This window comes from Wyeomyia smithii, chromosome 3 (assembly GCF_029784165.1).
Source record: "Wyeomyia smithii strain HCP4-BCI-WySm-NY-G18 chromosome 3, ASM2978416v1, whole genome shotgun sequence".
Taxonomy (NCBI): domain Eukaryota; kingdom Metazoa; phylum Arthropoda; class Insecta; order Diptera; family Culicidae; genus Wyeomyia; species Wyeomyia smithii.
The window spans coordinates 95,055,086-95,127,174 of record NC_073696.1 but is presented as its reverse complement, the minus strand read 5'-3'; positions in this window follow the sequence as shown (position 1 = coordinate 95,127,174).

The window sequence follows — 72,089 nt, the reverse complement described above, 5'->3', positions numbered from 1 at the left end:
TGTAAAGTTGTTCGAGAATCGCCGAACAATCTATCCGTGAAGTCAATACGTCCGAGATGAATATAGCTCTGATCACATCCCGACGAATTTGCAGGGTGTCTAAATCGATAAGCCTGCAACGCTGTTCGTAGCTTGGTAGTTGAAAAAGGTCAGTCCACGGTAGTCTACGGAGAGCAAAGCGAATGAACCGTCGTTGTACTGCCTCGATTCTGCTTCCTCCTTTCAGGTAGTAGGGACTCCACACTGAAGCGCAGTATTCTAAGCTAGATCGTACCAAAGATTTTAGACAGTAAATGTCGCTGAAATTTAGCAATGCGCATTATGAATCCCAGGTTCGACGATGAAAGTCATATGTTGTTTAAATGTGAGTTTAAAGTCGAGCAGTACTCCCAAGTCATTAACACAATTTGTGCGTCGTAGAGGTGTATTTGATAGCTTATAAATAAAAAGTCACTGGGCTAAGCTTCCTTGAGAACGTTATGATCTTACATTTGTCGACGTTCAATTGCATGCGATTGTCGACACACCATTTCGCGAAAATCGATAACTGCTCCTGGAGCGCAGCGGATCTGATGGGACCTTCACTTTTGCAAATAGCTTTAGATCGTCAGCGAAAGACAGTCGAGGGTCCTGAAGCCGGAAGTTGACATCGTTCAGGTAAATAAGAAAAATCAGTGGCCCGAGGTGGCTACCTTGAGGGACGCCGGAGTGAGCGGAAAACGAATTCGAGGAAACTCCATCGATGTTCACTGCTAAACGACGATCAGTCACAACGGCGATCTCGTGATTCAGTTTGTCAAAGGTGGCGGAAAGGTCCGTGTAGATAACGTTTGTCTGAGACTGGTCGTCAAAGCTGTTTATCACGTAAGATGTAAGCGTCAGGAGATTCGTGGCCGTGAATCGCTTAGGCATGAAACCGTGTTGTTCGTCTGCGATGTACTGCTTGAAGAACGAGAAAGTGAGTTCGAACACGCTGAGCTCAAAAAGCTTCGGGATAGAGCAAAGCGCTGAGATTCCTCGATAGTTATTAACGTTTCTTCTGTGCCCTTTCTTATGTACTGAAAACATGTATGCCGATTTCCAGATCGAGGGGAAAACACCCGAACTATCTATGTGATTTGATTATTCGAACTGTTGGACTATTGAAAATTGTCAAATTCAGAGCTTGACCTGTGATTGGTCTTACTCAGTCTCACCCCGTTCATTAGCAGAGGAGTGATCGAATGTATCCTTCGCTTGGTAAAGGATATAATAACCAGTGACCATAACAGTAGATGGAGAACTCCTCCTTGAGGTCAGCCATTCACAGCCTCTACTGTGACAGACGTATCTCGCAGGCAATTATGGAAATAAGGTATTCAAGCAGGTACTCCGTGTATTTACATCCGAACTGCCTCATACTGAAATGTATGCTAAAGAAAAATAATGAGTTCGCTGTTCGCCTAGGGGACGCCAGAGGAGATTTCCCGGGTGGAACCCGGGAATTAGAGCAGGGCTGAAAAATTTTAGCGCTTGTGCATAAAAGTGAAAAATAGCCACCATAAACGTCGGTGCTTTTTTCTCACCATCACTAGGAAATACTTCGTTTTCATGCAATGTTCATTCTCTCTTCCTCCGTTTTTTCATCATTCGTAAAATAATGAAAGCCAACTCATCTGTCAGGCGCAGTGAAAACGTGTTCGTTTTATATTTATTGCTTCAAATTTTCTGAAAATTTATTTCTCTGAAACTGTAATGTTGTAAATTTGGGTTGTGTGCTTTACAGTAGCATTACGCGACTAGTGATGGATAAGAAAAATACTGCCACGAAAGAAATTTCAGCATGCGACAAGTTGATAACGTCATTTTCGCTTTACTAAAGGAACGGTGAGTATCATTTGGTTGGATTTTCAGAAGATTTTATTTCGAGACTGTGAACGATGCGCGTGAATTATTTCATCAGAGTAAGACAGCCCGTTTCAAGGATGAAATAGTGTAGTATAGAGGGCGCTACTTTTATTGGAATTGAAAATTAAACAAGATTGGCTGTAGTTTTCACTACAATTCCGGTAGTAAAAGGTCATTACTTTTCAGCCATTCTTGTGAATTATGGTGCCCCTAACAAAGATAACTTTTTCAGAGATTTTAATTAGTTTACTGTAAGCGAACGTAGAAGCGACGTACCCGGTGAGCAATTACTCTGCGGCCTATTGACGCAGTTCTGCATTTACTAGGGGCACAAAAATTCACAGGGTTGGTTAAAAAGATAAGCTTTAGGGCAACTTTTTTTTTGCTTTTGTCGACCACTGTTATCGGTCTGTCGCCGTAAAAGTATAAGTAAAGTAACTAACATATCTCGAATTATATTCACATTTTTTGTCTATCTAACGACATACAGATTAGGTTAATCCATCTTGTTGTTGAATAGTTACTGCCGGTTGAAATCTAGTGTAGCATCCTTGGGCGACATTCATAAATTACGTAACGCAAAAAACCCAATTTTTGGACTCCCACCCTCCCATATGTAACGAAACGTAACGTTAAGGCCAACTTCCCATAAAAATTACGTAACGCTGTAGAAGAATTTGCTTAACAAAAATGTTCGCTTTTGGAAAGTCTCTCCAGAGTTTTTTGTTACGTAACGCTGATCTTACCTCCCCCCTCCCCTATGAAACAAACAGTGACGCTCAAGGATACTCCCCCTACCCCCTATGAGCGTTACATAATTTATGGATGCCGCCTTGGCGGTTTCATTTTTGCTTGCACAAAATGCACCTCAATATTTCCAAGTCAAAACATAGGTTTACCTACTATCCTACGTTTCGGTTAAATGTATATATCAAAAGGCAACACCTGTATTTTCCAGAATAAGTTATTTTCCAAAATCTCTCTTATATACCTAAAAGATGTTTTATAAAAAAAGTAATAATATCATTGATGAAATTTCATTTCCAGAGAAATCTTTCAACTGTGCTAAAAATATGTAGTAGTCTTGAGATAAACGACCTATTTTTGAATTGTGCGATCAATGATGACGGCTTCAACGGGTAAAGATTATTCAGAAATAGATTTGGACCCCACATCATCATCATTACTCTGATAGCGTCTACTCTCCACGGTTACCAACACAAAACGGATTCAGTTTTTCTCGAACGGCACTAGCAGGCTGCTAAAGGGTGTAAGAGAAAAAGTGGTTTCAACCCCCAAAGCTAGCTGAAAAAGCAAATTGCAAATTTTCTGATTAATCAAAATTTGGTGACATTAAAGAAGAACCCCAAACGAGAAAGCTGTTACTCACGTGCGATGGAAAGCACGGCGGAGCGCTTGTTGTGAAACCGCATGCAAACCTGATTAACGACAAAGACGAAACTCGATTATAACGAAAGCACGACGACGCGGTCCATCACTGGAAATGTCGATGCCATCAATTCTATTCTTTGGTTGCTTTGCTCACAATCATGTTATCGGGGTCTGCTTATCAGCTTCAGCTTCTATGTCGAACAACAAGTAGGTATGATCACTGTGCCAGTCTGTGCTAGTGCTAGTGCTGTGCTAGTCACTGTGCTACCCCATATTGAAGTTATTTTCAGAGAAGTTTTGGCGACGTTTTTCATTGAGACATGATTTAATAATTTTCCTTGTGGGAGGACTTTTATTCAAAGCCCAATTTTTTCCGTTACTTTCAGGGTATAATTTTATATTGGAGATTTTCTATTTACCGCTGCTATACTCTACCAGCAAGCAGTATTTATTTTTACCCAGAGCGGACAATTCGAAACAGAGGTGCAATAAAAAACATTCCACCGGATGCCAACTTGTATCCGCCCAGTCCAAATGAGAGAAAACCTCCTCGGTAGGGTTTACCTAAGTGTACACATTGCAGGGCGAAATTGGATCGAAAACACACAAAGGCGAAGGTTCTACTATCATTTTTGGAAGACGATGATTTTCGGAGTAGCTATTCCAACGCAATGAAACGTTTTTTATTCAAGCAAATAGTTTGGCAAAAGTTTCCCAATAGTACGGGAAGTATGGTTGTATGGATGCATGTAGATTCGAGTTCATGAGGCCCAAAAACTTGGTAACACTGCCAACGGCCGAAGCATAGCGATGTGGTTTACCTTCAAATAAGATATAAGTTTTTCGGTGAAATTCCTCACCTCTCCTGCTTCTTCGACAGTCAGACTATTTTCGTAGATGGAATTATTGTTTTGTTCCATTATTATTGTTTCTGGTTCTTACTACCGCATAGTAAAACAGGCAAAAAATCGAGCTTCACCATCAGGCTGGAACCGAGAACAACTGAACTAAGTACGAAATTGATTGCAAAAGTAATTGCAAAGTTTGTGTGCAAATGATGACTTCTTTCGGGTCGAAAACTTCCACTTCCAGATGTTCCAGACAATAGTCGCTGATAGGTTCCCAGGAGAAGGAAATAATTTTGATGAGGCAACAGCTGTCGGCAGATTGAGAACTATTAGCATTCAAATAGCCACCAGGATCGAGACGCGTTCTGTTTACCGTGCTGGAAGTTGGAATTGGTGGAGGAGGCGCCCACTCGGGAGAATCGACTAAAGTTTCTTCCGGCACTAGTAGTTTGATAAACCACGTTTGCGGCGTAAAGTCGTCAATTAGGAGGAATCAACTGATGCGACCAAGTGTTTTGCTTTGAAAAGTTACCGTCGCTCGGAGTCCGGACAAGATTGTAATTTTTTTTTTTAGAACCACTGCGACCATTGTTTGATCTATTGTGTTATGCTTCACCTTACTCTAAGTGCGTACGAGCAGGTACATCACTATTTGGCGAGTTGATGTCCTTGCTACATTGCACATTTATCCCAGTTGGGCAACGCACTTCGTATGAAGTTTATTACCTCACCAGGACTTTCCCTCCAAATTTCGGTAGGTTCTATGTGTCCCTTACCGAAGATACGCAATCTGCGTTGTATTAATACTCGGCATTCGCAGAGTAGCTGTTCTGAAGTTTCGCTTTCGATGCCACACAGGCGACATTTATCATCATCAAGTTTGCCTATCTTCTTGAGATGATACTTACTCGGACAGTGCCCTGTAATAAGACCTGCGAATGTCCTCATGTCTTTCTTATTTAATCTGAGCAGCACGAGGCTCTTCTCGCGATTTGGCTCTATGAATCGTTTCGATTGTCGTAATCCACTTATGACATCCCAGTTTGCTTTGATGGTCGCTTTTTCCCATTCACCGAGTTCAGCTTTTAGAGCGCTCGGAGAGATTCCACAGAAAGGTTCTGGGCCAACAAAGTTAGTAGTTACCCTTGTCTGGCTAGTAAGTCGGCCTTCTCGTTTCCTTCGATTCCACAATGGAACCCAGTATAAGTTCACCTGGTTTTTCATAGCTAACTTTCGGAGCGACAGGATGCATTCCCACACTAGTTTAGAGTGGCAGAAAGGAGAATTCAGGGCTTTAAGTGCTGCCTGACTATCACAGAAAATGCATATATTTGCGTGTCGATAATTTCTTTCCAGACACGTATTCGTGCATTCTATTATCGCGTATATTTCCGCCTGGAATACTGTTGGCCAGTGTCCCATGGGGAAAAATTTATCAATTCCTGGTCCTGTGAATCCCGCACCTGCAGAACCATTCATTTTAGAACTGTCTGTGTAGAAGCAAAGTGAACCATCCCTAATTGTGGGTCCACCTTGTTGCCAACTTTCTCGTTCTATCTCTACTGTTCTGTAAGGAATTCCGAAATTTGGTTTCCCCTCCAGCCAATCCTCCTTACTTTTTATTAGATTATTTATTGGGAAATCTTTCAGTATTCTCAGGTGTCCTGTTAGATCTCCATCTTTTAGGTTGCACTGTCGATTTAGCCTTAGAGCACTTTTTCCGCTTCTAGTTGAACCACCTGATGAAGTGGAAGAAGGTGAAGTATTGCATCTAGGGCTTTTGATGGAGTGCTTCTCATAGCTCCACAAATCGATGCACAGGCCAATCTTTGGATTTTAGCTAGCTTAGCTTGAGTGGATGTTTCAGTGGTTTTGGGCCACCAAACTAACGAGGCGTAGGTTATTCTGGGTAGATTGTCATACTAGAAGCAGAAGTTCGAAAAGAAAAGACAGTTGAGAACTAACCATTATCTTACAATTTAGTGTTTTCGGTGTTTTGTCTGGGTCATCGTGAAGACGTGTTGGTCCCACACAGGCAATCAATTAGGATGTTCTCCCATACCGGCACGTGGTATGATGTTATACTCTCTAAGCAGCTCTAAGCAGCAGATGCTCGAGGGCTGGTTTGAAACATTTTACCGCCTTGCTGATTTTGGAAAACACAGTACGTGCGAATTGGCTTGCTACTCATTGACTCCTATTAGTCACGATTGCTAAATACGAATAAATAAGCTGTGCAAGTTCCCATGTTGGCACATTCGGCATGGTCATACTGCAGTACCACAGCTGTTGCTTTTATCACTTCTCACTTTGGAGCAAAACTTCGGACTAGTCATATAATGTCCCGATCTCTCTCTCTTTCTCTACTAGCAATTTGGAATGTTTGTTCGTTCACTCCAACGGTAAAAAGGATTAAGCACGTCCAATGAAATAGCAAAAGCATCACTTCGATGTCGGATTGGGATTAACGAAGCGTGCAGCTCTTATGTGCTCTTGTTTTAACATGACAAACAACTGTGACAAACAACGTGACAAATGTGCTCTTTGACACCAACATGAAGGCATCTATAGGATTGTTTTCATCGCTGAATTTATAATATCAGCTGTATCTAAGTTCATAAGCATTCAATTGAATCATAGGATTGCTTGGCGAAGTATCTGCTGTAGAACAAAATTATTAATTCGAATGAATGAACGATTTCGTTGAGCTTTTTGTGTACAGAACTGAAAACGGATATCGTCAATTCATACTTTTCTAACATTATATTTAAAAATGAGCTTGGTTCGGTCTATGTATGTGTCGATTGAATACGAATGATCTTGGGTCTACTAGTTAATACCCGAAGCGAAAAGAACAATCGAAAGAATGGACTAAATAAGGAGTACCGCTTCTAAAAAAGACTACGATAGTTTTATCCACTGGTAAGGTCATAGCATCTATTTTTTGGGATGTGTGTGGTATAATTTGAAACTAAAAATCAGCGGTGTGTATAACGCACATTTCCTGTGACTATAGAATCAAGAAAAGCCGACCACGTTTGGCGAAAAAGAGAGTATTGTTTCACCGAGACAATGTATAAATTCATATCAACGTTTTTGAATCGACTGAAATCAATGCAATAAAGTTCCTGTTTTGAGCTTGCAATACTCTGAAGCGAGAAACATTAAGATCGAAATGCTGCTCCCTCCATCTGAAATTTGTTTTCTGTTCTGCCCTGTTTGGTACGTTTTCAACTGCATCGCATCATTAGCATAAAAAATACTTGATTGGTGGACAAATAATTCAAAGCTGTTGCTTGGCGCGTGCCGATTCCTGTTTTCTACAGCTCTTGTTGGGGGGAATTTCGATAACAACTCGAATTAATAACTCGAAGCACGAATTTTTCGGTGCTGTTTCTCCACAGGGCCAAAGATGATCTATTGAACTTATTTTGATCCGAAAGGTTTCCAGAAAAAAGTTAGTAAAGTAGAGTTCATTGCACGTTCATTCTTCTAGTTTACTTGAACATAATGATTTCGTCTACAAAAAGATGTTTTAACTATCAACTATGTTATCCTGTTAGTACTTACACTGAGTATTGTCTTGAAATGTGTTTAGTAGCCAATCTATTTATTTTCTCTACATCAGTGAGTGCTACAGTTGAAACATTTATTCTTCGCATCTGCTAAGCTCTGTACCAAGTTATGTTGTATTTTTGCTTGACTTGATTTTGTGAATCCTTTCAGATGCCATACAGAGTTAACGGTTAGGCATCATTTCCGTGACTGCATGTCTGTAAAATATTTTGCGCGTTTCTAAAACTTTGGAGAGACGGGGAGCGAATTTCGCAGACATACTTCAAGAGACTGACACTGATTGCTGCTTGGCTTGCAACCACGTTTGATGGACATTATCAGGTGAAATGTTTTCATTTGGTAGCATATGAAAACACCGTAATAATTCTTTCTTTGACTATCACAATGAAGTTGAACTTGAAATGGTTAATATTTTGTCTGAATTTATGAAATGTTTCATGAGACTTTCGTAATCGTAATCTGTATTATTAAAAGTAGAAGTGCGGAAAACAGCAGACACCCGAGCCATTTCACAATAAATCAATATTCCTTGTCGCGGTAAGTAGTCGATATAGGAAAAAATAAGAATCTGAACAACCATTGCACATAAACCAAATGAAGAAGGTTTTTTGCTTTCAAGCAACTTTTAACGTAAAATTACGTCTTACGGCAACATAGGGGCTTAAGTTAAAAAACCGAAAACTTCGAGAGCGTCACGAAAATTGTCCAAACTCAAATGCTTTGAACTAAGTTAGTTTCCAACAGATTTCCTTTATTGTCACAGCAAATGATTCAAAAATTATCTGTGCCTTCTCGAAAATGCGGCAAAATGTGATTTTGCGACACAAACTATTGTACTATCGAAAAATTTAGAGCCTTTTTTAACGGAGCTGAAAACGAACCGAAACTCTTAGTCTAGGTTTAAATCGAACTACATAATCAATTACTACCTTCTTTCCCCAGCACAGCTGACACAAAAGCATACAGACAGACCACCTTTCTTAACGACATGTTGTTTTTGACATGTCCGCTCGCCCGGATGTACAACGACAAACCCACTGGAAGTATAACTCTCGAATAAAAGTTAGAATGCAGAAATTTAGTCTTCATTGTCACTGTTGCAAGATGAAGATTTGCCGAAATGTGAATCGACCAGCAGCAAGCTGATCTGTGGAAACTTGTGGCGCAGCGGGTGGCGATTTCAAATATAATATCATCGGTTCATTAACCTACGGTGAAAATCTCGCCCCAATGCTCGTGTTGGCGTTCAGCCTGGCAGAGGCCTTACAAGTTTCTTCAATCTCCAATTCATCCGGTATGCGTGTACTAGTTCACTCGTTGTATGCACACGGAGTAGCGAAAAAATGCGCTTGAAATGCGCCTTAAAATGACATCGCGATCTGTAAACTGCGTTAGAGAAAAACAAAAACATTTGCTTTCTAGCAAGCTATCCAAAACACATACTCATTGGTTCATGGAAACTCATTTGCACCTATTTGAAAATACAAAACTTGTGCCCATCCAGAACAATATTCGCAATTTCAGCAACTCTGGTCAGACAGTATTACATATTTCCACTTCAAGTAAACACTGGGGGACGAAACTAGAGTGTTTCTAATTAGACATTTGAGGTTGACGGTTGAGAATCTGATTATGTGTGGATGAAGGGGACAAAAATGAACCAGATCGTTGCATCAATACAGATGCAGCGAGTGAAGTCTTGTTATTACATGCATTGCGGTGCTTAGCTGTATGTTCTCCTGCAGAAACACATACAAGCGTGTGGCCGTCATAATTTTTATTACTTTTCGTTTATTACTTTTTCTGTATAATGCGCAGTCATAAGACACAAAAAGTGATAAAAAATTGCGCTAAAGTAATGAAATGTTCCCCGTTTGCGTTGGGTGCAGATTTTTAAACTGGATTTGCACGAAACCGACGATATATTTTTATGGCTTTTGCTGCAACACCTGGTCTTTAGATGCAGCTTTCCATAGCGGACGAACCAGCAGAGAAAAGCGGCGGACTGCACTGGTGTTTTGAACCACAAAAATGGCTCTTTTAAGCACCTCAAAATTATTCAATTGAAGTAGTTATAGCCACTCGTCGAATTGCTGCTAATAGTGAGTTGAAAATATATATATTTTTTACCAAAGTTCAATTCAAAACACGTTGTGTTACAACTTCAAATAAATGATTTCCGGGCGCTAAGAAGTGCCACTGGTGTTATCACAACGGTGGCACTCAGCAATTCTGGTAATTTTCTGGTCATCGAAGTTACCGTGATGCTAATTTTTTGTGATTTCTGGCAGCATTTTTTAACCCTAATTGGCTAACGATTTTTTTCAAATTGTGTCGTTGAATGAAACTGGAGGTTCAATCTGTGTAACATACATCACATAATAGCCCAATCACAAAATCCTAGTTTACATATTTCAAACTAGCTCGCTAAAACTAGTGAGAAACAATTTTATTACAAAAACTTCTAGTGCCATTTTTTTAATTTAACGCTTGGAATAAATGAAGAATCGAGGTCACACATTTCTCCGTAGGCATTTAAGACAATCACACAGGTTTTTGACGTAGAACTACGTCTCTGTTTTCGATACTGGTATGCATTCTGTAAAATTGGAAATGAAACTAGCGATGTTGCGTCACATTTCAAACTATAATAACAGCATAACCACATGATGGATAACAATAACTAATATGTTGCTTGATCATCATTTTTTCATTTCAAAGCGGAAAAAATCGATAAAAAGTGTCAAGGACAAATTTACGCGAACAATGACCCAATCACCAACCATTCTCTGTGATATGCTCTGTATCAATATAAAAAAAAAAGTGACAGTCTCCCCGTCCCAATAGGTCAATTTATTATGCGTCCCTGAACCTAGACTAATTCGATGTCTCGAAGGTAAAAGTTTTTCGAAAAGTATGAAACAACTCCTCTTCTTGAACAATTTCTAAACCTGATGTTATAGCGTAATAGAAACTGATGTCTTGAAAGAAAACGTACTGGTTAAAGCAACAGTACCGTAGAGTATATGTGGAGCAGAACGCCGCTAGTATCTCTTCGTCTATCATTGCAGCGGGCACGACTTTTATTCGCGTGCAATCAAAACTGCAATGCTGCTACTGATGGTGTTTTATCTCATGAATATGATTACCATTAAGCATAAATTACTCAACAAAAATTGAACGTTTTTGTTACGGTTTTAAGTTTTGTTTATTTTTTATCTTCGATATTCACCAAATAATCGTGACCGACATTATATCGAATGAGTAAGTTCCTAAAAATACTAATTTATAGAAGAGTAAGAGCCGGCGAGTGCATGTGAATTTTTTGTCCATTTACTAAGATCTATTCAGAATCTTTTTTTTACATTTCAACATAGTTAGATGTTTTTTTATTTTAAACTTTACAAATAAAATTCTAATTAAAATATTATACTTATATTAGTTGTCTTCATAATACAGTGACTGTAATTATTAGCAAATGAAACAAACTTATGAAGCAAAAAACAAAAATGAATCTTTTTAAACTTCAACTGCGTTGTAATTGTTAAATATGGTTTGCACAAGAAAAAACACTACAGGCACAACATCACCAAGAGTAAATGAAGTTCTTTCGAGTGTAATTAAATATATTTATGAAAAAATGAAGAGAGGGTGAGAATTAAAATACGTAAATCACTAAACAAACGAATTTATTTTGTATGTAATTACAGTAATTACAGTATTTAGTCCCACGTCACCATTTCATACAACCTTAAGGCTGTAAACCTTGTTTTTTTTTCATCATATAGGTAACTATTTTGTTCAACGTCATAGCGCGATTCCGTTCATTTGAATAATGAATGAAAGTTATAATGTCTGGTCTTAGCAAAGAAGGCGAATTCGAGGGAAAGTAAAAACCCCGTTCATTTGTGTTGCTGCGTAATGGAATTTTGGGCGATGGTGCTGAAGTATTTGTTGATCTAAAAATACAACGAAAATCATCACGCGTCAGTTGGCAAAATTGAAAAAGCAATCCGGCGTCACTATTGCCCAGCGAGGAGCTCTGCCGACCATTTAAGCTGTTTTGCTCTAAAAAAAAGTTGAGGGTGGTATCCAAGACACGACCGCATGGTTGACGTAGGACAACAATAATTTTATATTTTTTTGAGGCTCTGTTTGATTTGAGCTCGTTATTCTTTTGGCAAAGTTCGATTTTGGCACACATAAAGATGTCACATAAAAAAATTTTCGTGGAAAAAATAATGATAAAGAATTACAGTTTTTAGTCGAAAATGTATGTTCACAGAAAATTTAAAATTGACATAGAATTTTATGAACATGTTAACATTCAGTTCAGGTCAACTTAAACATTTTATCAGTAAACAGAATCAGAGAACAATATTAATAAGTTTCAAGATACCAAAAAACAACGAAGGTGCCATATTTGAAAGACATATTAGTTGTTCAATTACAAGTATGGTTATGGAACGTAATATTTTCTTGGAGATGCTAATGTAAAAAAAAATCAATTGAAAAATACAAATACAAATGTGGGAGCTCCTATATCAAGATGAAATGAATTTGGTTTGCCTCTATACTGCCACTGCGGTATGTAACGAGGATCGTCATATTGAACTAAATTTATTTAGCTAGCAAAATATAATCATCAAGAGCGGGGGCCTAGTGTGGTTGGTAACGTCTCCGCCAAGCACGCTCGACGCCTGGGTTTGAATCCCACCGCCGACATAGGTGTCGATGGTTGTCAGGTGGCGTGATCCACTCACAACCAACCCAACTGGTCTAGATTCAATCCTAGCCGACACCGGGAGATTTTCTGAGGCGAAAAATCTCTGGGATCACGCCTTCCATCGCATGAGGAAGTAAAGCCGTTGGCGCCGGTCCGTTAATTAACGGGTCGTGGGTGAGGGTCCTGGGTGTGGAGTCGCCTCCCTGGGCGTCGGTGATTGGCCACAACAGTGGCGGAACTAGACCGACGGAAAATAAGCGAGAATAAAAAAAAAAATATAATCATCAGTACAGTTCGTTCAACTACCTATTCAAAGATCTGTACGGAGCATTTTGGTTTTTTATTGTCTTTTCAATACTCTATGTTCAGTTATTTAAACAAATCTGAGAAGAACAGAGTGTAGAGTCAAAAAATAAACAAAGCATTTTATCTGTACAATGCACGAAGTTTATTTAACCTGCTATCTGCCTCTACCGACACGTATATAATTTTGTCGTCCCCTGCGGCGCTGCGTATTTTGCAGCACCCGAGCAATGGTATTGAATTCTGATATTCGCTACTATACGAAACGCGAAGAAAAAGACAGTTCAAACGGCAATTCGATTGTGTTCCAGATCGCAAAAAGACTCTCACGCGTTCATCCAACGCGTCTCACTGTGGGTCGACAGCGGCAATGTAGTTTTCTTTTGGCTTGGCTGCACACAAATGAATATCGAGTTCTTCTGCACTGATAGACGACGAGTGCGCACTATTCATTGGTGCCATTCATACATTGCTTGGTGGATTCCAGATGTGCAGATTTGTCTGTAAAACGCAGATTTTTAGAGCCCGTGTGCAGATTTTATTTAATTTTTTTTGCAGATTTTCCATAGTTTCTGCAGATTTTTGTCAGAGTCTCCTTACATTTGCACAGACTTTCTCAAAATGTGAGCAGATTTTGGCCTGCGCGAGCGAAATTTTTTCGAATCACGAGCAGATTTTTTTCAGATATTGAGCAGATTTTTCCAGTTTTTCGAGCAGTTGCAGTTTCAAAAACATCTGGCATCTCTGCTTGGCGCAGTACTGTTGCCTGTGCCACCATGTTTTCCTTCAAGGCATCCGTTTTAATGACATTCTAACAACAGAACGTAAAACTATTTGATAGCGGAGGTGGTCACGAATTTTCCGAAAAAGCTCCACTTTCAAGACATCAAAATAATCTAGGCTCATGGAAACAAACATTAGTTGACCTATTGGGACAGGGAGATTCTGTCAAATTTTTGTTTGCCACTGCTATACATGATATTACAGCAGGAAGTTGGTGTCTACTCATGAAGTCTGTGTCAGGCGTGCTCGCATGTAATTGGTTTAGCAATGAAGTGATAATGATAACATATCGATACGGCTCTTTCTAATAAGGGAATCGACCAAACTTCAAGGAACTGGATACACGCAATGCTCTCTAGCAGAGTGATCACAGCAACCTTGGGAGATTCGTCTGTAACAATGTCAGTGATCAAGGGGTGTCCGCAAGGAGGAGTTCTCTCGCCCTTGTTATGGTCACTAGTTGTCGACGCACTTCTCAACAAGCTTTCACAGCTTGGTTACGAGGTCATTGGATACGCCGATGACATCGTCCTCATCGTCAGAGGTAAAGATGACGCAACTCTGTCGAGCCGAATACAAACGGCTCTGAATACCACCATGTCATGGTGTTTACAGGAGGGTATAAACATAAACCCCTTAAAAACAGTCCTAATTCCATTCGGCAGACGAAGGACGATCTCCATCACTCCTCCAATACTGAGTGGAGTTAGACTGGGCTTCAGCAATGAAGTCAAATATCTCGGAATTATTCTGGACAAGAAACTGAACTGGTCTGCACAACTGGATCATGCCGCTAAGAAAGCGATCTCAGCGATCTGGGCCTGCAGAACTCTCTTCGGTAAGACCTGGGGACTGAAACCAGACTTGGCACTCTGGTCTTACAAGACCATTGCCCGACCAAGAATCACCTATGCTGCCCTAGTGTGGTGGCCTAAGGTGAACGAAGTGACTGCGCAAGCCAAACTCAAAAAAGTTCAAAGACTTGCATGTCTTTCGGTTACCAGCGCTATGCGAACAACTCCAACTGCAGCCATGGAAGCTATGCTTTGCCTACTACCTCTACATCTTCATGTGAAAAAGGAAGCAGAGCTTGGCGCTCTAAGGTTGCAAAGGAGGAAAACCATACTTGAAGGGGACCAAATCGGCCACCTTCGCATACTTAGGGAGTTCAAACTAACTCCGCTATTAACCACAGTCTCCGACTGGATGGACGTTAGGTCCAACATGGATATTCCATATAGAGTGATTGAAACAAACCGCTCTATGTGGAACAATGGAGGGCCTAATCTTCCACCTGGCATCGTCAATTTTTATACGGACGGCTCGAAAATGGGATCCCTAACGGGATCTGGTATATACGGACCCGGTATCAGGGAAACGTTTTCCCTGGGAAAATGGCCCACCGTTTTTCAAGCAGAGGTATATGCCATATATATCTGCGCAAAAATATGTCTGCAACGCAACTACAGACATGCGAAAATCGGTATATTCTCGGACAGTCAAGCAGCACTACTAGCACTTAAGTCCGTCAAATGCGCTTCCAAACTTGTTTGGGAATGCATTGAAACTCTACGGGAACTTTCCCGACAGAATTCAGTTTTTCTGTTTTGGGTGCCCGGACACTGCGGAGTCGAGGGTAATGAACACGCTGACTACCTAGCAAGACAGGGATCAGCTCAGCGGTTTATTGGTCCCGAGCCGTTTCTGGGTACGTCCATTTCCGATATCAAAAGCGAACTATTAACTTGGGAAAGGCTAGAAATAGTATCCCAATGGCAACAGGCACAGGGTTGTAGACAAGGCAAACAGTTTATCTATCCGAACCCTGGAACCGCCAGAAAGCTACTTAGTCTAAATCGTAGTGACCTACGGATAATCACGGGACTCCTCACCGGACACTGTCCCGCTTTTTATCATTTAAAGAAAATCGGCGTAGTGTTGAACGACACCTGCCGATTCTGCAAATCTGAACCAGAGAGTTCAGAGCATTTGCTTTGCTCTTGCGAAGCTCTTGCTTCCTCTAGGTACAACTTCTTAGGAAGTTACCTTTTAACTCCATACCAAGCATGGAGCTCCAATCCCAAGCAGGTCATTAGTTTCATCAACTATGTTGTACCTAATTGGGGTACAGGTTTACAACAAAACAGTTCTACTCCATCAATGAGTACGAACAATCCGTAACCTGTGCACAGCAATCGGGGCCCGCCACAAAAGACAATCAGCAAGAATGTCGCAGTGGCATTTCAGTACCCAGTGCCCTTCAGGCATACAGAGGATAAAAAAAAATCCGTCTTTTTAAGGACAACCACATAATTTCAACTGAAGTATTAAAAACCAGTTTTTGGCTCTGATGAAAATTTTAAAATTTATGTTTCAACGGTGAAGTGGAATTTTACCTATAACAGTGTTTCAGCAACTTCAGCAATATTGTCAAATGACTTCAAGTCAATTAAATAACGCTTCTTTTCAATGTCAATCATTCAAGAGAAAGACAGTTGTAAGAAATTTACCAATTTTTACCAATTGATTAACCCCAATCAAGTTGTTCGCACCAAAACTCCCGCCTCAGCTGGGCATTACTGTCATCCGTGAGTGACCAGCTGAGGCCCAAGCGACGCTGGTTTGCGCGCGATTATTTTAGGGTTTGTTCTGGCTCGACAATGCTGCCGTCCGAGAGGCAGCCTATAAAAGCGCTCTTCACAGCAGCGCCAGTGTTAGTCATTAGAGTTCATTGTCATTAGTCAATTTGCGTATGGCGACAGCACCGGCACGCTGCCCGTTGTAAATAGTCTTAGAATAAATGTACAGTAGCTAAGTAAAATTTGTGCGTTTCGTGGTGCGCGAAAGAAACTTTCTCCCTGGGCCTTAATTGCCCTCTCGTGATGCCATAGGGCGAAAATTAACACAACGTAGGGCCGTGCGCAATCACAAGTGTATTCCCAAACCTATTGCAAGAAATACATTAAGTATTTGTGTTTGAGCTCGATATGAATATTCATATTGACATAAAACAGCAACACCCTTTTTAAATATTTATGATTTTTCGTCTTTGTCTTATGACCGCGCCTTAGATTACCCACAAAAGTTCACTTTTCATAACTCATAACCAAATATGTACAAAAAATTAAAATTCCAAAAAAATTATTTTTAATTCCCCAAAAAGTGCTCTATTGGAAATAAAAATTATTTCTACAGCCAAAACACAACTCATAATTTTGCATTTTTGAGTTTTGATGGCAAACGGTGCTAAATATAGTTAAATTTCATCCCACGAAACCCCGTTTCAAAATTCCCAAAAAACTCAAAGTTATGAGTAGAAGTGCCTTTGCTGTACAAATTGGAATTTCTCCATAAAGTTAGTAAAAATAAGGTTTTAACTTGGAAAACGTGTTCATAATATGTGCATAATAGACCTAGAATATTTAATGAGGATTGGTAATCTTAAACCTTGAAGTTGTCTTGAAAACCGAAAAATAGATTTTCGCAAATTTTCAAACACGTTTTCCTCGAAACTATGATTTATGCGTTGTGCCAGTGTTGCACGAAACCGACGATATATATGCCTCTCGAAAGAAAAAATTTCTTTTTCAAAAAATCATCACTTTCTTAACCTGCTTTCTCAATGATCGGACTAGTTGCATTGTTAAGGTAATCTTTTTTAGTTTTTATAAAAATAAAATAAATTTTTAAAAAGAAGCTTTTTGAAATAGTTAATTTTAAATTTTTCTTTTAGCTTTTTTTCCAAAAATTAGTAATATTTTTAGAGTGGATATTTTTTTGGAAAGATAACATTATCTACAACATTGTCGAAAACTTCGCACCGATCAAACAAACCGTTTTGGCCCCAAAAAATATTTGTAATCATCAATATCTTCCCAAAATTGTTTTTTCCAATAGCTTCTCAAAAATGAGTCGTGTTCCAAAAATTTAAACCAATAGCACAAAATGGCATCTTTTGCCTATAGAAACGTCTATGCAAAGTTTCAGCTAAATCAAAAATGGTCTATCAGATTGATTTTCCGTTTTTTTGAGGAATTGCTTAATATTTATTAGGTAATTTTCCCGTCTCGAAATATGTGTGACCAAAAAAGTGTTATTTTTTTTAAAATAAGGGGGGTTGTTAGTAGTTTAAGTATTTATGATAAATATTAGTAAATAATGAGTTTGTGTGTCCAATTCCAAATGGTGACTTCTCAACACTGTTAGAAAAATTGTAATTTTAATTGTGAGGATTTGTTAGCTTTCGCAATTAGGACTTATCATTCGTAGGGATTCAAACCTACTTGTCAAAAAAGGGAAGTCAACTTACAACTAACTTAATTGCTAACCTATTGGCTATAAAGAGAGCTTATCGTAGCAATTGAGGATTGCAACGATTTTTGTCGAAAATTGTTAATAATTTTATTTGACTTAGCTTCTAATGTTTCAACACCAGTAAGTCTATGTAATTCGAGTGTACCAAACCAAGGAGGACGCTTCAAAATCATTTTCAGAATTTTATTCTGAATCCTTTGGAGCGTTTTCTCCCTTGTTGCGTATAGAAACGTCCATGCTTTCATATTTTTAAAATGTTTAATAATTGATTTAAATTTATTCAAGTAAGTATCAATATTTCTGCAGGGAAAAAATTCTGGGAAGAAATGAAATCAAATTGAAAATGAAGTCACATATCTTCAATTGGATTCACAAAATTCAAATTTGAATTACGAACACTCTCAAACTGCTGAGCAAGTCTTTGAGCTTTTTGTTCATTGGATACAGACCAAAGAAGTGTTAATAACGATAACGTTCGATGTTGACTTGTGGATAGACTCAACCTTAGAAAGCCTGAGTGAAAATATTGTTCGATCCTTTCGATCGATTTTTCAAAATCGTAAAATCAAATTCAATCAAAAAACGAAAATGAAAAAACTCTTTTCTATTTATGCCACCCATTTAAAGAACAAACGACGACTTTTATGGCCACTTTCCGTGGGAGCACCATCAACGGTATAGTCCGGTTTTGTTAAATCTGCTGATATATGATTGAAATCTATCAAAGAATAAAAAACTTTCCCAGGGTTTATATTCTTCTGCATTTGATGGGCTTGAAAAAAACATATTGACTGTGAACCATGAAATAAAGGCGTTCTAAACTATTCATAAAAGAACGCATTTAGAAATCATTCTCTGACCAATGGTCGTTACAAAGGGAAAGTAAAAATATCAAAATTTAAAAACGCGTTTTATATCTCTCGCAAATATCGACTAGGTGGATTGCGAAGAAATTCCATTCGGCAAAAATAACATTCGAGAAAAAAAGGCACTCTCTTTGTAATGGCAGGGATTATGAGTTTTGTGATGTTCGGCACAGAATGGTGGCCTGGTCTTGCGTTGCTCACTGTTTGGTCAGCAGAATATGAAAGACGCAGGGAGCAACAAACCGGAGATGTTGTTCCGCGGTTGCACCCACTGCCGGCCGGGACGGGTGACGCCACTGTGGCCTGCGAGGGTCGCCGTTGTTGGTTGTTTGGTTCGAATACGGCGTAACATCCATAGACACCAAAATTGGGACCAATTTGGGTTCGTTAAAACTGTATTCGGTGGCAAACATTCGGCGGCTCTACTAACGAGCATCCTGCCGCAGGGTTGAGCGTTTCCGTCGGTGCCGGCGACGATCCAATAATTTGCGATGGAACACATTCTGTAAATACTGTTGTCATTTGCCGATATGCGACCGGGCTGTGGGCGCTGAACGCGTGTTTGCCATAAATCGATTTGGTTTACTTGTTACTGAATTAAGACATAATGTTATAGTTTTGGATGAAATGAATCAACGAATGAAGAAATAGAGCTTCCTCGAGCCAAAGCAACTGATTGCGCAATTTAGTACGCCTTGGAGAATGACAATGGTTAAAAACATATTTCGGCGAGGTTCTCAGTATGCTGTTCTGCTTCTTTAGCACGACTCGCTGATCCCGAAAATAAGTATAGTTTTATTGGATTTTTGACTTTTAAAAATTAATACATAGTATAGACGTTCGTTCGATTTTGGTACGTTTTGTTTTTTGCACGGTTCAATTTTGGCAACATAAAAGCTTTGGACGTGTTGCCACCAGCAACCATCCAAGCGTTGAATTGAATTTACGCTCCAGTGCGGTAGGCATCATACAAAATTTAAATTTGGACGTGTTGCCAACATCGAACATGGCCTGTATAGCAATTTCTTTTTATCCTATGTTTTTTTTTTTATTTTAGATACAATATAGTATGTACATTTTTATGTTCTATTTACTATTTTTGTAATGATTTCCTAAAAATTTTAATAAAATTTTCATTTTCAATTTAAAATGAGGCATGCTAAATTTTTGCTTCGGGTATATAAGGCAAGTATTGAATTTTACAGTAGAAAAATCATAGATAGAGTTTCTTCACTTTCGAAAGCGCCAAGCCAATAAAACATTTTGTTTTCCCCCACTCGGCCCACTTATTATATTACTTTAACAATAACACCGAAGTTGGACAGCCCTGGGGACTCATACATTGATGACTAAGTAACTCCACCGATAATCCAGTCAATTTGTAGTGCTCCGTTAATGCCATGTTTGACCTTCATTCGGTGGTTACGAGAATGACGTCGAATGTGAATGGCGAAATCGCATAGGAGGTACATTTGCGGGCTTTCAAGATGTTCTGTCCCAAAATGTTTTCTCTTTTTTCTCTCTCTCTCTCTCTCTCTCTGGACCTAAAAGCATTGCGAGAACTATGCATAACTGTGGCTGCTAGATGTAGGTTTAGGAGAAACGTTAAAAGCACTTATAAGCAGTTTTATTTCTCAACTTGTAAGACGATTTTTGTCGGTTTGTTGTTTGTGGTCAGGACTTTCTACACAGTTAAACTCGGTTCTTTAGCACTTTCGATGTTGTCTGGAGGTAAAGATACAAACACGGGTTGCTCCGGGCAGCCAAACCCCGAATAGAAAGATAAAATTGATGCGACCTTTTGGCTGCTTCGGTTACAATCTCGTTCCTTAAAGCAACCCAATCTCGACGGTACACGAGAGAGGGTTTTCGCCACTCGAGATAATGAAAATCTCGTTGTGATACACCAAACGAGCATTAATTTCTCATTCCGCCGAGAAAGGATTGATTGTTTTCGTTGTAATCTTCTGTGAAATTAACATAATTATCTCAGTAATTACAAAAAGGGGGCTGTGCTCGGATTTGCACCGAATGCAGCTAACAAGGAGGAAGTACTGTGCGGATTGTAATTTTGGGAACGTTGTCTGTCATTCATAATTACGACATCAATTCCAGTGTCGATTGTTGACATTGTTGAGAGCGTCATGAGTGGGACGTAATGGAGGAAGCAGCGATGGAGGTAATGCACGTAACATGCGCTGTATAATTAATTGATACCAGTTGAAGTTTTATTTCAAAACAAGGTTGACGAAAGCCATGATTTCGATCAGTTAGTTCCTTTGTGAGTATGAAAAAAACTTAATTTTAAGTCTCTTATTGTGTTGGTCCCAAAAATTTATGTTCTATATTAATCTTTTCAAACGGATTGCGACAACATCAATTGTGCTTAGTATTAATCGAGTACGATGTTTCCTGACCAATTCAAAGGAAATTACTGTAATTGTACATTGCCAAGTTTGTTTGAGATAAGTTCAGGCGTTCCGGAGTGGTGTTGAAAAATATTCTCAAATATACTTCATACAGAAACACAAAGAATATGCTATAACAGGTATCTGATATATCTTAAGCTATACCGTCAAAAATGAGACGAAGAGGTGCACAACGGGCAAGGTGGGTCGATCAGGTGGAAGCTGCAGACTCCAGACAATCGAATTAACTACGATTGAAATGCTTTGCTAGATAAATTAGATGCGCAACTAGGTTTTTGTAGTTTTTTTTCTAAATATAAATGCAACTTTTTTTTTTTCTTATTAAACATTCCGATCAGCCAGATCGTCGGAACAAGTACTAATCGGATGGCGGGGAAAACGGCGGGTGATGTTGGAGTTTCAACGACTTTGATAGTATGAGGCCAAGCGTTGTCATGCAGTAGAACCACTTTCTCCATTTTCTTTTCATTTTGTTGCCGTTTTTCGTTAAGCGCTCGGTCTAATCGTTTGAATCGCTTACGATACCGTTTTCTAGTCCGGGTTCAACAACTCAAAATAATAACGCCGTTCTGACCCTACCAAATGTGCGTGTATATTCAGAGGAACCCGAGCTTCTTGTTTTTGAATCAATTTCATAGTATGCAATCGCATGGAAGTGGTTTGATGGGTAACTCCTAATTACGAATGTTACGGATATCTATAATAGCACTTCGTGTACTGGTATACATAAAATAGACCCGATTGTGACCCGTAGAATCCCGCTCAGCAACTTAGGGGCTGTCCACATCCCACGTTGACAACTTGGGGGGTTCCGCAAATGTCCATGCTTGTCCACGGTAGGGGGAAGGTGATGAAAATGTCCACGTGGACACGATGTTTTACGAAAGAAATGAAAATCTGCCGAAAAAAAATATTGGCCTGCAATACAAAATCTACAGCTGTTCTAATTTCGGAGTCGTCGTCAGCTGTATTTTTGATAAATTTGGCTTCTAATATATATTCCTTTTTCAACCATTTTCTTTCGTTAGCGGAGGTCTGTGGGGCACTTTCAACTTTAAGAGCGTTTCCAAGCATATTAAATTAGTTCGGATTACTTAATTTGCTTTATTTGTTTTCTAAAGGCTTATTTAACATAATTTTTGACGGTTTTATTTTCTTCTGTTTTTCTCTATCTGCGAAACATTTCACAGCCCTTTTTGGTTAATTTATGATTATGTTTTATTTTAATCTTTTCAGTCTCCATTATTTCCATTGCTGGCTCTCTATAGACATCAGTGACGTCATTTAATCATTTTGAGCTAAATTCAGTAATCAACTTTTTTAATTGAAAGAAGTGTTTTCAGATGTTTTAATCTAAATTTACTAGGGTTTTTATGCATTTTAAATAAAACCTAATATAGTTTTTCCTTGAGTTTCGTATTTTTTCTGGCTTATAGTTGCTCTTTTAGGTTATTAGATATTAATTAATAGAGGCGTTTCGCTGCTCACATTTTGCTATTTAATTCGGAATTCATTTCTGTTGGCGCCCCTTCGCTGTTTTACGTGTTGGGCCTTTTGGCTGAGATTTGATCATGTAAATTTCTGACCGTACTGATTTCTAAAAGTTGGAGATATGTTCGAGATGATTCTATTTTCATGTTTTCTAGGCCGCGTTTGAAGCCACATTTTTTTTGTTTGTTCCTATGGGTTAGATAATATGTATACAAATTTTGGACATGCCAGTCGACTTCCATTTGTTAATTACATGTTAATTGTATTCTTCATTATTATTTTCGTTTTTGGTTTCAACTGTTTTTGAAAGTAATTTTCGTTCATTGGGCTACATTTATTTATTTTTTGTTTAGAAATGTTTTCAAAAAATATAATTGCTTTCTTTTTCAATTTTATTTGTTTACCGTTACATAAGTTTTTAGAATTTTTGTTTCGTTTTTCTTAGCGTGTTTTAAATCACTTGAAGTTATACATATTCAGGACTATTTTCTTCTGGACTTCGACTGGATATCGGGGATGTTCTTCCAGTGTAAACTTTAGGTATTCCTGTTTTTTTTTGTTTTTAATTTACAAGTTGTCCTTAAAACAAATATATTAATTTGTTATTTTCTGGCTAAAACGGTTTCAATCAGCATGCTGCATTTTTTTAGCTCTTCTACCTCGTAGAAATTTTTTTATCTTTCCAGCTTCTACAGAAGCTTTCTGCCATATTGAATCCGTTTTAGTTTTGGTCACTTATTTGTTATTTTTTTTCGAGAAATTTACAATTATTTCGGAAGCAGTTTACAGCTAAATCTACAATAAAAAATTGGTCAGAATAGTAACTCGCCCTTTGCCTCGTTCGGGGAATGATTTGTGATTAAATGTCTTCTGAATTATAAAAGCGTTTGCTTTGCTCTTCTCTGTTTATTTGGTGCATTTCTCGGCTTTCTTGGGCTGAATTTTGATGGGATTTTTATCATTCATGGTTTTAATGGTCTAGGTAGTTTTATGCTGATTTTGGGATTGATTTTGTTATCTTTTGTTGACAAATTTTTTGTTTAATCATTGAATAAAACCACCAAAATAAACATTTCTCGAATTTTCATTGTAAAAAAAGGTCCACGTGGACAAAGAAGGAGAGGGAGAAGGGAGGCGGTTTGGTTGATGTCCACGTTTGTCCACAAGGGGGGACGGGGGGTCTACAATGAGGATTTTTAAGTTCACGTGGAATTTGAATAGCCCCTTATATCTCCACCTCCTCGTGGCATCAGCCGGGATAAGAGTAACAAAGCGAAGCACAAGATAACCATGGTAACCCGTGATGGGACATGGGAGGGGAAGGAGGGCTGACCTCTTCGGAGGAAAGCCCAACCATTCTGAGCATCTCACAGTGGGGCCGTTTTGAAAAAAGACGGTCAAAAGTCTTTTCTTACCTTTCCTTACATTTTGGGGGTTTGGTGTCTTCAAAAGAGTTGTTCAGAATACTGAATTGAATTGTCTGACATTTTCACTTAATTGATTATTAAAGTAGTATTACACTTAGAAAAATTAACTTTTTTATTTTACGAGATATTCAATTTCTTTCTTCAACAAAGTTGTAAAGCTATCGATTGCTTGAAAATTTGCCGAAGACACGAAGTTCATAGGTCTTATCTCTGAAGAGATATAACTGTCTTTCCTGAAAGACTACCTTAAAACTAGTTTTTTCACTTTAATTGTATCTTAACTACTTCTGATCAATTTGAGATTTTCTAGAAAGTGTTAGATAATAACAAAATACAAAAAAGTTTTTCTGAAAGAAGAAGTTAAATATGTTGAACAAGCACCGGGATAAAATCAAATTATTTAAAATTGTGAATGTTTGTGAAGTATTACTCAACGTCACTTGTTTTTGCATATTTTGAGTTACAAATACACATATTTTTCAGAATCGGGACTCTTCAGGAACTTCGTATTTTCATAGTTTTGAAATATCGCTTTTTAGCTACTTTGTTCACCGAAATACTGCCCAAAAACTAGTTTGCCCACTTAAATGATATCTTTACGATCAACTTAAGATGTATCAGACAAGTAGTATAAAAATTCAATGCAAAACTCATGCGGTTTCTTAGGTATTACATTAGAATGAATGTATCCAAAACAACTATCGGTAATAGCCCCCTGAGCTTATCGCTTCACCTCGAACAAAGCTATCATCCATCCTTATGCAGAACCCAAAAATTGAAGAGGGCGGTGCCTTGAGCCTCGAGCCGTGAGCTAGAGCAATCTGTAAATATTGTTACTAAGCTGTTTACGCTTAAATTGTGTAGTTACAAACAGTGCTTTACACAGATTTGTCAGTGTTTGTTACGTTTTGTCTTTTTTCGAAACGGCCCCACTGTGCGTCTATTTCCCAGTTTAGGTGTGGCCCATAACGATTTCTAGCTCGAAAGAGCGGTGGAGCAACCAACGAACTGGGAACGGGTTTTAGTATGCTGGGCAGAATGCAGGAACACGATAAACTGGAAGGCTATCAACGATAGGATGTTTTTGTGAAGGATTAAAGGTCGTTTCTTCAACTACAGCAGCATCAACGTGCACTGCCCACACGAGGGTAAACCTGCCGACGAGAAGGAATCGTTATACGCTCAGTTGTAGGCAAAATACGACAGCTGCACGCCACGTTACATCAAGATTCTGAATATCGGAGATATGAACGCCCAGGTTGGTAGAGAAATGGTGTTTGGAAGCATCATTTTTCCACGCAAAGATATCCACAAAGCCATCTGGAGATCACCTAACCACCGAACAACAATTCATATTGACCATGTTCTCAATGTTTCTACGGAGTGGGGAGCTTCGGAATCGCAAGGTTACAAAGTCCACTTTGTCAAGTGAATGGTCGTGGGTTCAAATCTTAGTAGAGTTAGGTCCTTCAATGTCGAAAAGGACTTTAGGCATGGGTTTATTCTCAGGTTCCCTCACCACTTACCCTTCTTTTACGCTGAAATCTAAAATACCTTTGCGTGACCTTCCTCTTAACAAAAAAAGTCCCTCTTATCAATAAAACTGGTCAGAAAGACGCACATAGAAACTTGTCCAGGAAATTATACGTAGCGGAATTGAGCGGGAGGAACGATATCCTGGAGATCTAACGGAAAATTGGGTCACTAAAGAACAATCGAGCCGTTAGTAAGGACAGATTACGGGTAGAGCTCTATAAACACGAAAAAAAGACACTAGCAACGGCGCGGTTTGGGAGGGAGAGAGAATGAATGAAAGGAGTTGTATCAGCTATAAAAAGGGCAATCGGTTACAATGCAGCAACATAAAGTTGATCAACGTCGCCTCAAAAGTAGGGTTTGCAATATTCCAGGAAATTGATTTCCCGGGAAACGGGAATAAAAAATCTCATTTCCCGGGAATTCCCGGGAACCGGGAATGGAAAAAATTTCTTAGCAAAAATGATATTTCAATAAAAGTTGAATTATAAAAAGTATCTGAAAATCGTTCACAATTTCATTATCAATTCGAATGAAAAACGAATTACAAAACAAAACTTATTCAAGTTTATATCAGAGCCTCTTCGCTAATTTTTATCAAATATATTTACTGTGCCATTACACGATGCGAATTATTTTTAAAAAATAAACTGCATAATCAATCTAGTTTTCATTGGCGTAACAAACCCTTTTGTAATTGGTATTACCATTGATTAGAGAGTAGTATTCCCTGTAAGAATTTTGATTGTTCAACTAGAACGTTATTTAGCCACTCAGTAGTTTTCTTTGAAAGACCGAGACAAACTGGAAGGAAATGATAGAATAATTAATCATCTGTTCAATATGACTCTAAATAAGTTAGTTTCAGAGCATTTGAATGTATACGTAATTAATCTCAAAGATGATTTTTCGTGTGAAATCGCGGCAACGATCCAAATTACGCTGACTGAGTTATTATTAAATTATTTATTTCTGGTCGCATTGCCCCACGGGTTTCAAATTTTCTGAATCGATTTAATTGAATTTTTATCAATGGCAAAGAAAGAAATCACTATTCGCTCAGTAGTGAACTAACTGTCAAAGAATGAGATTGGACGAATCAAATATTTGCCTAATTTTTCGTTTACTGAATAAGACAGCAAATATTTTCGACAAATAACCGAAGCAAATAAATTGATAGTACTCGGCAAGTAAACATTGACCGTCATTTCAAAGAAATATTTACTTCGTATAATGCCCCTTTTAAAGCTGCTATACACTTTAACGACCTTAGTTCCGTGTTTTGATAGTATATAAAATTTTATTGCAAAATTGTATGTGAAATTATATTGAATTTTGCGAAATTTTTTGAAGAGCTCGGGAATCCCGGGAATCAATATTTCTGTTTTCGGGATCCGGGAATTCCGGGAAAAAGAAATTCCCGGGAAATCGTTCCCGGGATTGCAAACCCTACTCAAAAGTCTTCTCTGAGATTCTGCTCCGCCGACTTTCTCCTCTAGCAAAAGGATTCGTAGGGCAGTACCAAACGGGCTTCACCAAGAACTCACAACTACGAATCTAATCCTCACTTTCCGGCAGATACTTGCAGAAAATGTGGGAGTACAACGTGTTAACAAATCACGTCTTCGTGGACTTCGAGGCAGCGAATGATTCAGTCAGCAAATAATGAACGACTAAACTGCCGTGATATGACATTGTGACGTAGATCCAAGTGATCAGTTTTTCAGTACGGCCCAAAAACGAAAGAATTTCTCGTCACTTTTGTATGGAAATGTGTGCCAACGTCACTTTGTTTTTTTGATTTTATACAACGTACGGATAAGTTACTACGAAAAGGAAGATATCGATCGATAGGTATTCGAATAATGAACAAATTGGTATGAAAAACTCATATTCGGGAAAATGGCACTTACGTCACTTTGTCATCTCACGGCAGTAAACTGACACGACTTATCAAAGCTATCTTGGACCGAGTGACGTGTTAGGTGTGCGTATCGGGGATATTTTCGAATCTCTTCGAAGCACGCAGAGAATTGAGACAAGAAGATGGACCATCCTGCACGTTGTTCAATATTGCTCTTGAGCTAATTCGACGAGTGGGCACCGAAATGAGAGGATTTTAGGCAAAGGCAGTCCTCGACGTTATAACGAGAAACTTTGTGACGGCGGAAGCAATCTACGTCATACTGAATGTGGAGGCTAGAAGGTGGACTAAAGAAGGAAAAACCTCGAGAGAAACCAACATTCGCCTCCCGCAGAGGCTTATAATGGACGGTGATGAACTAGAAGCGGTAAATGAGTTCGTATAATTGGGTTCTCAGATAACCATCGACAGAAGCACAAGTAAGGAGATCCAACGACGTATTCTAGCTGGAAGTCGGGCCTACTTTGGCCTTCGCAAAACGCTTCGATTCAGGAGCATATGGCACCGCACGAAACTGACGATGAACAAAACCCTGAGTAGACCAGTAGTTTTCTACAAACCATAACGTTGCTCTATGCTTTGCACCCTGGCCGTATTTAAACGTAAAGTGTTGCGGACAATATTTGGTGGAGTATAAACCGGAAGCGGAGCGTGGCTTAGTATGAATTACGAGCTGCAGGCACTTCTTGGAGAGATTCCCACTGTGTACCTGACGAAGGTCGGGAATCTACGATAGGCCGAACATGTTGCGAGGATGCCGGACAACAGGGGGTTAAAATTGGTTCTCTTCAAGGACCCCACCGGCACCAGAAACAGAGATGCCCAACTTGATCGGTGACTCGACCAGCTAGAAGCGGATCTAGGAGTGTCGAGATGAAAATTGGCGACAAGTAGCTCAGGACCGAGAAAAGTGGAGGAAAATTCTTGATGAGGTACGAGCCACCACGGCTCTAGGCTGCTCAAGTAAATAGGTAAGTAAGTACGGATATCGATAATATAAATAAAGCTTCATAAAATTTTGTAGTGGAATTGTAGCACACAGGACCATTCTCAAGTTAAATCCCAAGCAGCAGATCAAGTTTCGCATCTCGAATCGTCGAGCGATGTAGAAGAAGATTTCACAGTGCAACAAAAATTTACTTTTTTTTCTGCCTTGGTTTCTATATATAATTTATTTGTGTATTTTTATGCAAAACTAAATTTCCTCGAGTTTGAACATATTTCAAATTAAGGGGCAAAAATGGAGCCATTTTGAATTTTTGAGAAACCGGTAATTTTTTATGTTTTTTCGACGCCATTTTGTTTTAAGACCAAATATCAAAATTCTAAGAGTTTGTCCACATATTAGCATCTTTTCGCCCATCTTTTGAAAAAACAGATCTTAAATCAGACAAAAACTGAGCTCAAAACGGTGATTCTACGAAACCGGTTTTGGCATAGTTTCAGTATATTTCACAAAGCAAAATAATATCGACAAATTCCCCTAAAATACAGAAATAGGTTTATCTGCTGACATTTTACGTAGATCAGACATCTACCATTCGATTCCTGAGACTTTTTTACTCAAGATAAGATATAATTTGACTACCACTTTAAGATATTAGCGAATTACCATCAATGCTCAGAAATAATCGATATTATTTTTCTTTGTGAAATATACTGAAACTATGCCAAAACCGGTTTCGAAGAATCATCGTTTTGAGCGCATTTTTTGTCTGATTTGAGATCTGTTTTTTTTTTTCAAAAGATGGGTTAAAAGATGCTTATATGTGGACAAACTCTTAGAATTTTGATATTTGGTCTTGAAACAATATGGCGTCGAAAAAACATCAAAACCGGTTTCTCAAAAATTCAAAATGGCGCCATTGTTGCCCCTTAAGTTGAAATATGTTCAAACTCGAGGAAATTTAGTTTTGCATAAAAATACACAAAAAAATTATATATAGAAGCCAAGGCAAAAAAAGTCAATTTTTGTTGCACTGTGATATCTTCTTCTACGTCGCTCGACGATTCGAGATGCGAAGCTTGATCTGCTGCTTGGGATTTAACTTGAGAATGGTCCTGTGTGCTACAATTCCACTACAAAATTTTATGAAGCTTTATTTATATAATAGATATCCGTACTTACTTACCTATTTACTTGAGCAGCCTAGAGCCGTGGTGGCTCGTAAAAATTGTTGCTCTGTGTATTTCAATTAGCGATGAGCAGAAAATGGAAGATTATTTGGCAATTTATCTTAATTTTGAAGTAAGCTGCTTTTGGCCTGGATCCTCATCGAGAAAATCTTCCAGTTCGGAAGTTCTTGGCCTTCCTTCCCGTGGACAGCCTTCACTATCGAAATTACCATCTTCAAAGCGACGGAAACATTCACAGCATGTTGTTTCATTCAAGATAGCATTTCTGTAAACTATTTTCAACTCTCGATGCGCTTCAGTCGTCAATTTCTTTAAATGAAACATTTCTTCCAAATGACAGTTATTTGGCACAACTGAGCGTAAATGATGCCCCAATATAAACTCTAACTTATCAAAGCGGTTTGTTTGTATTTGAGTTTGTTGAGTTACACTATCCGCACTACAGAGGGAATGACTGTCCGCGACGACGTGAGTATGTAACGAAACGTAATGCCAACACTAACCCTCCCCATAAAATTTACTCAACACTGTAGAAGAATTTGCTTAATTAAAATGCCCGTTTTTGAAAAGTCTCTACAGAGCTGGTTTGTTACGTAACTCTGACCTTACGTTCCTCCCTCCACTATGTAACAAATCGTAATGCTCAAGAATACCCCCTTCCCCCATGAGCGTTACGTAATTTTTGTATGCTGCTTTAATCGTTTGTTTCAGAAGCAAATTTATATGTTATAGGAGAACCGCTCCATTATTCATCTCATTAGGCCGATATTCACGAAGAATGCACGGATTAAACACCAAATTTTTACGAAATCATTGAACAAATAAATTACTTACGTGCTCCTATGGAATCGTTCAGCATTGTATATTTAGTAAAATTAGCTAGATTTATCCTGAATTTTGTAAAACAAACCATTTTTCACAACGCTTCCATATCCATCTCAAAACTTGAATCACTGCTCAATTATTCATCTCACGACGCCCTCATATTCATCACACTGTTCATCATGAATGAATCACATTATCATGTATGAACGTAGCCGCAGCCCTTCGTAGTAGAATTCCTAGATATCCGCTGTAGTTGTTTACGTGCAAAATTGGTAACCTAGGTAACCACTACAGTGCTGTAGATTTATGTCAATTATGTTGGAACATAAAATGATATTGCAACTTTTGATTTTTTTCAACGCAGTAAAAACAGATGAAAATACAGATGAAAATAAATGGGCTGAGATGAATAATGGAGCAGTTCCCCTACTAACTACAATTCAGTTGCATCATAAAATGACTGGGTTCAGAGGTTGCCTACAAAATGGTTGCTGATTGAAAGGTACAGGCACGCTTATTACTTATTCTGATATTTTAAGTGAAATTAAAGTAAGCAAAACGTCGATAAACATTGCAGCCTTCAAATTAATTATTTAATTAATCTTCTCGTTCACAAACCTCTTTACGAATCATGAAATAATCTTTGAAACCTCAATTCGTGCCCAGGTAAATGCTAACTAAATAAAACGCAAACCAATTTCATTTATATTGGCACGAAGTAAATCGATCGGCTCTTTTTGCTCTTTTTCCATCAATAGAATACAGCTTTGACTACCGCATCCGCTGGTAATGAAACTTTGATTAGTGCTTTCATTAGAGCTTCGGGGCACACCAGGAAACAAAATGATTTAATTACTTTGTGAACAGACTAGGCGTCTAAAGTTTCACCATGCAACAAATGCTGCGAACAGTATCCGTGGTCTGCTAGCGCAAACTGCTCGAAGGAATTTTCCAAGTTTAGGCTAACTGATGCGGAAAATTTTTACTGGAATCGATTTGTTTGTCTTGGTCGATGATTAAAGTAGCGTGCTAAGATCAAACGGGTGAAACAACTTTTTACAACTCTTTGGTTGTTTCGATTAAAATTTTGTCATGTGATATTATATCATGTGGGCATTGGAAGGTAGGAATTAAGTCCTGAGAGGAGATGCACTCTACAATCACGTGTAGGTTCAATTCAATCACTGACATATTATGAAAGCAAATCAATCAGAAGAAAAGAAGCAGAAGTAACCAATAAAACTTTTGTTCCTACATTGTAACATACTTAATAATGTTTCATCTACTTTTTATCTTTTTGACAAGTACTCCTACGCATCATAGCTTCTGCCGAATAGGGCAGCACATGCTGACGGGGCCAACTTTTTTTTAGTAAGTAACAAAAAAATTACACTTTGAATAATATGTAAAAAACGTATGGAACAGACATTTTCAGTAACAACAAATATCACTCAAAAAAACTAAACCGAAGTGCAGACCGAAAATACAAGTGAGCCGCACATTCCAACCTATGCTCTGTTTTTTTTCTGCGGCTAGGAGTCTGCCATAAACTTCTATCGGATTGATTGTCTTTTTTGCCAACTTGCAGTTGATATTGGATATTGGCAAAGCGATCAAAGCCTGAGACATTTGACCTTGAGTCTGTATGAGGCAGACAGTTTTGTCTTTTTCTTCTAAAATAAATAAAGCTAGGTTTTAATTGTTGAGTAGGCTTTTCCTAATAAAAAAAACTTTCGATCGAAATAAAATCAAGGACATAATTTGTAGATATTGGAAATACATTGTAGTTCCGATTTCTTTATTTGCCTGTTGATTTTGGACTAATAAAATCGGTTAGTAGATGTTACCGCCGATCCGGGTTTTGAAAGAGTGAGTTTTAGTGGTTCAGAGTATAGTTCGAAATACGTTTATTCAATTTCAATCATATTGAAATATTGAAAAATGAAATCATTACCGTCTGCAAAATGAAATAGAAATTTATTTTCAAGTTTTTATGAGCACTTAAGCATTAGACTCATTTTAAGCATTAGACAACATTTTTGGAAACAAGCAACTTTTAATAGGGTGAAACTTTCCTAGAAGCATTGCAATAGGCCATTGCTTCATGCGTCTCTGAATAATTGTATTATTTGTTACAGGTTACAAAATTGCGTGTCACTCGGTAGTCAATCACACAGTACCAATTATTCCTAACATCGAAACACCGCATCAGCCACGTGCCTCTGAAATCTGGGACAATCAAGATTGCAACAACAACAAAAAAGCAGAACAAACTCAATCCGTTGCCGCCGTCTAGCGTCTAGTGCCGAGGGTTTGCTTTCACATTCTCAAATCGCTGAAAGCATGCCTGTGGCATTGGTTAATGGATTCAGATTTTGAATAAAATGCTTTTACTTTCGATGGAAAAGTTTGAAGGAAAGGGCGTGAAACAAAAAACCGCGACTGGAATAGAGAGATCAGCAGCAAACCACCCCTCCCGGTCTCCCCTGCCAGAGGCAGAGATACCAGAACCGACGACGGCGGAAATACTCGGCAATAAAAAAAGTTTCCGCTGCCCCAGCCGCCGTTTCGTGGGTCACACAATGGAGAGCAGCAGAGTTCCCCCATAAATTAGTTGTTTTTACGCCGGAAGTGTGAACATGGAACGCAGAAAACCGATACCAGAAGTGTCGTTGCGGCGGCAAATAAAGGTTAACGAGCAAAAACGCCATGGAATGCGGTAATTGGAGAGTGTTCTCCAAAGTATACGCAAATATTTTTCAAACGTTCGGCAGAGGGGTCTCCGAGCGTGTACTCGCTGCCAGGTAAATTATGATAATGCTTATTAATATGTTGAGGCAGCAAGCACACACAAAAAAAAAGTTTAACCATTAAGCCAGAAGTCATAAAAAGTGGTACGACTGGTGTTTGCACATTAAAATAATTCGTCAAGCTAGCGACATGCTGTTATGTACTTACCCTCAGTTAGAGTCCTCTTAAGTACGTTCGTTTTATGTTACATAAAATTGCTAAGTAGGGAAGTTAAATTAACTTGAAATACGGTTTTACAATTTTCATTGACAACAATGCTATTTTAGTATCTTGAATCGCGCCTGGTTTGAATACTAACCAGGTTGATTTGATCTGTAAAGTGAATTAACTTTTAAACGGCTCGAATTGTTCTACAATCGTTAAAAACAATGATTAGCATATAAGAAAAAATAGAGAGAGGGGGGGGGGGGGGCAGGAGAAACGGCCCATACCGACTGTTCGCTAAATTACTCGGCTTTTTTTTAATTTCGAAGTATAATTCCTGGATCAGTAATAAAAATTGAAAGCAATAGATACGTAATAATAAAACTGATGCGTCAATGTAATTATCAATTAGGCCGCACTTTGAAAATAAATAGACTGTGAAGTTTTTATTTTAAGCTGATAGCTGGCGAAAATGAGACGTAAAATTCTAATTCAAACATGTCTTTGAGAAAACATCTCGAATCGCTAATATCGGGGGCGAAAATTTGTTTAAGGGGGGATGTGAAAACCCACTCTGTCACAAGGAACGCGTAGACAATGGTTTTGTCGATTTGAAGGTCAGGATTTTTATGTTGCTACCAAGAAACAGAAAAAGACACCTTAAAGGTTTGGACGTGGAAGTACTGTTGGACGAAAATGATTTTCGAACAAAACTACAGTGGGGCGCGCGTTGTTCATAGTTTGGGGGTAGACACTTTTTTTTAGAGTTGAAAGCAGCTCGAGTAAAAATTACCTAAATATGAGCTAATTAAATACTGGCAAAGCAGCATGATTTGGTAGAATCATCAAGCGTTGAAATAGACAGAATGTAGAAAAGCTAGTCAAAACAGCGCTAACAGTTACTCACTACAGTACAGCGTCTTTATAGTTACGATAGTAAGATGATGTAAAAGCAGAAGGATCTGTGTCTCAATGCAAGATTGCAGGTTTTTCATAGCACTAAGGAGTAGCAATTCCGAGCAACATAGGACATTGATTTTAATCGACGACAATGATTAAATTCAATAAAAGATATTTTTAGAGTCATAAAGGTTTGTTTGATTGGTGTGATATCTTCGGCAAAGTTGAACTTGGAGTAATTTTTTGTTTAAATTTTTGGAAGGACAAAATTATTAAATACAACTTTGTCGAAGACACTTCACCGATCAAACAAATCGTTTTAGCTCTGAATATATGTTTTATAGTCGATGTTTTTTGTTATGACAAAAAAAACACTCTGGGATTATCTCCTTAGCCCAGATTCCATTGATTATAAAAATGTATATTTAGAGTCAGAAAGGTTTGTTTGATCGTTATAGTGTATAGACCAAAGATTTACGTAATAAATTTTTCCTTCAAAACAAACAAATATGCGCCGTAAATAAATTTAAGAACAACATAAAAAAATTAAGCTTTTCAGTTTTTATTTCTCCTAGTTGAAACATTCTAGATTGAAATAAAGTGGGTTTTTAAAGATTTTTAGTTTATAATGACATTTTTAGCCAGTATTATATTATATTTATAATAAAAACCTATATTAATCCACCTAGCAGTGCAGAAACCTTCGTTATACTAACTATTACTACTTATAAATTTATACTAACTATTACTACATATAAATTTGTTAATACATTTTCAATACCACAACGGCTTCGTTTTCAAAAATCGCAAAACCCAGAAAATAACACAATGATTATAGATTATGGATTAGCATCGAATATTTCCTACGAATTGCAGCAAAGTCCTACAAACTTGCTCAACAAATTATAGTTCAGAATTTTACAGCGCATTTAATGCTTTATTACCATAGAAAAATGCTTGAATCATACGTGTGTTTATTTCAAGAAATCAACAAAAATTTCAATCTGTGAGGATCAAGTGTGACGTTGTTTTGCTTTCGTCTCGATTAGACGCAAATTGTTTATCTCCGTGTGATTCGCAAAATAACAATACACGAGTTATCGTACGGGTGTTTTTTTCGATTATTTCTTGTGCTGTGCGATAACAATAGTCTGCAATATATTGGCAGAAACATCTTCTGCACACTGGTAGGGGCAGACTACCCCGCCAGTGATCTGATACGCAGCTGATATATCAGCAAGAACAATTCTCCCGCACCGCTGTTACCCCGCTAGCAGCACGGACCACCATACGATCGAGCGAGTGGAAGTCAACTACAAGTGGCATCTACAAGGTCGCGTGTAAGATACGGCCACTGTGTCACAACACGAAGCTGGATCGTCATTGTTTGTTCTGCGAAGACACTCGATTGATCCTACTATCAGCGGTGAGGTCGTGACTTAGACGTTCGGTGAAGTATTCACTTTAGATTTTTTATCATTATTTTTAATATATTACTATCAATATTATTATTATTAATTTTATTATTATTGTTATTATTACTATAATTATTATTATTATTATTATTATTATTATTGTTATTATTATTATTATTATTATTATTAATATTACTATTGTTATTAGTCTTAGTATTTCTGTCTTTTTTTTATTTTGATCCATTGTAGTTTGAAAAATTGTTTTTAAAATTTAATATCAACTACTTGTTCCCTCCTCCCCCCCTACATTCGAATATTTTTCGTTTGTGTGCGGTAGAGCGTAACGCTCCCGCAAAATGGACGACATGCAGGTGCAACTTTTCCTGGATGTGGAAACTTATGGGGAAGAAATTGAAATTTCCCCCAGCAGTTCTCCCTTACCTTCCCCTGTACCACCCCCGCTACCTAGCCCCGTACCAAGGGTACCGGAAATACGGGTTAAAGCTTACCCAGATGCCGCTAGTGGTCCCTACGTTGTTTACTTCCGGCCCATAAAAAAACTTTTGAATATAATTCAAATAGGCAAAGACCTGGCAAAACAGTTTTCGGCCGTAACCGAGATTACGAAGGTGAGGCCGAACAAACTGCGAGTTGTCGTGAGTAGCTTGAAGCAAGCAAACGAAATTGCTAGCTACGAGCTCTTTACAAGGGAGTACCGCGTGTACATCCTTGCCAAGGACGTGGAGATCGACGGTGTGGTTACCGAAGGATGCCTCACGGTCGATGACATTTTGCGTCACGGGGTTGGCTGCTTCAAGAACCCCCTGATTCAAGATGTAAAGATACTGGATGTCAAGCAATTGCATTCAGTATCCATCGAAGAAGGGAAGAAGAAATTCCTCCCTTCGGACTCCTTCCGTGTAACATTCGCCGGATCCGCACTGCCGAACTACATCTCTTTGGACAGGGTTCGTCTGCCTGTACGCCTGTTCGTACCGCGGGTCATGCATTGCCAAAACTGCAAGCAGTTAGGTCATACAGCCACCCACTGCTGCAACAAGGCATGCTGCAGCAAGTGCGGAGGCAATCATGCTGGGACCGCTTGCAGTGAGGATACTGAAAAGTGTCTTTACTGCGAGGGAACTCGGCATGACCTTTCGGCGTGTCCCGCGTACAAACAGCGCGAGGAAAAAATGAAGCGTTCTCTTTAGGAACGATCAAAGCGCTCTATTGCAGAAATGCTTAAGAGGGCTGAGCCACCCTCGACAGGAAACATCTTTTCCTTTTTGCCAACCGATGAGGGTACATCTGACGATCCCGTCGAAGGGTGTTCTTATGCCATGCCAGAGGGATCTAGGAAGAGGAGAATGCTCAACTCTCCTAATCTTTTTCGCAAAGGTCGTAAGATAACCCCTAGCGGAATGAAATAAGACAACACAAAAAGGAAGCGGTGAAGAAAAACCGAAGCAAGTACCACCCGGTTTTAATTTCAAATGAAACCAGGAGTACCCACCGCTTCCTGGGGCACCAAAAACACCTCGTGCACCCATTTCTCGATCAGAAGACATAAAAGAAACAGGGTTCATAAAATTCTCTGATATTGTGGACAGGATAGTTTAAACTTTCAACATACCAGATCCCCTTCAAAACATTCTTCTTGCCCTTCTCCCTGCAGTGAAAACCTTTTTGAAGCAACTCACTGCAACTTGGCCTCTCATTTCAGCTATCGTATCTTTCGATGACTAATACGTCGAAAGAGGTTAGGAGTTTTGTCACTGTGTTACAGTGGAACTGCAGAAGTATCATCCCCAAATTCGATTTATTTTCACATTTGATAAACACATACAATTGTGATGCGTTCGCGCTCTGTGAAACTTTTCTCAATTCAAATTACCAACCTAATTTCCACGATTTCAACATCATTCGTCGAGATCGAGACTCACACGGTGGAGGGGTACTTTTAGGGATCAAAAAGTGCAATTCTTTTTTCAGAATCGACCTTCCCTCGATCTCGAATATTAAAGTTGTTGCCATTCAAACGAATATGAATGGAAAAGACCTTTGCCTTGTTTCGTTATATATTCCCCCATCCGCGCGGATTGAACAGAAGCAACTCCTTGATATAACAGAATTGCTTCCCGCACCTTTTTTGATTTTGGGAGATTTCAACTCTCACTGTTCGCTATGGGGGTCGCTGTACGACGACAACCGATCTTCTTTAATCTGTAACTTGATCGACGACTTCAATATGACAGTTTTGAATACTGGGGAAGCGACACGTGTACCTAATCCTCCAGCACGTGAAAGCGTGCTTGACCTATCCCTCTGCTCGACATCACTAGCGCTAGATTGCCAGTGGAAAGTAATCAACGATCCCCACGGTAGTGATCATCTTCCAATCGTTATATCAATTGCTAATGGTTCAACTCCCCCGAACCCAATCAATATTTCCTACGACCTTACACGTAATATTGATTGGAAGCGTTATGAGTCTATTATAGCGGAATCTATCGAGACTTACGAGGAACTTCCTCCGGAGGAAGAATACGCGTTCTTAGCTGGCTTCATAATCGACGCCGCGACTCAAGCTCAGACGAAACCGATACCCGGGGTAACGATTAGTCAGCGCCCTCCCAACAAATGGTGGGACAAAGAGTGCTCTGAGCTGTACGCGCGAAGGTCCGCGGCGTATAAGGACTACCGGGAGTACGGCACTGTCAACCTACTTCGAAAGTACGAGGCACTGGGCAGGCAGATGAAGAGCTTAGTAAAGGCGAAAAAACGCGGGTACTGGCGGCGGTTTGTAAACGCGTTGTCAAGGGAAACAGCGATGAGCACTCTTTGGGATACCGCCAGGCGCATGCGGAACCGTGACGTTTCGAATGAAAGTGAGGAGTATTCAGATCGCTGGATACTCGTTTTGCCAAAAAGGTCTGTCCGGACTCTGTACCGGAACAGAAAACCTTTCGCGACGCGTTATTAGTAACTACGGAAGAGCCTCCATTTTCGATGTTGGAATTTTCAATGGCTCTCCTGTCGTGCAACAATAAGGCTCCAGGGCTAGATAGAATAAAATTCAACCTGTTGAAGAATCTACCCGACACTGCAAAAAGACGCTTGTTGAATTTGTTCAACAAGTTTCTTGAGCTAAATATTGTTCCGCATGACTGGAGGGAGGTAAAAGTCATTGCTATTCGGAAACCCGGGAAACCTGCCTCTGATCACAATTCATATAGGCCGATTGCGATGCTCTCTTGCCTCCGGAAATTCAACTCGCCTTTGCTCGAAAAGAGCAAATGGCTTCTGCGTTCTTGGATATTAAGGGGGCTTTTGACTCTGTCTCTGTGGAAGTTTTAAGCGCGAAACTTCATTCACAGGGACTTTCACCAAATTTGAATAACTTTTTGCTCAATTTGTTGTCAAAAAAGCATATGTATTTCTCACATGGTGATTCGACAACTTCCCGAATTAGTTACATGGGTTTTCCCCAGGGCTCATGTTTAAGCCCTCTCTTATATAATTTTTACGTCAATGACATCGATGAATGTCTTGCAAATTCATGCACGCTACGGCAACTCGCAGACGATAGCGTTGTATCCATTACTGGAAGCGAGGCTAACGATCTGCAAGGACCATTGCAAGATACCTTAGACAATTTGTCTGAATAGGCTCTTAAGCTGGGTATCGAATTCTCTCCGGAGAAAACTGAGCTGGTCGTTTTTTCTAGGAAGCATAACCCAGCTCAGCTGCAGCTCCTACTAACGGGTAAAACAAGCACTCAGGTTTTAGTCGCTAAATATCTCGGGGTCTGGTTCGACTCTAAATGCACCTGGGCTTGCCATATTAGGTATCTCACACGAAAATGCCAACAGAGGATTAATTTTCTTCGTACGATTACCGGAACCTGGTGGGGAGCCCACCCAGGAGACCTTCTAAGGCTTTACCAAACAACGATATTGTCTGTAATTGAGTACGGGTGTTTCTGCTTCCGTTCCGCAGCAAACACACATTTGATCAAACTGGAACGAATACAACATCGTTGTTTGCGTATTGCCTTAGGTTGCATGCAATCGACCCATACGATGAGTCTTGAAGTGCTAGCGGGTATTCTTCCGTTGAAACATCGTTTTTGGAATCTCTCTTACCGGTTGCTAATTCGATGCACAGTTATGAACCCATTAGTAATTGAAAATTTCGAGAGGTTGGTCGACCTTCAAACTCAATCCAGATTTATGACTTTATATTTTGACTATATGGCTCAAGATATTAATCCTTCTTCATACGATTCCTCCAATGTCGAACTTTTAGATACTTCTAATAATGCTATATTCTTCGACACCACCATGAAACAAGACATTTCTGGTATCCCGGATCAATCGCGACCCCAAGAGATCCCTAAGATTTTTTCTAATAAGTTTAAACATGTTAGTTATGATAAAAGGTTTTACATTGACGGATCTAATTTATCCACTGGCTTCGGTGTTTTCCACGAAAATTTTACCGCCTCCTACAAACTCGATACTCCTGCTTCCGTGTACGTCGCAGAACTTGCTGCCATTCAGTACTCTCTTGGGATCATCGAAACCCTGCCCATAGACCACTACTTCATCTTCACAGACAGTCTCAGTGCCATTGAGGCTCTGCGATCGATGAAGACTGTGAAGCACACCCCGTATTTCCTGGGGAAAATACGGCGGTTTTTAAGTGCTTTAACAGATAAAATTACCTTAGCGTGGGTCCCTTCTCATTGTTCCATTCCGGGCAATGAAAAGGCTGACGCTTTAGCTAAGGTGGCTGCTATTGATGGCGATATTTATGTAAGACCAATTGCTTATGATGAATTTATATTTTATTTATTATAGCATTTTGCGTCAGAGAACATTCAACAGTTGGCAATCATCATGGAACTCAGATGAACTGGGACGGTGGCTACATTCCATTTTTCCTAAGGTATCGACGAAAGCATGGTTCAAGGGGTTGGATGTAGGTCGGGACTTCATTCGCGTGATGTCGAGACTTATGTCCAATCACTATACGGTAAACACGCATCTCTTTCGTATAGGGCTTGTAGACAGTAATCACTGCGTTTGTGGCGATGGCTACCATGACATCGAGCATGTTGTTTGGTCGTGTACCGAATACTGTGGTGTTAGGTCTGAGCTTATAGATTCCCTTCGGGCCCGAGGAAAACAACCGAACGTACCCGTTAGAGGCATTCTGGGAAGCGATGATCTCCAGTACATGACACAGCTATACGGGCTTATGAAAAATGCTGGCATTAAAATTTGATTTCTTTTATCTATTTGCCAGAATACAATTTCTGTCACAAACTGAAAGAGAATGATACACCCGGCTAGAGACACTAAAACGAAGACTCGGCATCTCTATGTTTACGCAGACACCTCAGACCAAAACTGCTCAAACAGAACATCACTGGTTAGCCACTTACAAATGAATACATTCTGTAATATAAAATAGTTAAAAACAAAAATGTAACACCCCTCCTCTCACATTAAATCCCCACTAGCTCGTAGTCGGCCGCGAGAATAAAAAAAGGCCTCCCTCTTTTCCCTGCTAATTTAGAATTTAAAAAAAAATGTACTTGGCTCAGTTAAACATAAATTGTATCGTGCCGTGTCAAATAAACTATTTAAAAGCTAGGATCGAGTGCTAAAAGATTTTATTGAAATATTTATAACTGCTGATGAAACTTCAATTCCCAGTACACATCAGATGCTGTTAAGAATAGTTAAATTAATTCTATTTAAAATGCATATTTTCAAAATTAAGTTTTGCAGACTTCCTGAAATCTCGCTCGCACAAAGAAGAGACAGTGTGCTTTGCGCTACAAGCAGCGTTGCCAGGTCATTTTTTTAAAAATCTGGAAAAGGCAAAATAAAAATCTGGAAAAAATCTGGCGATCATTTCGTGGGGTGAAAGGTTAATTTTTCGGATAAAAGTCTTGAGTACGCAAAATTTGAGGTGACAAAATTGCAAAATTTCGCGCCAAAACTGAAGTGATGACCTTTTTGCGGAACAGAGAAAATAAAATCTGGATAAAATCTGGATCATCCATGAAAAATCTGGATAATTGGACATCAAAGCTGTCTACCTGGATACATGTTCAAAAATCTGGATAATCCAGCTAAATCTGGATACCTGGCAACGCTGGCTACAAGTCTCGTTTCTCATTCAGTCGCTTCGTGCTGTGTGCAGCGTGCGAGCGTGGAAACTTACCATTCGTACGAGCCATGTCTCGTCGCATGGGAATTTTTATTGCGACGTACACGAAGATATCTCGTCTCTCAACTTAACGAGTGCGGTGCATGGGCGTCGCGTACTTGAGACAGCTTGCGTGCAAATTCTCGTGAGCTCGTCTCGCGAGCTTGCCTCGCATGTTGCTTTGCGCTAATGGTGCGAGAAGGAAGTTGATTTTGCGCAGAAGGATACAGGCAGGGGATTTTATGTTTTTTTTATTTACGGTGTTATAGCAGCATGCATCAAAACACCGTTAGAATTATCAATGATATAACCTAGTTCATTTATTTATCAATTCAAAATTCTATGATTAATTCATCCGACTTTTGTTAACATGAATTAAGAACGTTTTGTTACTATACCTATTATGCTAACGGTACGAAAATGCACCGGATGCAGAGTGTTACGTTGGTTAACAGAAGTGTTCCTTTCGTCGGTTTAGATGTCATTGACTATCTTATGATAGAACTTTGTTTTGTAGTTCTAAGGATAAAAATGAGGTTTGAAATTACAACATAAGTTTTTCGGGAGTTAAAAATAGTAAAACCATTGAAATTCCGGAATCCGCGTAAAAAAAACCGCGTAAATTCTGCAATCCGAGTGAAGAGGAACCGAAATCCGCAAGAAAAAAAAAAAAATACCGCGTAAATTCCGGAATCCACGTAAAAAAACCGCGTAAAAAGCGACCTTAGTGTATAGATATTGCAAATCAGGTTCTGAAGGTTCGTGATAATCTGATCTTAGTAATATAGTTTTGTGAATTCTTCCGATTAAAACACCTTCAGAAGGGTCTGACGGCATATATCGTATGTAGGTACGGTAGGCAATTTGCACTTGTTAACACTTGAATCTCAATATCTCAAAATCTAAGCCAATAATAAAAAATTCACACGGTAGCATTCTGGGGGAGCACAGTAGCTTTCATTTGCATATAAAATCATCAAAATCGGATATTGCGTTCTATAAGAAAGGTGCGGTAGTATTTTGCGTCACAGACATACAGACAATACACGAACACCCACACATACACACGAACAGACATTGCTCAGTTAGTCGAACTAAGTCGAATGGTATATAGCTCACATTCAATGCTTGAAATACACCTGAAATGAAGCTAACTGTGCACTCACTCTCACCCTTTGCAGTGATATTGAATTGAATCTAGTAACCCTTACCCCAAATTTAATGTATTACTGATTCGGCTGGTGTTACTTTTTGTCATGCTTTGCCATTCATTCGTTCAAGAAAGTAATGAACGATATTAAACTTATAGCGCCTATTTAGTTTCGTCAGGCTACAGCAAGCATTGGGTGCTCTTTAGGATGAAGCATGATTCTTTAAATTAGTGCTACTATAGAACCATTTTACCAGAAACCAATGGCAAATAGTTATTTCAGCACCAGAAGTGGGAAAATCACTATCAATCCAGCGAATTGATAGAATTATGAACAGAGACTTCAGTCAAGCAAGCGCAAAGTAGTTGATATTTGAACGAACGAGAGATTCACACCGCTATCAGCACGGTATAATGTTTTTGTCAGAGCATGCTGTATGAGGGATAGAATGGAATGAAATACCTAGGTGGAAATATTGTACCTACTCTGAATGCTCTTATTATTCGCCTTCACACAGTTCTATCACTTTTTCTGAGCTCTGGTATATACCACTCGGCCCTCTGGTCTTCGGATCTATTTTGCGTTTTTCGACCGATTTTATAACCTTTGTTTAGTATAACAAAGGTAAAACATCATTGTAAAGTTTCTGTTTAGCACAAAAGATCAAAATAATGGTCGCAGTGGTCCAAACTTACAAAACAAGTATCTATTGAATCAAAAATGACAATTAGTGAAGATATTAATATTGTCACATATTGATTGGAAGTGCTCGGATCGATCCCGATCTGTATAAGCTATGAACAAATTTGAATCTTTTCAATCCATAACGAAAAGTTGGTTTGGTGCATTGGAGAAAAGGTTGTTACTGACTTTTTTACTCTACTGTCTGTATACCGGAAAAGCTCAGTAGCAAGAGACCCTGTGACTATGGTCCCAGGATCGGCTTACTACTTGGTAATCAGCGGGGCTTCGCGGACAATTGTGCGGACTACTTTCACCTTGCTACTTGGGCTATTGTATTCTGATTTGTATTTAAAAAGGAATTAATTGTGTGAAAAAACTATTTTATTAAAAGTAACTATTTTTAGCGGGAAAATTGGGTATTTTATTTATCTTTTCTATTGTAAGTGTGTATGTGTGTGGGTGTGGAGATGGCTGATGATCAGTACGTACCGCTGCTTACGTTGACGCTGCTGCTGCTCGGTGTGGGCGACGCTGCTACCGCTGCTGTGGCGGGACGCTCTGCTTCGTTGTTGCTGCGGGTTGACGCTGCGAGGTGGTATCGACGGAGGCCGGGAGCGGGGTGGTAGCCAAATCAAACGCTGGCTGCTACTTTGGTGGCTCTCTCTGGTCTTCCCTCTTTGACGGAGATCGACAGGCCCAGGACGATACCGGAGTGACCGTGCCGAGAGGGGAAAGTCCTCCTTTACTATGATGGCTCCAAGCCAGAGGACGATCGCTGGTCCTTTACGGGTTAGACGTAGCGTGCATCCAGGGCTCGCTAGGCCGGTCGTGTGCTAATTTAGCCGTATGCCACGGTCTAATCCACCTTCAGTTTGACGACTCAGAACTCGTAGGAAAAATCTTCGAATTTGCAAATTTATGACGTTGAGCACACGACTACCAGATACTATATGATGATGGCTGGCCTCTTGGGCCACCAAGACAGCTTTTCGCGCGGTTTTCTGCGCCAATCGTTCTCGATGGCTGCGCGATATTTCCGCGCCTCAATTAATTTGACACCCATCTGTATAACAGATTTTCTCCTCCTCAACCTATCTGTCATACTGGATGGGTGCTGCCTATTTTACCACCCACTTGTACCCACTGTGTGATGTGTATATTGTTTAGTGTGTTAACAAATTTCGGTATTTTTACTTTTTTTATTTTGACTAACCTATTTTTTTACAAACAACATTAATCTACAAATACATTTTACTAACCCTACTTATGATAACCCTTAAATATAAACGTGAAATTATGTTTTAACATTGAAGCACAAATAAAAATCATACAGGAGTCTGTAACCGTTGGTTACAAGGTCTTCGACAAGGCAAGTGCGGTTTTGTTGCGTACCCAAGACCTTATTTGTCTATTGCTTTCAGTGTTTCTCCGTTACCGCTTGCGGTAGCTCATGCGTCGTCTGAATCGACCGAGTTAGGACGTCCTAATGCTAATACACTAGAGTTACGCATCTTTTACTAGAACGTACGTGGACTTCCAACAAAAATCGACACTCTCTTCACATAATCATGAGGTGGTGGAGTTTTAATAGCCGTTTCCTCCAGACACTGCTGCTCCAGCCCCGATAAGCCAAAAGGAGTGCTGTATTTGCCACCTGATTGGTGAAATGATTTTGAAGCTACACGGGTAAAAATAAAATCTCGAAAACGGGCAAAATGACTCATGATTTCATGATTTGGATGTATTTTCATGGTATGAATATACACCATGAGAAAAGACTCATGGAATCATGAGCCAATTGTTCGTAACGCACCCCGTGCGTTACTGTTTTGCTGAAATCATGAGCAATTTGGATTGAAACCATGATTTATGGGACATGAAATTTGACTCATTTGACTCATGGAATCGGGCGTTCAATTTATGAAATCTCCCTTTGACTCATGGAACCATGATTGTGAGTTATGAAATCATGAAATGCGAGTCATGAAATATAGCATTTGACTCATGGAATCGGGTGTTTGATTTATGCATTCTTGCTTTGGCTTATTCTAACCCATGAAATTATGAGCTGAGCTCGTGAAATCATGAGTCACGAGTAATGCAATTTAGCATATGACTCATGAAATCGGGCGTTCGATTTAAGAATTCTTGCTGTGGCTACTGGAACCATGATTCCGATTTATGAAATCATGAGTTGCGAGTCAGGACATATAGCATTTGACTCCGGGAATCGGGTGTTCGATTTATGAATTCTTGCTGTGGCTACTGGAACCATGATTTTATTCTATGAAATCATTAGTTGCGAGTCAGGACATATAGCATTTGACTCATGAAATCGGGTGTTCGATTTATAAAACCTTGCTTTGATTTAGGAAACCATGAATTGAACGCATGATTGATTGGGCTAGTTTCATGAAATCATGATTTGTGCGATCCGATTTACGAAATGGCCCAATCCGCACGAGAGTCACACATAAAATGAGACTTTTTTCTTACAATTGTCACCCGAATGTTTTAAAAATAATATGGAAATAGTTTTTGTACGCGAGTAACCATTACTTTTTATAGAAAAACATGTGTGAAATTTTTGCTATGATTATAAAACAAATTATTCTTTTATTTTGTCTCTGTGATAATTGAACTAAAATTTATTTATTCTTCTCTGAAGGGTCACAGACGAAATTATTCCACTTGTGAAACGAAATTATTTTTTCCATTAAGTAGTCACGGTGATAATTTGAAGAACAAATGGTATGTTGTCTTAGAATAGTCACTAAGTCATTAAGAGGTACATTTAAATTTTTCTGATAACTTCATGGTGACCTTCATAGGAATAGTTTCCCCTGTTGGTCACTGTGACTTCTGTGAGAGAATATTTGTCAAAAGTTTTGTTCAATAGAATTTGTAACCTTTTGAAAAAAACTTAGAAGTTATTAACATTGTCGCAGTGATTTTGATTATCATCTCTTCTAGTTTAATAAATATCAAAAAAAGTGTACATCGGGCTTCAATTAACAAATGTTACTTTTTAGTCACCGTGACTTTTGAAAAGAATACGTCAAATGTTGTTATGAATAAGTGATCTTTTCAAAAATTTCGCGGAATGTTAGTAACTATCCGTTTAAATCAAGTAACTTTGAAAAGATTAGTTCAATTTAATAAGGTCACATATTTCTTGAAACTAACGTTCGATTAGTCTCAAAAGAGTCCCTGTATTAATTGATGTTTATTGAAGAATAAAGAAATGATCTATAACCGTTATTAAGAGGAATGTATCTTTTTTACGAAAGTCACCACGAATTGGTGACGAGCACCTAAAGTTTGTTGGCTCACTAAACTGGGGGCAAAACGAAAGTAGTACATATATTATAAAATTAAACCATAATATGATTTAGAAGTTTTCCTTGATAGTTTTCATATATTTTGTAACAAAATTGCAACAAGAGTTTTTTTTTTAATAGGGGGATTTGTTAGTAGCTTAAGTATTTGTGATAAATATTAGTAAATAATGAGTATGTGTGTCCAATCACAAATGGTGACTTCTAAACACTGTTAGTAATTTGTAATTTTAATTGTTAGGATTTGTTTTCTTTCGCAATTAGGACTTATCATTCGTAGGGATTTAAACCTACTTGTCAAGAAAGGAAAGTAAACTTACAACTAACTCAAATGCTAACTTAATGGCTATAAAAAGAGCTTATCGTAGCAATTGAGGATTGCAACGATTTTTGTCGAAAATTGTTAATAATTTTATTTGACATAGCTTCTAATGGTTCAACACCAGTAAGTCTATGTAATTCGAGTGTACCAAACCAAGGAGGACGCTTCAAAATCATTTTCAGAATTTTATTCTGAATCCTTTGAAGCGTTTTCTTCCTTGTTGAACAGCAACTTGACCAGATCGGTACAGCATAAAGCATTGCTGGTCTAAAAATTTGTTTGTAAATCAAAAGTTTGTTCTTTAAACAAAGTTTAGAATTCCTGTTAATGAGAGGATATAAACATCTCGTATATTTGATGCACTTGGCTTGTATACTCTCAATGTGCTTTTTGGAAATAAGTTTTTTATCATAAATTAGTCCCAAGTACTTAACCTTGTCAGACCAACTTAAAAAAACCCCATTCATCTTGACAACGTGATTATTATTTGGCTTGAGGAAAGAAGCCCTAGGCTTATGCGGAAAAATTATCATTTGAGTTTTAGAAGCATTGGGAGAGATTTTCCACTTTTGCAAGTAGGAAGAAAAAATATCTAAACTTTTCTGCAATCGACTGCATATGACAGACAGACAACAAGAGTTATCCATTAACAGACAGACGCTTAAGGAAATTCTAACATATTTATAATTATAACATATTTATAATTTTACGAATACTATCTAAATCCTAATTTTGGCTCGAAAATTTTAGGGGTAGGCTACATTCTTTTTCCATGAAAATGGGATTGCATTTGAGAATAGCTTTTGGCATTCATCGCAATTTCAACTTGTTCTATGTTATTACTAATATGTACACATTCAATCATTTCTAAATTTTATCGGCGAAATAAAAAAATTAAACAGCAAAATTCGGGAGTTGGTCACGAACAGTATATTTTATTTTAGAACTTTGTCACGAAAAATATTCATGAATGTGTTGATAAAAATACGACTCGCGGTGACAATTTCAAACAAAATTAGAAATGTTTCTGGTTTCTCCTATAAATATCGCCCAGTTGATAATATGTAAAGGTGCCGCCACACGGGCGCTAATTCCCTTAGTTTCTAAGTCATAGTTGATTGTAAAAAGCATTTTTTTCATCATAACGTGGGATTGTACTGTTAAAAGCTATAACATAGAGATGATGAAAAAATGCTTTTTACAATCAACTAAGACTTAGAAACTAAGGGAATTAGCGTGCTATGGCGGCACCTTAAATGTAGAAAATTTCTAACAAACCACTTTGGGACAATTGCTAAGATTTCGTATAAGGCTCTAGCCCCGCCTTTTCAACGCTTTTTTAGCATTCTTGACCATTTACAGAGCATATTCCTAATACGAATATGAATCTTCTCCTAAACATCTCATTTGTGCGGACTGGGTGTACATTTAATTTATGAAACTTCGCTTCGGTTCATCGAATCTTAATGTCATGATTTATCGATCACGAAACTGGAGATATAATTCATGTGAACTAGCGTTCCACGAATGAAATTTGACATTATATTTGAATTCGTGTTTTGGTTTATAAAGTCAGTAATTTATTTCATGAAACTACAACTACTACCTCCGGCCTCAAGGGAAGCTACTAATTTAGACCTGGCGTCACGGTGGACAGGGCATGACCAAACAACGTGCTCTATGTCGTGATAACTTTCACCACAGGCACAGATACCATTTTCCCCGAGCCCAATACGACGGAGATGCGCATCAAATCTATAGTGATTGGACATAAGCCGAGACATCACGCAAATGAAATCTCGACCTACATCCAACCCCTTGAACCACGGATTCGTCGATACCTTGGGTATAATGAAATGTAACCACCTACCCAGTTCCCCTCTGGTCCAAGAATTTTGTCAACTGATGATCGTATTCTGACGTACAAATGCAAAAAAATCATTAAAAGCAATTGGTCTTTCATAAATTTCACCGTTTGTTGCGCCCACCTTAGCCAGAGAGTCCGTTTTCTCATTGTTCGGTATCGAGCAGTGAGGAGGGACCCACACTAAGGTAATCTGAGAAGATTTTCCGGATAAAGCACTCAGATGTTCCCGTATTTTCCCCAGGAAATACGGAGAGTGCTTAACATCTTTCATCGATTGGAGAGCCTCATTCTGCGATGTAAACAGAAGCAGGATTATAGAGCTTATAGGATTTGCGTTTGTAGTAACAAGTTCGACAGTCAGTATTATTTATGATTTGCACGACAAAACAAAGTAAAACATAAACTTATAAGTTTTCTTTAGCAGCTTTTCTGCAGCAGTATTATGCAAAAACCTGCCAAAGACGTTAGATACTCTAATCAATTTTTAATAACATTTCAACCATTTTTGATCGTTTTTCCCAACGGATTTTATTTTTCCTTAAAAAAGTACTGTAAATCTTCATCGATAACATTAGAGAACACAAAATGTTTCTCATCTCATTTTTTTTAAATGTCATTTTTGACTTTGCGTAGATGTTCTTATGGGCTTAAGATGTCATTTTATGCTATTATTATGTTTTGTTTTTTGTCACGCATAATTTGTGAAAAGGTTTTTTTGTAAAAATGGTACAAGGCGGCAACCATAAATTACGAAACATATTATATCGTCGGATTCGTGCAACACTGGCACAACTCAAAAATCATAGTTTCGAGAAAAACGCGTTTGAAAATTTGCGTCGAAAATTTATTTTTCGATTTTCAAGAAAACTTTGAAGTTTAGGATTATAAATCCTCATTCAACATTTTTAGGTCTATCATGCACATATTATGAGCACGTTGTCCAAGTTAAAACCTCATTTTTACTAACTTAATGGAGAAATTTCGATTTGTGCAGCAAAGGCACTTCTACTCATAACTCTGGATTTTTTGGGAATTTTGAAACTAGGTTTCGTGGGATGAAATTTAAGTAGATTTCGCATCGTTTGCCATCAAAAACTCAAAAATGCAAAATTTGGAGTTGTGCGAGTGTTGCACGAAACCGACGATATACTTTGGCTTTACGATTTGTTATATAGGGGAGGGGGGTAGGTAAGATCAGCGTTACGTAATAAAAAATCCATGGGGAGACTTTCCAAAAATGAGCATTTTTATTTGGCAAATTTTTTTACAGTGTTACGTAATTTTTATGGGTAGGTTTTGGCGTTACATTTTGTTACATATGGGAGGGTGGGGGTCCAAAAATTGGGTTTTTTTGCGTTACGTAATTTACGGATGTTGCTAAGGCAATCGACGAGACAGGTGCGGTCAGCTGATTTCAGTTTGTTTTCAACTTTTGACAGCCTCAGGTATGTTCGAACGGTCGCAGCTTGGATGCAACCAACCACAAAAAACAAACGATCGGTTGCTCCAGTATGGTTAGTGACAATCCTTTACCCAATAATAAAATATAACTTTAGATTTTTTTTCCTGCGTCAAAAGATTTCGTGTTTAGTCGTGTTTTGGTTTTGCAACTTGAAAAACAATTATAAACGTACAAGCAGTAAAACGTCACCCGTGGATTGCCTATATTGTTAAAAAATATTTTTAAAGCCAGAACGGTTTGTTTAATCGGTGTGACTTCTTCAGAAAAATTGCAGATAACAGTTTTATCTTACCGATAAAGGTATACACAAAAAAAAGATTTATTATGCAACACAAAACAAGGAAAACAACTTGTTTTAAAGTTTTTTTTTTAACTACAAATGGTTTATGGTTGTATACTCCAGTGTTGCTAAACTCGCTCTTAACAAGCATGCGATACCCCAAGTAGTGAGAACCGAAATCACACACACAATGGAGTACCTCCACCATTCGAACTGTCTCGTTCTTTCACACTTCCTTCATTTCACACCACCGAGTGTTGACCCTTGCGAGTTTTCTTCGCTCCCGAAATCATGGACACACACTCCTATTTACGGTCTTAATCGCGTGCACTCCCCTACTCGCGAGCACGATCAGCCAAAAATAATTGTTTCAAGACGCATCGGAATGGCGTGGCGCGATGCAGCGGATCGATTATAGTTAGGTAAACTGTGTAAATGTAGTAAAAGCTGTTCTTATCAGCTTAGATGCTTAAATATATATGCTATGCTTAAATGTTTATAAGTTGTCGTCAAAATGTCGCCTCAAATTCTTTCAGAAAGCAATATGTTGAACATCATGGACATCCTGAATAGTGAAACTAATGTTTGACGTTGATGGTTGCTCTAAACTCGGCTCCATCGCATTATTGTGGAAAACATCAACAGGGTCTACTTATAAAAAATTTGGTAACTCAGTTATTTGTTCCTTGGTGCACATTAAAATTTCGAACTCGTGCTGAGACATGAAGATCATATCGAATTTACAATCGTCTATGTGAAGGCGCACGAACATTTTGAATAAGGTGTAATGTATGAACGAAAAAATTTTAACTCTTCAATTGACTATTTAGTTGATCCTTAAAAGGACAATTAGTTTTCTAATCCAATTTAGGATATGATGCTATGATCTCTGTGATTTTCCCGACATTAAAAGCTGTTTTCGGACTAAAAATTTGACGGCAGACAGATTTTGATTGCCAACACTCCCGTTTGTGTGTTGCCGAAATACGGCAGTTTTTCACTGGAGAAATTGCCTCTACCGCATAAAAGCAGCTTTTTACTAGAAGAGATAATACCGTTACACTTACCGCTGACGCTGCTACTACTACCGCTACTGGTACCCTCTATCGCTGCTGGCCACTGCTATATACACTGAAAATATTCTTTCGTTATTCTCTGCGCGCACATTTCGTAAACATGGAATTCGTAGATTCTACAGCACTTTTGTTGGATGTATCGAACATTCGTACTGCAAGTTATCGAACAGAATTGCAACTTTACGCATAATTTGTAAAATTCACGAATGTACTTTCATACGAACGTGGATAACAACGAACAAAAAAAACGGAAGCACGCGTATTTACTTGAACGAAATTTTTGTGTTATTTTATTTGTGATTTTTGATTTCGTATAATGTATATATTACTGCGTAAGGTTACTAATTTTAGTACGATTTACATTATGCAGCCTTTGTTTGTACGATTTATTGCGTTCATTTCTTGAAACTTTCTTTACGTATACGAATAGAAATCTGCAACCATTTTGACAGTTCTGACCTTCATATTTAATACTCATCAAAGATATACCAGTTAGCACCATCATTCTCTAGTAAACTGATTGCTTTTTTAAAGACTTTTTAATAAACTTTGTTAGTTTAACACTTTTAAATAACAATTTTCAATAGTAGGGTAGCGAAAGGCTTCGGCAGGTCTTCTGCAGCAATATCAACCACTGCCAAAGCCGTTCGCTACCTACAATAGTTCAAATAATCAAATTACAATTGTCTGCATTTGGGCTGATGCGTGGATAATTTTCAATTGATTGCTGCAAAAACGACGGAAATGCGTTGGAAACTAAGCGGCTTATAAGCATTAAAAACACAAATATCGTCCCCTTTTCCGTTTTTATATTTTCATTCTCACCCCAATGTAGATTGGCTACATTGGCTATAGCCTGAGAAATGTAGTTCTACGTAAAAAAAAACAAGTCTTTATTATGCTCAACTTCAGTGATGTGTCAAGATAGTTTACAGTTCCAAACTTCCGCTAGCGAAATTTGACAGAAAACCTGGTTGGAGAACACACAGGTATTTCACCCATCTGCAGTTTACAGTTCATGCGAAGCGAATACAACCACCACCTAACTGATTGGGGAGCGGGGGTGATAGATGCAACCGAAAGATCATTTAAATCGATCGAGTTAGTGCCGCGGCTAGCAGAATTACGTACCGCAACACTATTACCACCCCACCGGCGTTGATTTCCTAGGCTCGGCCACACAGGAGCAGCAGGGCTGTGATCGTTACGGCTCTGCAACAGAATCAAACAATCCACTTTATCACTCAGTGATCCAACAGTATCACACAGCTGTTTAAATTGAACAGCATTCATTGGCACAGCCGGCACATTATTTAGTTTTTAGGCAAAATAGGCACGAATTCTCCTACCGCCTAATTTATCTTTACAGGCGGGACAAATAAACATTGCCTTCCCTTGTGCGAACAAATGCTTGTGGGCACGACCGTTAATTTCACAACATTGCTAGCCGATGTAACGAAAGGCATCGCAGAAACCGCGGGGTACTGGTTTCAAATCATTAATAGGCAGATGACACTCGCCGCACAGCTTCTTATCCATCAATTCTAGCAGCAACAACAACAACGAGTTTACATTTCAAGCGAAGGAACTCTAAACTGGGCTTGATGGAAAATACAAACTTTACGGCTAGCTATTTGTATACGAGCACTACGTCAATAACCATATTATATTATAGAACTGGTATCAGAAGTTGTTTATTTTTTATATCCTTTTCGATTTCCAATCCGATTTTTTTCCAATCGTATGTTCTCTGCCACAGTTGTTTTAACCGCACTTGAAAATGCTGTGTGGAGTTAATTTATCCGACCGGACACTCGTCATATGTTATATCAACACTTTCACTCGCGAAAACCATGTTTTGCACATGAAAAAAGTTAGTCCACCTACGGTATTAATCACGGTTTCTAAACTTGCAATCACTAAATATACCGGCGCGCAGATTGACAGATATGTGTTACGTTTATAGCAGTCATGAGTCGTACTTACAAAAACGCTCTGAGTAGCTCATGATATTCAGAGTCCAACCCATGGTATCATGAGTCATAACTCATGATTCTATGAGTCCATGCGACAGCGATGTGTTACGCTTATAATAGCCATGAGTCACATTCTTGAAAACGCTTTTCATAGCACATGATATTCGGGGTTGACATCATGATATCATGAGTCATAGGTCATGATTCTGTCGGAAAACAACATTCATGATTTCATGACCTAAAAGGTTATGAAAACGGGAAAATATTTTTACCCGTGTATCCAAAAACATTCTGACTCTATTGGCTCCGTCCCGTCACACTGGAATCCACACGACATTGCTCTTTTTTGAGAATTAGGGGAATTGCTCCATTATTCATCTCAGTCCATATATTCATCTCATACAACATGAAAACACAATTTTTTTCCTTCATCTATGTGAAAACACAATTGAAAACAGGAAAAAACGCACATTGTCTTCTTAAACCAATCTGCTTATCCATGGAATGGATTCTTCTTAGTTCTCTTTAGATTCTTCATAAAGTATAAAACTCACCTAAAAGCACTAAATTTGATATTATAGTCGGCATCTGCACTCGAAAACTCATTTAATTCAATCACCTACCTCAGAACAAGTTTTTCTTATATCTACAAAGATAAAAAAGTTAGATACTTGATTGCATAAAAAATTTTGGTCCCCCTTATTTTTATTATTTTTTCAATAAGCGCTTCATCATATGTAAATACTTTGTAGAAGAAAGTTTTTCTCTAAAATATTACTATAGAGCTCTAGACCAAAATTTTCCCCTAAATTTGGTTTCTGGACCATTGTGCATTGAGATCTGCACTGGGTACCATCGAACGGGAGAGGACTAGTCGATAATACCAGCAGATCATGTTGAATCGCAGTTGAATGTGCGACGCATTTTGTCTCCATGCTTTGACGCAGACAAATACAGTTTAGAATTCTCGCTCTAGAACTCCTGAACTAGTACTTAGGAACAAGCCGGCACTTCAGAACTGCTCTGTGTCTGAAGCCGACGAAGTTTGCGGCTATTCTGAGCTTAATTTGGGATCATTTTTTTGACCTTTTGTGGCCTTTAGAAGAGGTTTCCGGCCATTCTGAGCATAATTTGGGATCATTTCCTTTTTCGGCCTTTTGTGGTATTCAAAAGGGGTTTTCGGAAATAGTGGGCTTAACTGTTGGATCGTTTTCTATTTTGATTTTTTTCTGGCTTTCTGAAGAGATTTTCGACTATTCTGAGCTTAATTTTGGATCATTTTCTGTTTTGTTTTCTTTTGGCCTTTAGAAGGTGTTTCTTTTCTATCGTTTTCTGGCTTTCAGAAGGGCTTCTCGGTGATTCTGATCTTAGTTGGGATCATTTTCTTTTCTCGCCTTTAGAAGCGGTTTTCGGTGACTCTGGGCTTGATTTGAGATCAGTTTATTCTATTTCGGCCTTTTCTGGCCTTAAGAAGGGGTTTTCGGCCATTCTGAGCTAATTTATAATTATTTTATATTCTGGGTTTTTCTGGCTATTAGAAGCGGGTTTCGGCTATTCTGAGTTTAAGTTGGGATCATTTCGTTTTTATTTTGGCTTTTTGAAGGAGTTTTCGACCATTCTGAGCTAAAATTGGGATCATCTTTAATTTTGGCCTTTTCTGGCCAGGAGGGATTCCGCCATTCTGAGGTTAATTTCGGCCGTTCTGAGTTTAAGTTGTAATGAATGTTTGTTTTGACTTTTTCTGGCCTTTAGAAGAAATTTTCGGCCACTCTGAGCTTAATTTGGGATCATTTTCTATTTTTTCTTCTTCTGGCCTTTTTATAGGGGTTTCGGCTATCTAAGCCTAATTTGGAATCATTTTCTATTCTAGCCTTTTAAAGGGACTTTCTATAATTTTGGGGTCAATTTGGGATCATTTTGATTTTGGGCCTTTCTGGCCTTTAGGAGGGGGTTTCGTCATTCTGAGCCTAATTTGAGATCATTTTCTTTTATTGCCCTTTTGTGGCATTTAGATAGAATTTTCGGCTATTCTGAACTTAACCCTTTAGTGCCCAAGTTAATTTCTAGACGGGCCTCGGTAAAATCACTATGAACCATTATAAACACTTTTAAGTACTTACTGAAGCTTTTTAGAGGTCTGACTGAAAGGGTTTAATTTGGAATTATTTTCGGTTTTTGGCTTCTTCTGGCCTGAGCTTCGCGGAACCTTCGTGTGACTGGATGAACGGTAAAACTATCTTCTGAAGACACTTCTCCTTGTAAACTTGTCCATTCATGGTTGCTCCATTTGCCTTCTTTCCACAGCTACAGATGGTTTGCCAAACCATGAACTTGCGCGCGAATTGATCTGTGAAAACAAACCTGAAGCATTCTCTTACGGTTAGCAAGGTAAAATTTTCGACCCGGAATTTGTCCAGAGTCCATTTTGACATATGTTTCATTGTACATCAAAATACAGCCGTTGTACTCTGTCAGGACTTGCTCGTATAGCTTTCGTGCTCGAGTTTTGGCAACCAAGTTCTGTTTCTGCGTCCTGTCGGGTTTTTTTGTTAGGGAATTAGGATTACGTTGTCCATTGATGTGAACTTTTGTAATATATCCCAGTCAATTGCTTTACGTGTCCCTTTGCAAAATACAATGACCACTATTGTTGTGAGTGATCAGATACCTGCACCGACACGCTCCCAGTCAGGTAAAATATGCTTTATGAAGCCAATCACCTTTTCAGGATTCAAACACCAAATCTCTTTGAGCTGTAAGAAGCCATTGCCAAGAAGCCTTGATCTGCGTTTAAATAATGCACCACAACTGCAAAGCAGATGTTCCGATGTCTCGCGTTCCGTATTACAAAAGCGACAAATATCATCCTGAACCCGGCCAATGTTCTTTAAATGATATCTACTCGGACAGTGTCCCGTTACAAGGCCGACATACGTACAAAGAGCTCTTTTGTTGAGCTCTAGGAGCTTTTTTGAATGGTTTTCGATTGGTGTTATAAATCTTTTATATTGGGAACACTTTTTGACATCATGGTTATCATTTTTTGTTTCTCCCAGCGTTTAAGCTCCTTTTTCACTGCACAGTTTGATATACCGCAGAAAGGTTCTGGGCCGATAAACTGTGAGTTAGATCCTTGTTTTGCAAGTTCGTCTGCTCTTTCATTTTCACCAATCCCACAATGTCCTGGAACCCAATACAAATATGGCAAGTCGGGTGGTTATCGGAAATCTTAGTAAGAAGACGCGTAGTAGTATAGTGCTAGTTAAGAACTGATTTATTAGGCTTGCCATTTTGGCTTATATAGGGAAAAAAACCAATTGTTAAGTAAATACAATTCGTCAATACAATATTGAATATGAAGTATAGAAATCAATATTTCGCATTTCGTTTTGTGCGTTTGATCCCAACTGAGAAAGGTCATTGTACCGCAAATGTCTTGTCGCCTCTGCTGCCGATGTCGCACTGTTGTAGCTTGTGGTTTGATGTGATGACTTTGATCGTGAGATGAAGCTGAACGATGTGATGACTTCGGTAGTGAGTTGAGGCTAATCGGTGAGATGAATTCGATCGTGAGATGATGCTACAGTACCCCCTTTCTAGAGCTGGCGATGGTCAGTGAAAACGATAGGGGATCTTCACTCGTCTCCCAGAACGGGTGATTGTAGGCGGCTGCTGTGTTAATGTAGTTGTTGCAGAATTATCGGATGTAGCTTTTTTTCGGTGATGATCCTCGAGTATGTATGCAGGCTTTAATCTATCGATGGAAATTTTTGCAGTCCGTCCGTTAATGCTGATTTCGTAGTACTTATCAGTACGCTTCAGCACAGGATAAGGCCCATCATAAGGTGGTGTTAGCGATGGCCTAATCTAGTCGTTACGAACGAATACTTGCTCACATGTGTTGAGATCCGGATGCATAAACACATTTGGCTTGCTGTGCCAAGCTGTTTCGGCTGGACGAAGCTCACGCATAGTATTCCGAAGATCACTCAAAAATTCTGATTCCGATGTGCTACGAGATGATTCCACGAGGAAATCCGAAGTGTCATTCCATAAACCATTTCTGCTGGTGACGATCTGATGTCTTCCTTGTAGACAGTCCTTAATCCGAGGAGAATCATCGGAAGATGTTCGGTCCAACGATCGGGGTTATGACAAACTATAGCTGCTTTGAGTGTTCTGTGCCACCGCTCAATAATACCATTAGATTGAGGGTGGTACGGTGTGGTGCGAAGATGGTTTATTCCGCAAATACGCACTAATTCTGCGAACAGTGATGACTGGAATTGACGTCCTTGATCTGTCGTGATATGCGTAGGCACACCAAAGCGGGATATCCAACCGTTTACTAGGGCATGAGCGATGGATTGCGCAGTCATATCGGGAACTGGGATCGCCTCCGGCCATCGAGAAAATCTGTCGATAATTGTAAGACAATATCGGTGTCCGTTACTCAGCGGAAAAGGTCCGACGATGTCGATGTTTATGTGCCTAAACCTGTTATCAGGTAAAGCATACCGGCCAGGAGATGAGTGCGTGTGACGGGTAACTTTTGAACGTTGACAGTCAACACAATTTCTTGCGTAGGCGATGCTATCCTTTCGTATGTCTGGCCAAACGAATCTCTGCGTCATCAGCTTGGCCGTACCGCGGGTACCAGGAGGAGCCAGGCAGTGCGTCGCTTTCAAAAAAATATCCCGAAATTTGCTTGTGACAAATGGTCTGATCCTATCACCTGAATAATCGCAGTATAACTGATTGGAGCTGCCTGGAACAGTGAATCGTTTAAGCTTCAACGACGATTTTAGTTTACCTTCGCGTATGTTTCGCAGCTCGTCGTCGGTTTCTTGGTCAGCTGCGAGAGCATCAAAATCAACTAACGGGACACTATGAACGGCCGCGATTCGAGAGAGAAGATCAGCCGTGATATTCTCTTTTCCAGTTACATGTCGTATATCGGTGGTGATTTGGCCGATGTAGTCTAATTGTCGGGCTTGACGATTCGTAGCTTTTTCGGGACTCTGTTGGAATGCGAATATGATAGGTTTGTGATCAGTGTATATGTGACAATTTCTTCCTTCCAGCATGTATTTGAAATGTTTCGTGGCCAGATAAATTGCAGTTAACTCTCGATCGTACGTGCTGTATTTAAGTTGAGCCTTATCAAATTTTTTGGAAAAGAAACCTAATGGTTGTGTGTTTCCATCGATAATTTGATGAAGAACAGCTCCAGCTGCAGTATTTGATGCATCCACCCATAAAGATAGCTCTGCGTCCTTTGCTGGGTGAGCGAGCAATGCAGATTGTGCCAATTGTTGCTTACACTGTTCGAATGCTGCTGCTGTCTGTTCCGACCAAGTGAGTGGTGATCGATCATTTCGCTTATTGCCAGGGATCATTTCGAGCAGTGGCGCTTGTGTTAGTATGGCATTCGGGATGAATCTCCGATAGAAGTTGATCATTGCGAGAAAACTTTTGAGATCCTTAACTGTGGTGGGACGCTGGAAATTGCGTATAGCTTCGACGCGCTCGGGTATCGGCCGTATGCCTTCGGCTGAAACTGAGTGACCAACGAATATAATTTCAGTTCGGCCGAACTCACATTTCGCTGTGTTGATCGGTTGTGATTTGCCAGTCTCACAAAAAGCTGTCGGAGATGATTATGATGTTCCTCTGGTGTAGACGAAGCGATGAAGATGTCGTCGATGTATGTGTATACAAAATCTAATCCTCGTAAAACTTCGTGTATCAGCCTCTGGAATGTTTGAGCAGCGTTGCGCAGGCCGAATGTCATAAAGGGAAACTCAAATAATCCAAATGGTGTGGTGATCGCAGTCTTTGGAATGTCGTCGGGATGGATGGGCACTTGGTGGAAGGCCTTTTGCGAGTCAACCTTAGAAAAAATGGTTTTACCTTGCAAAATGGTGGTGAAATCTTGGAGGTAAGGTACAGGATATCTATCGGGAATTGTTTGAGCGTTAAGTGAGCGGTAATCTCCACAGGGCCGCCATGTACCGTCGGCTTTCTTTACCATGTGAAGCGGACTTGCCCAGCTACTGGATGAGGGACGGCAAACTCCCAGTTTCATCAGGTTTTCAAATTCGGTCCGTGCAGCAGAAAGCTTCTCCGGCGAAAGCCGTCTCGGTCGAGCGAAGGTCGGCTGACCTGTTGTCACGATGCGATGTACGGTGGATGATTTACTAACTGAACCGGGGGGAGCCAAACGTGTGATGGATGGAAATTGGGCCAGTAGCTCTGCATATGGTGATTCTGTAGAAAAAGTGCGAACAGAAAATTCACTGGTCCGCGCTAAAACCGCCATTGTTTCGAGCTGTGTGTTGTATTGTCGATTAGACGATGGCGTTTTAAATCGATCAGCAAATCGTGATGACTTATGAAATCCGCACCGATTATGCTGGATGTCACATCAGCAATCAGGAATGTCCACAGAAATTCTCGACGGAGTTCAAGATTTACTTTTAATAACGCTTCTCCATACACTTTAATCGGGGTTCCATTCGCGGCAAACAATTTGATGGTGGTTGGTTTAACCCGAACTGAGTTTAAACTTTTCGGTATGACGGACACATCAGCTCCAGTATCGATGAGGAAATGTATTATTACTCGTGTCCTTTATTTTCAGACGAAAATTTTGTGCTGAGTCGGAAAGTTTGCCAATTTCCAACTCCTTTTCAGTTGGGTGTTGTCAATGCTGATTAGATGAGTGTCCGAAGGAGCACGGTTTGCGGCATTGGCGTGCTTTCCCTCCGAAGATTCGGTGGTACCAGCACATATCGTGTGACGGTCCACTGTCGCGTTTCTCACCTGCTCTACTCGTGCTGCGTGATCGTCAACGAGTTCTGTGGGTGTCTTGAGGACGAAACATCTTTTTAACCGTCCTGGTTAGCTCCGCGATTTCCCGTTGAAGTGATTAAATGGTACTGGGCGGCGATACTGGCACTGTCGCTGGTGTCGTTGCAATTTCAGGATGATGAGTGCTTATGGCATTTATGTTGCGGAGGCTCATAGAGCCTACGATTGCATCCGCGATAGTGGCTTTGTCTGTAGAGTCACCTTTTGAAGTTATAACTGCCGCTTGAGCGTGTGGTGGAAGTCTGGACGCCCACAAATCAAAAAGAACAGGTTCACACAACGAATTTCCAGCTACTCGTCTCATCTCGTTGAAAAGCTGGCTTGGTTTCATATCTCCAAGCGGCATTTCCGACAATACCAGTTGTAAGCGTCTTTGTTGGCTATCAGCAAAATGTTCACTTAACTTTCTTTTGATATACGCGTATTTCTCCGTAGCGGGAGTGGCATCTATGATGGATCGCAGCTCAGTTAATTTATTTGGAGGAACCTGAGCCATGACGATGTTGTACTTCTTAGTATCGTGGTGATTACCGATCCCAGAAGCGGCAAACCAGAAATCCAAAGACAGAAAGTATGACTCTATATTTGATGACGTCATAAGCGGTGGATTTAGGCGAGGAAAGTTGATGGTTTCTACGTTCGCGGAATCCTCCTGTGTCGGTCCGGTTGTGCTCGGGTTACCGGGTGAAAATTTATCGTCCGTTGCCATTTTTCGATTTCGACTTCACTGTTACTATTCGCGAACACGGGGTCACCAATTATGGCAAGTCGGGTGGTTATCGGAAATCTTACTAAGAAGACGCGTAGTAGTATAGAGCTAGTTAAGAACTGATTTATTAGGCTTGCCATTTTGGCTTATATAGGGAATAAAACAATTGTTAAGTAAATACAATTCGTCAATACGATATTGAATATGAAGTATAGAAATCAATATTTCGCATTTCGTTTTGTGCGTTTTATCCCAACTGAGAAACGTCATTGTACCGCAAATGTCTTGTCGCCTCTGCTGCCGATGTCGCACTGTTGTAGCTTGTGGTTTGATGTGATGACTTTGATCGTGAGATGAAGCTGAACGATGTGATGACTTCGGTAGTGAGTTGAGGCTAATCGGTGAGATGAATTCGATCGTGAGATGATGCTACACAAATTTACTGAGTTTGTTTGACACAGCTGTCGCAATGTGAGAATACATTCCCAGACAATCTTGGATGTACATTTATAAGCATCAAGTGCTTTCAGCGCTGCTTGACTGTCAGAGAAAATACAAATATTTGCATGTTTGTTTTTTCTAGTCAGACAAGCATACGCACATTCAAGGATTGCAAAACTGTCGGGTTGTTTGCTGGCATGATACGACCGTATGCCTATACCATTATAGTTTAGACGAACTGTTCTATGTTCTATGTTCAATGCAGCATTGAACCTTTTCGCCAAATCATGGAGGGAGACCTCAGGATTTTTCTGGACTACCCTGATGACCTTCGCTTGTAGTTTCCGGTCTAACGTTCCACTTCTACGTTTGGTTTGTTTAGCGCCAAAGTGTCCCGGTAACGTTTGAGCACGGTGTTTACAGTCGATTTGGGTATTTTGGGAGCCTTGGCGATCGTTCCTTCTGACCATGTTGGGTTTTCTACGTAGGTGTGCACAATTTTTTCTCGTCTTTCACGTTCCATCTTGGATTACTTTTCAACGCGTGTACCAGTCCTGACGAAATATCCACCACTAAGTAAACGAACCTTCCAAATCAAAACGCTGTCATCAGTTTCTCGGTGCGGCAACTAGAGGCATTGCAGTAAATAAAAGGAAAAGGCCGAATACTAGTTGAAACTAAAAGGTAACTCAATTGGTTCGAAAATAAGAAAACGTTTCTTTTTAATAAAAAGGACAACAGTACAGATTAGGCTTCAAATACAAACTGATCGAGCTGCTCATCAGCTCTCTTTATTTATTCGAATATCGATTATTAAAAATCGATATTAATTGGTATCTTGTATAAACATATCTAGATGATCTAATTTTGGGTATTTACATTCCCTAGGTCATAACAAGGAGTTATAACAATTCTCACCCCTTTTTTTTGATTTTACAAATAATATCAATAGCTTAACTTTAACAATATTAAACTTACAATCTAGAAATTATACTTATTTTATATTCAATTCAGAAAATGATATTAAAAAAATTCAGAAAATGATATTAAAAAAAATCACTTCACTTTTTCATCTCGTATATGAAATTTTTTTCTATGTTAGCCTTCTTCAGCCTTTTCGATCTTTGTAGGACTTTGTACATTTGTTGTTCTCCTTCGATTTTCACTAATCGATTCGGAAATTTTCCGACGTTTGATGACACCTTCCGGAAAGCCCCGGACAACCTCCTCTTCATCTTCGCTAGCATTTCGAATTGGTCGCTTCCTAGCCCCGCTTCCATCACTTACTCCATCGTTGCTAGCAAAAGGAGTTATTATTCCACTCGCCGTAGCATATTTGGGAACTTTAGGTTGATTACGATGAGCTGTGACGAGCAAGTTTCCAATCGATGCCTGAAATATATTTTTAGAAAGTTTACGTATGAATTCAGCTTTAATCCAACGACTAAAATCATGGGTGTTATGGTTTTTGTAGTAAATTACATCACCAATAGTCAGTTTATCAAGCGGTTCTTTAAGTCGGATTGACTCCTGACTCTCAATAAATCTGGATAATGATACATCATGTGGTGGTGGTGGTTCAGCCAGTTGCTGCTTGTAATGGGACCTCGGGTTTAACAAATCAATCAACATCTTCGGTTTGAAAGAAAAAACATTCTCCGATGGAAATGTTCCATCTGAAGTCAAACAGGTATTCCTATAATTTATTAAAAATGAATTTATTTGATCCTCCGTGTCTAATTTTTTTGTTTCAGGTGTAAGCATAAAACGTTTCAACACCTCCTTAACAATTCTAACAGAACGTTCAGCTTGACCGTTACTGGAAGGATTGTAAGGTGGGCTTTTCATGACTTTGATACCTTGCTTTTCCAAAAAGGTAATAAAGTCACAAGAATTAAACGGAGGACCTCCATCTGTCACTATAACATCTGGTAAACCAAAACTAGCAAAAATCCCTGCCAATTCCCTTAAAACTTTTTTTGCATCTGTTCCATGTTTCATCCATTTTATTTCAATCCATTCTGAAAAACTATCTACAACCAATAAAAATGTTTTATGTTCAAAATGGAAGAAATCTGCATGAATTCGGCTAAAAGGTCGCCACGTTGGAATCCAAGAAGAAATAATATTTGGTTTGGGGACAACAGCCATTCTCCTGCATGATTCGCAAGCATCGACATACTTTTCAATGTCAGAGTTAATCCCAAACCAAAATACTGCTCGACGAGCCAATTTTTTTTATTACCCCAGAATGGTTAGCATGCAATAATTTTAAAATTCCGCCCTGCATGGATTTTGGTATTATTACCCTGTCTTGGAAAATTAGGCAACCGCAAATTATTTCTAAATCAATGCGATTTGCAAAAATATTTGCGAAGCCGGCCAACCATTCTGCACATACTGTACTATTTGTAATAAAAAATCGTCTTTACCCGTCTCATTCGCAACCTGGGAAAAATCTACAGGAAATTCCTGACTGAAATTGATGCTTTTTATGACTTCTCTGTCGAACTGTACTGGGACAGTCTGATTTAAAGGAAAACGGGAACAGAAATCTGCATTCCCCATTTTCTCAGAAGGTCTATATTTAATATCAAAGTCATAAATCGACATCTCTAAAATATATCTTTGTTATCTAGTTACAAAGATAGCGTTTTCCCAGCCTTCTCGAAAATTCCTACCAACGGTTTGTGGTCCGTAAAAACAACAAACCTTTGACCATACAAATATTTGTGAAATTTCTTCACCGTGGAGACTAATGTTAATGCTTCTAAATGTAGTATCGGGTACTTCATTTGCGCATTGTTCAAAGAAAAGGAAGTAAAAGAAATTGGCTTTTCGAGGCCGTTAACTTCATGTGCTATCACACCCCCCAGTCCATAACCAGAAGCGTCCGAAACAACAATTAATGGTTTCTTAGGATCGTAGAACTCCAGAATATTTGCGTTTAGTAGATCATTATTACATTTTATGAAAGCTTCGTCAACATTCTTATCCCACTCATACTTCACGTCCTTTTTCAATAGCCTATATAGACAGCTAATCTTCGAAGACAGGTGAGGAATAAATTTACCATAGTAGTTCACGAGCCCTGAGAACGACTTCAATTCTGTTACATTCTTTGGAACTTTAGCATCCCTAATTGTAGATAGTTTGTCTGGACAAGGAAGTAACCCTTTCTGCGTAATAATATGACCCAAATAAGGTAAGGATGTAACGAAAAACTTGCACTTACTCCAATTAACCTTTATATTTGCCTGAACTAATCAGTCTAAAACAGCCAAAACTTCAGTACGACAATCTTCTAAGCTTTTCCCAGCAATCAACACATCATCCAAATAACACCGTGTATTTTTCAATCCTGTTAACACCTGATCCATCACTTGTTGAAAGATCGCTGCACTGCCCGAAGCCCCTTGAGGCAACCTATTGTAAACAAACAACCCTTTCAAAGTATTTATAACTACAAATTTCCTCGATCTTTGAGACAACTGAAGTTGTGTATACGCCCCCTCTAAATCAAGAGCACAAAAAATTTGGCAACCCGCTAAATCTGCAAATATATCCTGTGCTAGGGGCAAAGGGTAACTGTTTGGTATGATCAACTTATTTAAAGAGACCTTGCAATCGATAACCAACCTAATTTCTCCATTTTTCTTTGGCACAACAACAACTGGGGAAGCCCATTCACTCGTTTTAATAGGGGTTATTATATTTTCTTTTTCAAGTTTTTCCAAATGCTCAACCACTTTCTCTCTCAGTTTATATGGAACTTCATATGCTCTCTTGAAAATTGGAGTATTATGCTTCAGAATTATATCTGCTTCAAAGCCAACTATTGGCGAAGAAATATCCTTGCAAAAAATGTTGGAATATTTTTCTTTAATCTCAAATAGAGCATCCTGAGTCAGAGTTGGTGAACTCAAATTGTTTATTTTGGCAACCCCTGTGAAAAACTGTCTCCATTTAGGATAAAATCATCCAACCATTTTCGGCCCATTAAAGGAACAAAATCAAAATCGCAATTTAATACGAATAACGGTAACAAGCATTTAATGGTCTTGAAACACACCATCACGTCAATTTTCCCTAAAATACTTAATTTTGAACCATTCACCACTACTAATTCCTTTTTAGTATTCTGCAAAGTTAAGTCAAATAGTTTTTCATATAGTTTTGAACCAATTACAGAGACGGCTGATCCACAATCTACCTCCATTTTTAAACTTTTATCATGCACAAACACTTTTAGAAAACATGGATCGCTTATACTATTGTTGGACGACAACTGCATACACATAAATTCACCTGAATCTTTATCACTATCCGAATTGTCCAGATCAGTTCTCAATCGGTTGAACAGCTCGCCAATTTTATCGTCGCCGAAACTTAAATCCGCTTTATTTTCCACAAATTTAACCGAACTTCCCTGCAGACGCTTGCGCTTAAAGCACGATCGCTTTATATGGCCGTTGACGCCGCAGAAATCGCAAATCATGTCTGCATACCGACCAGTCCGCTTCCTTTCTCCACTTTTATTTCGCCATTGCTGCTTTTGAAACACACGACTTCGACTCCTACTTCTACTCTTGTTACGATTTGCATGCCTCTCAAAATAATCTCCACGCCCTAAACGACTCTGTATTGAAGAAACCAGGCCGCCATTTTTATCACCGATCATTCTGGCCCTTGACCCAGCCAGTTCCCAGTTTACAATAACCCTCTCGACCATCGCTAGGGTAGGGTTTTCTTCATTCAAAAGTTTTTCCTGTAAGGATTTATCGAAAACTCCCATGACCAATTTGTCACGAATCGCGGTCTCTCGAAATTCGCCAAAAGCGCAAAATTCCGCTTGCAGCTTTACCGCAAGCACAAAATCTTCAGCCCTCTCATTTGGTCCTTGAACCTTGTTATAAAACTTAAATCTCTGGATGAGATCAGAGTCGACCTTATCAAATCGCTCTCTTAATTTTTTGGAGATATCTGTGTAAGTTACATTTTTAAGATCATCCGCAGAGGGGTATAAAAGTTTCAATTCTTCATAAACGGTTGGTCCACTTAGGGTAACGAAAAGTGCTTTCTGCCTAGCTAAGTCAACTATGCCTTTGACTTGGAATAAATATTCCAGTCACTCAGAATAATTGGTGAACGATGTGCCCACTACGTACGGTTCAATAGAACCGATAAGTACTTTATTGTATACTATGTCATTGCCTTGCGCCATCATTTAGTATCAATAGCAGAATGGACACAAAATAAAATGAGAAAACAAAAAAATAGAATCGCTTACCAACTAAACCAATTTTCCACCACCACCGCCACGAAATCAAAGACAGTGTGTAGAAAGTCTGCTGATGCTTCAGCCGATTTCGTGTTCGCAACAAAATCCTGCGTTATCACCCTCAAGTAACGGTGAAATTCACGATTCACTGCGCTGAATCAACTGCTCGACCACGTTACTAACAGTTTGCTAACTTCTTACGCTGACACTTTTGAAGTTTCCCCGTATCACCGGTCGCAAAACGCGTAAAATTTCCTCTGGATTTCAATCTTCAAAACTGCTCCTTGTTTTTTTTTTTTATTAAAATCACTAACGCTTTTGCACCGGCCGCAAACCGCAAACTTTTCCCACCGGATTTATGCAAAAAATCTTTCCTACAGCCAGACAAATAGCCGCGAAATTCCTATGCACTTATCACTTATATCACTTTATACTATTTTCAACTATTTAAAAAAATATTCTTTTACTTTTATCCTCGTCGCCATTAAAAGGTATCTCAATTGGTCCGAAAATAAGAAAACGTTTCTTTTTAATAAAAAGGACAACAGTACAGATTAGGCTTCAAATACAAACTGATCGAGCTGCTCATCAGCTCTCTTATTTATTCGAATATCGATTATTAAAAATCGATATTAATTGGTATCTTGTATAAACATATCTAGATGATCTAATTTTGGGTATTTACTTTTGCTAGGTCATAACAAGGAGTTATAACAGAAACGGAACTTAAGGGTGCTGCAGGTAATGAAATACGATTTTATTAGGAACACTTATGGTAAACCTTAGGCTCTCGGACTACAAAATCATCAAAAAACACCTTTGTAACCAAAACAATATCCTAGGATTCATGCGCGAGGAGGCTGCCATGATTACCGTGCCTCCAAGTTACCAAACATGATGCTGAAGTAAATTGTGGGGACCAAAAGACGTACCTGAAAGTTACAACAAGGTTTTAACGAAGTACATAATGCATACTGATAGATGTCGAAAAGTACGTGGAGATGTTTTTTGACAGTTCTTGGGCTTGAAATCCCATAAGAAGGAGATGTCCCAAAGAAGTTCTTGCAGCTGTAGATCAAAGTTCTCGTCACAGATAAGACACTCGGGTTCGAAAATGTATAGGGTAGGAAAGAGTGCTTGCAACGTCTCCTTCCGTGTATATGGGCTTACAATGGTCCGGAGAAGTTGCCCAAATGAGTCGGGATGATGCAGACATGCAGAGATCGTGAACTCCAATGTCCGCCTCAAGCATCAATTGTCAGTTGATGTGTCCAAGGCACGACGCCGAATGAATTTCGTTACAAATACTTACATAGAAAACTCAAGCTGAGCGGTTAACCATATTGTGCCTAAAGTTTTTGATTATTTATTGGTTATATGTTTATAATAAATAAATTAATCGAAATTGTTTTTCTGTTGGGGATTGTCTTCATAACTTCTCTTACCAAGTATTATTTTTTCCAAACTGTTATTTAACAGCAAACCCATATGTTTACTTCGTCTCGATCTAGGGTTTATGAGCTATGAATTTTAGATGTAGATCAGGTCCGAGCAAATCGACAGTGCTCGTTAATCCCATCGACCTTATTTCAAATTTAATTTACGCTCATAGGCCCATGAACTACATGATACATAATTAAATTCGCAGCGCTATTTCCAAAGCCGGTAATGAAAATGTGCAAGTAATTATATACGAGTATACAGAGTAACCTTCTGGTGAAAGTTTATAACTCAGAACGCTCAAGAGTGGGTTCGTTAACAATAGAAAAACATACCTCGTGGGTGGTTGCACATTTCAACGCAAACGGTTCTTTTATGGTAAATGCATTTAACCATATGACTTCCCACCGTTTTTCAAGCAGAGGTATATGCCATATATATCAGCGCAAAAATATGTCTGCAACGCAACTACAGAAAGCGAAAATCGGTATATTCTCGGACAGTCAAGCAGCACTACTAGCACTTAAGTCCGTCAAATGCGTTTCCAAACTTGTTTGGGAATGCATTGAAACTCTACGGGAACTTTCCCGACAGAATTCAGTTTTTCTGTTTTGGGTGCCCGGACACTGCGGAGTCGAGGGTAATGAACACGCTGACTACCTAGCAAGACAGGGATCAGCTCAGCGGTTTATTGGTCCCGAGCCGTTTCTGGGTACGTCCATTTCCGCTATCAAAAGCGAACTATTAACTTGGGAAAGGCTAGAAATAGTATCCCAATGGCAACAGGCACAGGGTTGTAGACAAGGCACAGTTTATCTATCCGAACCCTGGAACCGCCAGAAAGCTACTTAGTCTAAATCGTAGTGACCTACGGATAATCACGGGACTCCTCACCGGACACTGTCCCGCTTTTTATCATTTAAAGAAAATCGGCGTAGTGTTGAACGACACCTGCCGATTCTGCAAATCTGAACCAGAGAGTTCAGAGCATTTGCTTTGCTCTTGCGAAGCTCTTGCTTCCTCTAGGTACAACTTCTTAGGAAGTTACGTTTTAACTCCATACCAAGCATGGAGCTCCAATCCCAAGCAGGTCATTAGTTTCATCAACTATGTTGTACCTAATTGGGGTACAGGTTTACAACAAAACAGTTCTACTCCATCAATGAGTACGAACAATCCGTAACCTGTGCACAGCAATCGGGGCCCGCCACAAAAGACAATCAGCAAGAATGTCGCAGTGGCATTTCAGTACCCAGTGCCCTTCAGGCATACAGAGAGAAAAAAAAACCATATGACTTATCACTCCGTGTGTTTGATAGAATTTTTTTATCTTGGAAGCTGGAAGAATACCCATGTGGGACAGCATACGACTAGAGCACAAATACCAGCACAATGTGGTTCTAGAGACCACTTTGATGCCGATTCCCGGTACAGATAGGTTCGTTGTGAACCACTTCTTTAGCATTATTCAGACACCGGAAATCACGTTGTGTAGGTACCTGATAAATCCGACTTATCTTGTGCCACCAGCAGCAAAACGACGAGTAGAAGCGGAAGTGAAGTTGACATTTCAGATTTCGATTGCATGACTGAAGATAATTTATATCGTTGCTTTCTGATGTTTGATTTACGTCTGGCATTTGATTCAATTTAACTGATTAAAATTGTGCTGTTGTCATTTGATTTGAGTTTTACTGTAAGAGTAAACAACCGAAAAGAACATCAAAGTGCCTGAAGGAATCATATTTCTCTAATAGACTTACAACACTTCACTCTCACTCAGGAATTTCGCGTCTTAAAAGTTTTTTCCTGTAGCAGTAAAGTGGAGTGGTGGCATGGAAAGAATCAGCTAACTATATCGAATTACATTTGGTTTCATGTCATTCTGGCAGCTTTGCAGGCCCTCTTTTTGCGTGGTTCATATGCCGAAGGGGCTGCTTTCGTCGTGTCCCACGCTCGCGTTTTCCTCCCACTGCGGACTTTCTCGCGGGAAACAGAAGACACATGCTTCTCGGTGGTATTTTATCGTCTTTAGCTCTAATGCATATGTACGAGAGTTTAATTCAATTAAACTATCTCTCAATCTCTCGCTCGTTTTACTCGGCTTGGCTTTTGCTACCATGCAGCACTCCGTGCCTTCCGCCATTGTTTGCGCGTATGTGCGCTAGTATGCTCAGGGCTGTTTCTAGAATCTGGAGACCTTTAAATTTATGCAAGGACTGAGTCCGAAGCAGGGCGACTGTTACGACCAGCCTTCACGGTGGAGTGGTGGTGGTGAGAGCTGCGCCCATGGCATACGAACCGATGGTAGATAAAAATGTAATTTCCAAAGCTGCCAACAGAGTCTCCCTGCGTATGGTCTAGGTGAGGCATATTCATATAGATTATTCAAAATTTCTATCAGATATCCTGTAGAGCAAATTTACTCCAATGTATAATTGAAACTCGTGCAAAACAACAGTGTGACGATAACAATGTATAGAGTATATTGTTATGCTTCCATGAAAATATATAGTCAAACGTTACGTTTATCGTAGAAACCTAATTTTATAGAGTGGAAATGTTGTTTTACCTTTGTTATACTAAACAAAGGTTATAAAATCGGCCGAAAAATGCAAAATAGATCCAAGATCCGGAGGGCCGAACCGTACATACCATTCGACTCAGCTCGACGAACTGAGAAATGTCTGTTCGTGTGTATGTGTGTGTGTGTGTGTGTGTGTGTGTGTGTGTGTGTGTATGTTGTCTGTATGTATGTGCCGCAAAATACTAACGCACCTTTCTTATAGAACGCAATATCCGATTTTGATGATCTTATACGCAAACGAAAGCGACTGTGGTCCCCCAGAATGCTACCGAGTGGATTTTTGATTATTGGCTTAGATTTTGAGATATTGATCATAGAGTATTTTTTAACATAGGGTATTTAACTTTAAACACAAAATGAATTTGTTGAGGGCCAAGTGTCGTATACCAATCGACTCACTGCGTCTAAATGAACATTGCCTATATACATTTGTATGTGTGTATGTACGTTAGTATTTGTGAATATATTGTTTATATGTATAGTATATCAAAATCGAACAAAAAAAACAAAAAAAAAATCCCACCGTTCACAGAATGCATTACAGTCATACCTCGATATAAGGCAACTTAATTTTTATTCTCGTTACGTTATATCGTGTTACGTTATATCGAAGCACGAAAAAAATATTTTTTTATTGATGCAAAATT